This window comes from Equus quagga, chromosome 7 (assembly GCF_021613505.1).
Source record: "Equus quagga isolate Etosha38 chromosome 7, UCLA_HA_Equagga_1.0, whole genome shotgun sequence".
Lineage (NCBI taxonomy): Eukaryota > Metazoa > Chordata > Mammalia > Perissodactyla > Equidae > Equus > Equus quagga.
Window position 1 is genome coordinate 77,844,885 of NC_060273.1, and position 72,089 is coordinate 77,916,973.

General features: G+C 40.5%; 1 protein-coding gene across 2 annotated transcripts; it reads right to left on the reverse strand.

Annotated features, from left to right (window-relative positions):
- Nucleotides 1–9,507: 9,507 nt before the first annotated feature.
- On the reverse strand, nt 9,508–52,004 carry PCDHAC2 (protocadherin alpha subfamily C, 2). Of its 2 annotated transcripts, XM_046667360.1 has the most exons (5): nt 49,159–52,004; nt 40,348–40,406; nt 37,438–37,526; nt 12,056–12,157; nt 9,508–11,616 (listed from the first exon to the last, which is right to left on the reverse strand). In XM_046667360.1, the coding sequence occupies exons 1-5, from the start codon at nt 51,715–51,717 to the stop codon at nt 11,546–11,548; spliced, it is 2,880 nt and encodes a 959-aa protein (XP_046523316.1). In that variant the 5' UTR covers nt 51,718–52,004; the 3' UTR covers nt 9,508–11,545. The 2 variants fall into 2 exon arrangements, with proteins under 2 accessions (XP_046523316.1, XP_046523315.1); XM_046667359.1 differs by having other exon boundaries at nt 9,508–12,157.
- Between the last annotated feature and the right edge of the window lie 20,085 nt (nt 52,005–72,089).

Consider the following 72,089-nt stretch of genomic DNA (forward strand, 5'->3'; position numbering starts at 1 on the left):
TACCACAGAAATACAAAGGATTATAAGAGAATACTATGGAAAACTATATGTCAACAAATTGGACAATCTAGAAGAAATGGGTAAATTCTTAGACTCATACAACCTCCCAAAACTGAATCAAGAGGAAATAGAGAATCTGAATAAACCAATCACAAGTAAAGAGATTTAAACAGTAATCAAAAACCTCCCTGCAAATAAGTCCAGGACCAGATGGCTTCTCTGGAGAATGCTACCAAACATTCAAAGAATATTTAATACCTATCCTTCTCAAAGTATTCCAAAAAGTTGAAGAAGACAGAACACTCCCTAACACATTTTACAAGGCCAACATCACCCTGATCCCAAAGCCAGAAAAGGACAACACAAAGAAGGAAAATTTCAGGTCAATATTGCTGATGAACATAGATGCAAAAATCCTCAACAAAATATTGGCAAACTTGGGGCTGGCCTGGTGGCGCAGTGGTTAAGTTCACACGTTCCACTTCTTGGTGACCTGGGGTTCACGAGTTCGGATCCCGGGTGCGGACATGGCACTGCTTGGCATGCCATGCTGTGGTAGGCAGCCTGCATATAAAGTAGAGGAAGATGGGCACGGATGTTAGCTCAGGGCCAGGCTTCCTCAGCAAAAAGAGGAGGACTGGCAGTAATTAGCTCAGGGCTAATCTTCCTCAAAAGAAACAAATATATATTGGCAAACTTAATACAGCAATACGTTAAAAAGATCATAGACCATGATCAAGTGGGATTTCTACCAGGGATGCAGAGATGGTCCAACACCCACAAATTAATCAATGCAATATACCACAATAACAAAATGAGGGATAAAACCACATGATCATCTCAATAGATGCAGAGAAATCATTTGACAAGATCCAACATCCATTCATGATAAAAATGTTCAATACAATGGGTATAGAAGGAAAGTACCTCAACATAATAAAGGCTGTATATGAAAAACACACAGCCAACATCATACTCAACAGGGAAAAACTGAAAGCCATTCCTCTCAGGACAAGAACAAGAGAAGGATGCCCACTCTCACCGCTCTTATTCAACATAGTACTGGAAGTGTTGGCCAGAGCAGTTTAGGCAAGAAAAAGAAATTAAAAGAATCCAAATAGGCAATGAAGAAGTGAAACTCTTGCTGTTTGCAGATGACATGATTTTATACATAGAAAACCCTATAAAATCATTGGAAAACTATTAGAAATAATCAACAACTACAGCAAAGTTGCAGGGTACAAAATCAACTTACAAAAATTGTTGCATTTCTATATTCTAATAACAAACTAATGGAAAGAGAACTCAAGAACACAATCCCATTTACAATCTCAACAAAAAGAATAAAATATCTAGGAATAAATTTAACCAAGGAGGTGAAAGACCTAAACAATGAAAACTGTAAGACATTATTGAAAGGAATCAATAATGACATAAAGAAATGGAAAGATATTTCACGCACATGGACTGGAAGAATAAATATGGTTAAAATGTCCATACGACCTAAAGCAATCTACAGATTCAATGCATCCCAATCGGAATCCCAATGACATTCTTCACAGAAATAGAATAAAGAATCCTAAAATTCATATGGGGCAAGCAAAGACCCCGAATAGCTAGAGCAATCCTGAGAAAAAAGAACAAAGCTGGAGGCAACACGATCCCTGACTTCAAAATATACTACAAAGCTATAGTAATCAAAACAGCCTGGTACTGGTACAAAAACACACACACAGATCCAGGGAACAGAATTGAAAGCCCAGAAATAAAACCACACATCTATGGACAGCTAATCTTTGACAGAGGAGCCAAGAACATACAATGGAGAAAGGACTCTTCAACAAATGGTGTTGGGAAAGCTGGACAGCCACATGCAAAAGAATGGAAGTAGACCATTATCTTTTGCCATACACAAAAATTAACACAGAATGGATAAAAGACTTGAAGGTAAGACCTAGAACCATAAAACTCCTAGAAAAAAATATAGGCAGTACACTCTGTGACATCAGTCTTAGAAGGATCTTTTTGAATACCATGTCTACTCGGGCAAGGGAAACAAAAGAAAAAATTAACAAATGGGACTTCATCGGACTAAAGAGCTTCTGCAAAGCAAAGGAGACCAGGAACAACACAAAAAGACAAGCCACCAACTGGGAGAAAATATTTGCAACTCATATATCCAACAAGGGATTAATCTCCATTATATATAAGGAACTCACACAATTGAACAACAACAACAACAAAAACAGCCCAATCAAAACATGGGCAGAGGATATGAACAGACATTTTTCCAAAGAAAATATACAGATGGCCAATAGGCACATGAAAAGATGTTCAACATCACTAATCATCAGGGAAATGCAAATCAAAACTAGACTAAGGTATCACTTTACACCCATTAGAATGGCTATAATCACCAAGACAAAAAATAGCAAATGTTGGAGAGGATGTGGACAAAAGGGAACCCTCATACACTGCTGGTGGAAATGCAAACTGCTGCAGCCACTATGGAAAACCATATGGAGATTTCTCAAAAAATTAAAAATAGAAATGCCATACAACCCAGTTATCCCATTACTGATTATTTATCCAAAGAACCTGCAATCAACAATTCAAAGAGACTTATGTACCCTTGTGTTCATTGCAGCATTATTTACAATAGCCAAGAAGTGGAAGTAACCTAAATGCCCATCGACTGATGATTGGAAAAAAAATGTGATATATATATAAAATAGAATACTACCCAGCCATAAAAAGAGACAAAATCGTCCCATTCACAACAACATGGATGGACCTTGAGGGTATTATGTTAAGCGAAATAAGCCAGAGAGAGAGACAAACACCATATTATTTCACTTGTGTGTGGAAGATAAATTAACACATGGACAAAGAGAATAGTTTAGTGGTTACCAAAAGGGAAGGTGGTTGGTGGAGGTGGGCATAAGGGGTAAAGGGACACATTTATATGGTGACTGACAAATAATAAAGTACAACTGAAATTCCACAATGTTATAAACTATTATGACCTCAGTAAAATACTGAAATATTATTACTAAACATGTCTAGGTTTATCTACTTTTGGCTTCTTACAGAGAAGGTAAAAGATGTTTAGGTCTATCAGTAAACATATCATATTTTATGAAAAAGTAACATGTTTCTAGAAATTGCAAAAAGTATTTATAAATTTACCAATTTTACCAAATTTACCACAGAATGCTTATGTAAAAGACAGTTTATAATTACTTACTTCTTAGTTTTCACTCAGAATTGTTTGTAAGTGTTAAAAATTTTGATTAATATATGTAATTAAAACTACTAAGAGTTAGTAAGAAAAACATCTTTATATTTAAGGAAAATAAGATGTATGCTTTCAGTAAAGGAGACATAGAGACTAGAGAAATTTTTATTTGTTTTAGTAAAAAAGGTAAATTTGTCCTAAAGTACTAGGAAAGAGAAAAAGGAAGGAAGGCATGGGACAAATTCTAAACATAAAAAAAACAAGTGACAGGTTTGTGGAAGTGAAACTCTGAGAGGGGAAAATAAAAGAGTTTTGTACATGGTCAAGTTAACTAAGATTAAAATAAATTCCATTAAATAAATGAGTTTCAATATCAAAAGTAAGTTAAAAAATTAAAAATTTGACTTTCTCTTAAAAGAATAATCTTCTTAAAGTTTTGGTGCATTCTTGTCAAAGAGATCACAAGCGGTTTTTTTCTTTATTTTTGAGTAAGTCTCCCTAAAAGACAGAAAATCTACGTTTTGTTAAAATAATTTCCTATGCCCAAGGAGGCTGAGGTTTCTCTATTAGTTTATTTTTTTTTTAACTGTTTCACTTTCTCTGTTTGCCTTTGACATTTTCTGTTGTTACCTTGATTAAATCAACAACTAACAGTATTTTAAAACCTTTTGATATTTTTGACAAATTTCCCCAAAGGTCAAATCGTAAGTAAAGTTTTTCTTTTTGGGGATTTCCAATGGGGCCCTGAGATTTCTAAAAACAATTTGTTCTCTCTCTATATAAAGAGGGAGATATTAAACTAGTCAGGCTTATTTGGTGTGTTAAATTACATGGAAAACATTATCAAATAAATGATAATAAACATTCTTAGGCTCTATTGTGTGGATAAATGTTATTAATGTAAGTGGTTCTTGATACCCATTTCATATCTTAAGTGTTCTAGATATCCATAGGAAATTCCAAAAATTGGCAACAGGGCCTGATACCAGTTCTGCACAGTTAATGGAGGCAGCCTTCAGGATAGTCAATAACCAGGACAAGGAAGAAGAGAAAAAGGATGATAAAAAGGTACAAAGACAAGCAACTTTGCTTCCATTGGCCCTCCAGTCTGCTCAAGGTAACCCAGGGGAGAGGTGAGTGACCCGGCCCCCACCATGGGACCAGAAGGCCACCAACAGAGTTGGGGGCCTAATCAATGTGCATACCACAAGCAGAAAGGGCATTGGCAGTGAGATTGTCCAAACCATCCCCAAAGAGGGAAGAGAGTGAACAAGATCAAGCCATGGCAACTTCCCTTGACTACTGATGAGATATGACAGGGCCATGGGGCTCCCCAGTTCCAGGCAACCAAATCCTTATCTCCCTTGAGGAGCTTTAGGGTGACCTTAGCAGTGGGAGGAGAATGTGTTAAATTTTTGTTTGATATAGGAGCCACATTCTCAGTGTTAAATACCCAAAAGGGAAATCTTTCTAAAATAAAATGTAACGTAAAAGGGGTATGAGAAGAGACTAAAACCTTTCTGGAGCTCTTAACCTATGAAATAGGATCGAAAATCTTAAGACGTGCTTTTCTGTATGTGCCAGAGTGCCCTATTCCCCTCCTTGGGAGAAACATACTATCGAAATTGGGGGCTTCAATAAACTGGGAACAAGACAAAGTAGAACTCCAAGTTCCTAGAGATCAGAGTTGAGCTCACAGCCTTATTACAAGACATATCAGCACCTGAGAAGGAAGAAATTCCTCAAAACATTTTAAACCAATTTAACTTAGAGGTTTGGACACAAGGATAATGGGAGGAGCAGGTAGTGGCATACTAAAGTGGAATTCCACTACAGTGGAATTAAAACAGATAGACCACTGGCCTCCAGTAAAACAATACCCCCTAAAGCCAGAAGCCATAAAAGGAATCCTGCCTGTAACTGACAAACTTTTAAAACAAGGGTTAATCAGGACATGTAGATCCCCCTGCAACACTCTCAATTTACCTGTTAAAAAGCTGGGAACAGGGCAGTACAGATTTGTTCAAGACCTTAGGGCTGTCAATGAAACAGTCCAAGACATACATCCTGTAGTACCTAATCCTTACACCCTGCCGGCTAATCTCCCTGGGGACAGCATGTTCTGTACAGTGCTAGATTTAAAAGATGTTTTCTTTTGCATCTCATTGGACCCTGAGTCCCAGGAGATTTTTGCCTTTAAATGGGAGGACCCAGACTCCCACCAGAAACAGTACTGTTGGACTGTCTTACCCTAAGGATTTTAAAATTCCCCTAGAGGGGCCGGACTCGTGGCCGAGTGGTTAAGTTCACACGCTCTGCTTCGGTGGCCCAGGGTTTTGCCTGTTCGAATCCTGGGCCCGGACATGGCACCGGTCATCAAGCCATGCTGAGGCGGCATCCCACATGCCACAACTAGAAGGACTCACAACTAAAAATACACAACTATGTACCAGGGGGCTTTGGGGAGAAAAAGGAAAAATAAAATCTTTAAAAAAAATAAATAAGTAAAATTCCCCTAGAATTTTTGGGGAAATCCTGAGTTGAGATTTAACGGAATTAAAATTAAAACAAAACACTATGTTACAGTATGTGAAAGACATCCTAATAACCAGACCATCCAAGAAAATCTGATGAGAACACAGTAACCATGTTAAACTTCTTAGCCAGTAGGAGATATAAAGTGTCTAAGGTAAAAGCACAGATATCTAAAAAACTGTAACGTGTTTGGGGTTAATTATTTCAAAAGGGCAGTGCAGACTTCCTCAAGAGAGGAAAATAACAATATATCACTTGCTCCACCTGTGTAGGCAGCTAGGCGGATTCTTGGGGATGGCCGGCTTCTGTCATATGTGGATCCCTAATTTGGGGTTGATTGCTAAGCCTCTCTATGACAAATCGTAGGCGACAGAAACAGACTCATTTGAATGGGATAAGCTGTGCAAACAAGCTTTCAGTAAGCTTAAAAACTTACTAATGAAAACACCTGCACTGGCCTTACCAGATTTGAACAAATCATTTGACCTATACATTCATAAAAAACAAGGAATAACTCTAGGAGTATTAACCCAAATGTTGGGACCATTGGAAAAAAAGTGGTAGCCTATTTCTCAAAGCAGCTAGACACTGTAACAAAAATACGGCCCCCATACTTGAGAGCTGTAGCTGCCACCTGCCTACTAATCAAAAATATGAACTACTTGGAGCAATGCCTGGTGACCCATAGACTTATTCTCTAGACTTAGATGAGTGGGGGAAAAATTCTGCTCCTCTGCTGGCCCCTATGACAATGCCTATGTTCAGCAGGAAGTAGTTACAGAAGATAGACCTTTGCCTCATGCCCCTCAAGAATGAAGAGCAGGATAAAACTAGAGAAGAGATTTTGTCACCAGCTGTGGACTCTAACCTGCTTCTCTTATCTTGCCTAAATTCTAAGCTTTTTTGTGTTTGACCTATTTCTCTTGTCTTGTTGAAAGATGTAGATGTTCCTTTCTCTGACAACTTTGGCATCTTGAGTTTATGTGATTTCAGGTATGTTCCAGGAAGAAACTCTAAGTGACAACCACCCTGGACCCACCACTCTGAATCAGACCAGACCAGTCCAGACCACAATCACAAGAATGACACCTGCACAGACAGGCAGAAAGTTGTACCAAAGTAACCTGCCCTCATTAACATCCTAAGTTCTCTTCCCTTGGGAGGCGTGAAGCAGACATTTTTAGATCATGTGATATATGTAAAAGCATCATTTCAAACCACTGCATGTGCAAGGTTATGCCCACCTCTAAATGCGATGATGAAACTTCTCCTTTAAACATTCATTCCCTACCCTAAATAAAGGAACCCACCTACCCGTGCTCTGGGAGCCATAGCTTGTGAAATTCTTCCCTATGGTCTCTGTTTTCTTTGCTGCATGCTGTAAATAAAATTTCTGCTTTGTATGACAACTACTGCTGGTGTAGTTTGATTGACTTGCCAAGAAGGTGACTCATGTTTGGTCCGATAAAAGAAGCACATGAAAAAATGATCAAACAGGGTCAAGGAGTGGCCAACTTGCCCTTTCTCAGAGAAGCTCTTGGGGCTTTCAAGTCCTAAGGAAGTACATCTGTAGTTTTTCGTGTGTTTGTTTTAGTGTACCTCAATGTTTTGGTGGTGGTTTTTTTTTTTTTTGAGGGGGTGGTTTTGCTGAGGAAGATTCTCCCTGGGCTGACATCCACTGCTAATCTTCCTCTTCCTGTATGTGAGCAACCGCCACAGAGTGGCCACTGACAAACAAATGGTGTAGGTTTGCGCCCAGGAACTGAATGCAGGCCGCCTAAGCAAAGCATGCCGAACTTAGCCACTAGGCCACCAGGGCTGGCCTCGTGGTTTTAAAATCTAGATATAACACTAGAATTGCATTAGTATTTGGTTAATTACATTTGTGCTCTAGAATTGAGTTTCGAATTTATAAAACATAAAATATACTAATATAAGATCCTGGGATCCATAATCTTGCTTAGGAGCCTAAAAGCCAACAGCCAAGGCTGTGAACGTTCATTGGGGAACCTCATCCTTTAAAATGAGATGAATTGCAATTCTTCTAAAGAGTGAATCCTGCACTCTGTATATGTGAGACCCATATCAAACATCCTGGCCCTTAACAGAGATGCAATTTGGTTTGTTCCTGATTAGCTGCAGGACAGTTAGCAAGTCTATGGATCTTCTGGTTTTTCACCTGTCTGCCAAAAGAAGGTGTTGGAGGTGATTCTTTCTTTCCCTCATGCTGTCTTACTGAGCCTCACATGGAATTTATTCGTTTGAACATGTAGAGTGACTTTAAGCTCTTTGGTCCCTGGATTTCAGATCACTGATCACTTACGTGGAACAGCTATAAACAGACTGGTCACTTGATCACTTAGAGACAATTATTATTCATGAGAGATACAGGGAAAGAGTTATTTAAGTGATTTTACTTCTTTTCCTTCAAGGATGAGCAAAAATGTGGAAGAGTACATAAAGTATTTTTATTACAAAGTTGATGTTGACTTATTTTACCATCCCTCATTCACATTTTAATCATTAGGAAAAGTCTCCTGAGTATAATAGCTAAATCTCTGAAAAAGGGGCAAGGAAATGGAAGAAAAGGACTATTAAAAATAACTATTTATTGAAGATTATAGTGTGCCAGACATTGTGCTAAAAACTTTCGAGATTATCTCACTAAATCTTCCCCACAAATCTCAAAGGTTTGTACTATAATTATTCCCATTTTATAGATGATGAAATTGAGGCTGAAAAACTGAGAAGTAGTGGCTTCCCCAAGGTTCCTCAGCTAGTAAGTGACAGAGCTATACCAGTTTCTTTCTTTCTATAAGTAGAGTTATCATACCTCCCGGTTTACCTAGGATAGTCACAGCTTACATCTTGTAATCATTAATGGTGTCCCCTTTCCATCTCAAAAGTGGACTGGACAAAAACAATTCATATGGTCACCCCATCTCAATGTTTCTCAATCATGGTACTATTGACGTTGTAGGCTGGAAAAGTCTTTGTTGTGGGGGGCTGTTTAGCAGCATCCCTGGCCTCTATCCACTAGATGCCAGTAGCAGCCCCAAACCCAGGCAACAAAAAACAAAAAAGTCTCCAGATGTTGCCAAATGTCCCCCGAGGGACAAAACTGCTCCCAGTTGAGAATCACTGCATCTAAGGCCTATGCTCATAAAAATTTAACCACAGAAGGAAAATATAGTCTATTTGCAACAGAACATGTACTATGAACTGAACCTACTTATTACAATGGCTGGTATTCCCCTGTACTCAATAAAAGTTAATTTCTTGGGGGCATTATTTCGACTTCTCAATTGTAGAGAAGTACAAGGGCTAAACAAACAATGAACAAGATGCCTGGAGAGCTCTAATGATAAAAATTAGTTTGTTGCAATTCTTATTAAAGAAGACTGAAATAACGCACAGGGATGTGAACCAGAAACCTCCTGGCTGCCCATTCTAGTAATACTATGGAGTTTGATTATTGATTCCATTGGGGGTTATGCCTTTGTAATGAACATGAAAGCCAGGAGACAGCCAGAGAATGACGCAGTAATTTTCATACTGCAGCTTTCCTCAATAACAATAGCAATGATAATCAGTGTTCTATTTTCTCCTCCTCTTATACTTAGAAATGACCACCATTTCTTTCATACCACCGTTTTCCATTTATTAGCAATAACAGAGGAAATACCAATAGCACCAATTAAAAATGAATCCACATGACGTGTTTTATCCTTACAGCTGTAATAACTAGTAACTAACATGGATTGGAAAGCACTTTGCAAATGTAAAAAGTGCTGTACAGATACATCATAATTATCATCATTAATAAATTAGCCCGATTCTCCTAGTATTCAAAAGGCACGTAAGGTCAGATACATGGGTTTCAGTGGGGCAAATGATCACAACCTACAATGTAGCAATGGTTCACATGTGCTGGCAACAAGTTTTACCCCATGCAATCCTGCAGAGCTGAAGTTACACACCCTTCAAAATATGGGAGAATGAAGCTATAAGTAGACAAAACAGGTTTGTTTTTTTTTGAGATTTAATGTTTTTGTTTTAATAACAGACTCCTACCTCTTTTACGTTAACTTTTAAAAGATAATATAATTAATCAAACTTCTAAATTGTACATTCTAACAAAATTAAAATTTCTTATTTAAGGTGACAGTAAATCTTATTCTTTTCTATGACCTGATATTCCAGATACTGTTAGAATTTCAAAGCACTCTGTGACTTCAAAGAGGCCAGATTGGTAAATTTTGTGCTTGCACACCCTCAGGGAATATCTTCGGTATTCATTCCAGAATTGTTACTAGAAAAAAACAGCTTTATCCATTCTCTTGCCAGCAGGAGTCTTGGCAAGAGAGAGCTCTTGGCTGACCATAAATAAAATTCCTTGAATCACCAGTATCTTGATTTAAGAAAGAAATTTTACTGTGTCTTTCATACACAAAAGCTGATTAACAATGGTTAAAAAAACACTACTCCACTTTTTCACAGGTGTACAAAAGGAAATATAATGGAATTACATTCAACAATAAAGCTTAAAGTTCACTCTAGGTAATAGTTGCATTAACATTCACATACACAAGCACAGAGTAAGTATATTTCAGGAGTCTTATAATAGCATACAGCATACATATGGGAGATTGATTTCAGGGAACATCAGAGGTGTTAGCAAGATTAGCAATTCAGAGTGTTCTAGAAAAGGAAAACTAAACCAAAGAGAAGGTGTAGGCTAGCACACCAAGACAAATCACAGACTTAGAGGACTGAAAAGTCTGCTCACTGTATGTATGAGAAAACAAGATTTTTCTTCAATTTCTGGGTCTTGATATAGTGGACTAGAGAAGGTTGTGTATTCAAAGTGCACATAATTGTTTCTTAGAAAAGAGAGAGAGAAAGGTCCTTTTATTTAGTAATTAATACATGCAAGAGGCAGCCCCAGAGTGACCTGAAAAGAGTAAAGCTGTGATTGGCAGGTGGCCGGTATAATACAGATGTTTCAGGCAATTCTCTTAAAGCACTTCTGTAGCAGCAATGATCATTTAAATGGCTGTAGACTGAATAATTCTCTTCTGAGGAGAGTTTAGGGGAATTGTATTCATCATATTTCTCTTTAAAGATTTATAGTTATAGATTTTCTCTTTTTTTAAATAAATCTATCAAACAACAAACAGCATAAAGTGAGGTGTTGGGGTTTTCTTTTTTCTTTTGCTTTTGCATATGTGTCATTGGAAAAGGATCTGGCCTTTTCATAAACATCGTGTGCAAAAGAATTTTTAATAAAGTGAGCACGAGGACATATACAGGAAATACATCAGATCTGCTTCTGTTGACCTGGTTGGCCCCCTGTTAAACACTGTACTATTCGCTTGTAGGTATAACGCAGGTTTTAGGTTTAATGACACCACAGCCAACAGGCTTTAGGGGCTTCTAAAGCCTCGTCAGTGGGAGTAGTTTTGTCTGCTAGAGGGTGGCCACCGTCTCTTGAGTTGTAAGATTTAGAAAGTCTGGTCCCTTTTAGTTTCACATTTCCCCTCCAGACTGGTAACTCCAACTGTTTATTTGCCTTTCTTTCCCAGCCCTCCTTGCGCCAATTAGTCTAATCTGGCCCATCCCAGCCAATCTCTGGCACTCACATACCCCCGGTGGCCACACATACCCAGTGGCCACAGACACCCAAGCTGCTCAATCTCAAAACCTTTCAGCCTGCCCTGCAAGTGTCATCAAGACAGGATCCCCGGAGCACAGGGCAGAGAGTCCAACCTCTCACTGGCGGGGCTGGGAAGCCTCTCCTTTGCGGCGGAGGAGAAAGGAAACTTGGGTCTGCTTTTTAGGTTCTGAAAACAAGCCAGAGCGGAGAGAAAGAGTTAACACCAGACTTAGTAAAGCTTTTCAGACAAAACCTGTTAAATGCGATCTAGACAGACACAGGGAACTTTCTGCAGATTTCTGAGGTCTCTAAGAGAGGGCTCAGGTGGATAGGAGAAGGGAGAAGGGAGTTGCTACATGGGAGAGATTTGCCATTATTACAAAAACTGGCTAAGTGGCTTGTTTCCATTAGATGACCTCACTGGTCACTGTTGTCAGTCGTGCTGTTCCCTTTCTCTTTTTTCTCCTGGGTCTTGTTACCCTTCTTCTTTTTCTTCTTTTTCTTGGTCTCTTCCTTTTTGCCGAAGGTTATGAAGTCACTTTTGTCAATTTGGCTGTTAGTAGGCTCCTGCCGGATGGAGATGATTGCAGGAGATCCTGGGATAATGAATTTGTCTGGCAACTCACCGGGACCAGGTTGTTTGGGGTTGCCTGGTCCGTATTTAAAGGTCCAGCTGTTGCTGTTGACACCAGCACCGACTGGAGGGGACACCTCTCCTGCTTCTGGTTCTGAAACACAAAACATCACAAGTCAGTGATAGAGTCAACACATATCTTCCGTGCCACACTAGTGGGTCGAATACAGAAGAAGCTGCACACAGGCCTGGCCCCCAAGAAATCGTGGGTTATTTCTTCAAGCCTGAAGGTAAGGCCAGTGTTTGGAAACAAGCAAGAACTCAGATTTTCTCACCAGAGAGTCCTGAAATCTAATTTTCTAGGAACGTATTTTTGTTCATTGTGGAGAATTTCCTAAAGAATGTGGTTGTGATGATCTTGCCTGGGAATGGGGCAGGAAATGTACTAGATTAAAGCAGACTATGCAATAAAATACCTAGGAATGAACTTAACAAAGGAGGTGAAAGACCAGTACATTGAAAACTATAAGACATTAATGAAAGAAATTGAAGAAGACACAAATAAATGGAAAGACATTTCATGCTCATGGACTGGAAGAATTAATATTGTTAAAAGATCCATTCTACCCAAAGCAATCTATAGATTCAATGCAATCCATATCAAAATTCCAATGTCATTTTTCACAGAAATAGAACAAACAATCCTAAAATTTTTATGGACTCACAAAAGACCCAGAATAACCAGAGCAATCTTGAGAAAAAAGAATAAAACTGGAGGCATCATGCTCCCTGATTTCAAACTATATTACAAAGCTATAGTAATCAAAACAGTATAGTATTGGCAGAGAAACAGACACTTAGATCAATGGAACAGAATAGAGAGCCCAGAAATAAACCCACGTATTTATAGTCAATTAATTTATGACAAAGGAGCCAAGAATATACAATGGGGAAAGGACAGCCTCTTCAATAAATGGTGTTGGGAAAACTGGACATCCACATGCGAAAGAATGACACTGGACTGATAATCTTACACTGTACACAAAAATTAACTCAAAATGGATTAAAGACTAGAGTGTAAGACCTCAAACCATAAAACCCCTAGAAGAAAACATAGGTCATAAGCTCCTTGACATCAGTTGTGGCAATGATTTTTTGAATCTGACACCAAAAGCAAAAGCAACGAAAGCAAAAATAAACAATGGGATTAGGGGATGGCCCGGTGGTGTAGCAGTTGAATTCACGCACTCCACTTCAGTGGCCCAGGATTCCTGGGTTCAGATTCTGGGCACCAACCTACACACCACTCATGAAGCCATGCTGTGGCAGCATCCCACATACAAAATAGAGGAAGACTGGTACAGATGTTAGCTCAGCGACAATCTTCCTCAAGAAAAAAGAGGAAGACTGGCAACAGATGTTAGCTGGGGGATAATCTTCCTCACACACAAAAACACAACGAGACTACACCAAACTAAAAAGCTTCTACACAACAAAGGAAAACATCAACAAATGAAAAGGTAACCTACAGAATGGGAGGAAATATTTGCATGAAAGGCAACTGATCTAAATATATTCTGCATCATCCAGGTGATGCCCCCCAAACTAAGAACTGCCAAGGGATTTCAGAACCATTGTCTGCAATTGCACTCAAAAATCTTTAACTGTCTTTGGCTAAATTGGGAAAAAAACAAAAAATGAGATCCTAAACTAGAAGTACATAGTGTAGTTTCAGATGTAAAAAAAAAAAAAGCAGATTATGTTACTTTTAGTGTAGGAACTAGAGAAAACTTTGACTACAAATGTCTTTTGACACCTACTCAAAACAAAAGATAAAGTAGTTGAGGAGACAGCCCTGATGGCCTAGCAGTTAAAGTTCTGCACACTTCGCTTGGGCTGCCCAGGTTCTGTTCCTGGGTGCGGAACCACACCACTTGTCTGTCAGTGGCCATGCCGTGGCAGTGGCTCACACAGAAGAACCAGAAGAACTTACAACTATACACAACTACACACTGGGGCTTTGCAGGGGAAAAGGAAGAAAAAGGAGGAAGACTGGCAACAGATGTTAGCTTAGGGCAAATGTTCCCCTGCAAAATAAATAAATGAATGGATGAATGAATGAATAAATAAACAAATAAACAAGTTGAATCAATTATTTAATCCTAATTCTATTCTAATAACCTTGAGGGGTAGTAGAATGAAGCAGAGAAGAGACTGAAAGAAGTGTGGGTATAGAGGGATACCATGCAGCATAAGAGGATGGAATCCTGTTGTAAATTGGGCCTACTTGTTTGGGTAAAGCATTGGGAGCTAACCTTACTTTCTAAATCCGGCCCCCTCTCTCAATGTGCTCACAGTCTAGTTGGGACACACACTCAAGTGACTACAAACCAACTTGATAAATGCAATAACCAAGGTATGTGTAAAGTATTATGGGACTCCAGAGGAGAAAATTATTAATTATACTTGAGAAAGTCAAAGGAGATTCCAGAGGAGAGGTGCAATTTGCACTGAGACTTAGGGAAATGATTGTGCAGCCACAGGGGTTTTCAATGCAAAACTTTTCCAGGAGCCTAGTTGGAAGACACACCATAAAGTAAACCAATGACTTCTAGAAGAGAAGAGGTCAGAGAGGAAGAGTAATGGTCTGTTTGAGCAAAGTATTCCTAGTGGCCATGACACTGGAGCCCTTTGACATCACAGCAGTGTTCATGGATCTGACACTGCTCCTCTGGTGGAGTCGTGAAAAGTTCCAGCAGACAAATCATTTACGTTTGATTGCAGTTTGGGGTGGTCCACATCCGCTACTTCCATCTCCTCACCTCCCATCACTTCTCAGTCTCCCCCAATTTGACATCCCTTGAGCACTACTTTTCTAACACTGCTCATGCCAAACTCACTAATTATACTATTTCCAAAGCCAGTGGTCACATTTTAGTCTTCATTTTACTGAACCTCTAAGCAGGATTTGTTATCTTCTTGAAACACTTATTTTTACGAGTTCCTTGTCAAACTGTACTCCTGACCCTTCTCTCAGCTGTTCTCTGTCAGTTTCCTTGCGGGATCCTCCTCACCGGTGTGTTGGAGCTTCCTTGGGGTTGGCCCTACACCTTCTTTCTCGTCACTCTCTCCTTCTGGGATCTCAGTCTTGTCCATGGGTGTACATACTATCTGAATATGCTAATGAGATACAAATTTATATTTAAAGCTGTTCGGGCCGAGGGCAGGCCACCCCAAAATATTCCTCAATAGCATATTGATTATTTTGAATTAATGTTACTTGAGAAGCAAAAAGGGCTTTCTGACCCTCCTGTCTCTGTTCCCCCTGAAAGCAGGAAATAAATCTCCCATGTAAGGGTGCTCTCCCTGCAGCCTTATCACGAGGTCAAGGGAATTCAGGCTGAGAAGGCTGCAGAAGCAAACCTTGCTAATTTACTGCCTCAAGCCTACACTCTGCTTAAATTCCTAACTGCGTACCTCAAATCTAAGTTTCTTTGTCCTGTTATTCCTCACAAATTTGTGTCTTTGTGTAAAAGATTTATATACTGCCTGCTTTGTCCATTCTCCGAGCATCATTTCTCTATAGTCTCCAACATGTATGTATTAAACTGAGTTTTTCTCCTGTTAATCCGATCTTGTGTCACTTTTATTATTAGCCCAGCCATAAAAACACAAGAAAGGAAGAAAGGAGATTTTCCCCACCCTGGCAAGGCCCATATCTCTCTGTGCTCCAGTCTCACATATCCCACTGCCTATCTGGTTATCTCTTCTTGGAGGTCTCATGGGCATCTCAAACTGACGGAATCTGAAATCCCACTCTTGATTCCTCTCATCTATTCCTTTCTAAATCTCTCCAGTCTCAATAAACGACACTTCATTCACCCCAATGCTCAAGCCAGAAACTTCAGAGCTAGTCTTCATTTTTCTCTACTCTTCATTCTTCATTTATAATATATCAAAACCTGTCACTTTTCCCTCCTATATCTAGGAGTAGATATAGGAGATATAGGATTCTGCCTCCAATATCCTATATCTTGTGTAAGGGAGGAAGACATTTCCTCTACCCACTCTGGGTCCTTCTGTGGACAATGAATTAAATTCACATGAGACAGAAGAACAGGAGAAAATTAAACAAAGCTTTATAACATGTATACATGGGAGAGGCTCAGGAAACCTGAGCAACTCAGCCAACTGGCCAAGGCTACCTGTTTAAGTATCTCCAGCTACAGACAAGGAGGACGTTTAGGGTAGTGGTTTGGGTCTTCAAAGGGGAGGAAGGCAACCCACATGGAAATGGAAAAGCAAATGTTTGGTACATAGAACTTTGATAGAAGTGGGCTTAGCAAGGATCCTCCCAGTCTACAGGAACCCAGAGTTATCTATGGTGATGACTCGTCCTGAGGACAGGCCTTTATCTTAAATTTCTTCTAGGCAGTGGGGGAAAAAGTCGAATGTTCTTGCTGAGTCTGAGCCTTTATTGTCTGCAGCTCGGAATAGTCTGCATACCAGAGTGGCGCATCTTGGGGCGACCTACCCTGAACCCCATCACTTGACTTTGTCCTCTTCTCCCCATTTTCACTGCTGCTGCCTTCTTTCAGGACACCATTCTTTCAGCAGTAGCCTCATCCTTCCTCAACCTGCTTCCACTTTTGCCTCTTCCTACCTCTCCACCTAGGAGCGACAGTCATCTTTATTCCTGAAAGACTTCTTTTTTAAAAAACTGGAGTATAACATACATACAATAAAATCCTTTAAAAAAATAGAAATTAGATTATATCACTCCCCTGCTTAAAATTATTCAAAGGCTTTCTATGGCCTTGAGGAAAAAAAGAATCGAACTCTTTAACATGGTTTATAAGGCCCTTCAATAATCTGATATATTTTTCTTCTCTAATCTAATCTACAAGTCTCCCTCTTACCACTATCCTCCAGCCACACAGGCCTTCTTTCAGTTCCTCAGACAGCCCTTGGGATTGTTTTCGCCTCACCATCTGTATACATATGGTTTCCTTTTGCCTGGAATGATCCCCTCCATTCTTAGCATGACTCCTCATTCTCAGAGTCTGGGCTTAAATGTAACCTCCTCAGAGAGGCATTCTATGACCATCCTAGGCAAGCAGCACCCTCTTCACCCCTTTCTCTATCACTGTGATGTCCATAGAGGAAGAAAATCTATCTGTTTTATTCCCCAGGGTATAACTAGTATCTAGCACAATTCCTGGCTCATAACAGATGTTTGATAAATACTCGTTGGATGGATGAATGAAAGGACTGATGTGAGAAGTAGAAGTGGTCCCCACTCCTTAGTAGATCAAACAACTCTTTACTGGCGGCACTTTCGGAGTCCCTGAAGACAGTGAGGTAATGCATGTAAAGAGCTAAGCCTGATCTCCAGCACAAGATAAGAGCTCAATAAATAGAACCACATATGGGCAACTATAAATGGCACAGCTCTTGGGGCTAGGAAGGCAGGGAAAGGATGTTACAAATTTAGTCCAAGAATCAGCAGGCAGTAGGGAAAGGGAGCAAGAAACTTTTTTCTCTCCCCTTAACCCCTTCCCTCTACCATACTTCCCCTGGCAGGGCTGACACTGCAGCTCTTTGAACATAGGGCAGTAACAGGTATTTTTTCTCTGAGACTGCCTAATTTCTTTGATCCAAGATAATCAAATCTGCAACTGAGCTCAGCCAGAATCTGCCTGCTTACCTTTCAAATACAGGCCCAGTCCCTGAGAGACAGAGACAAAAGCAAGAAATGTATTTAAAAGCCTCTGATTTGGCGTCTAGGAGAACTGGGTTTCAACACCACTCATACTCCTCTGATTGCTCTCACAGAGCCCAGGATGGAAATTTTTTCCAATCACAGCCAGAACTCTGCATGAGGGCTTTAAGACTGTCATGTGGAGATGCACAGCTCAGAGACAGCTTTATCTTGCAGAGTTAAAGTACATTAATGGCTGTGCCTATTGGCCGAGGGAGCCCCTCACAGCAGGACCACTAAGAGTTAATGAGCTTCTCTTAACATGTCTTTGAGCTTCTCTGGTCTTTGCTGGGAATCTGAGTTAGGTCTGACTCAGCCTAAACTCCAAGAAGCAGTCAGAGACCCATTCAGGAGTATCCTCCTCATATTGAGCTTCTGCAGAGCAGAACAAGATCTAGTTTCTCCAGTCCCTGGCAGACCATTGTGCCCAACCTGTTCTGGCTGTTGCGTAAGCAAACATCTCTGCGGGCTCATTCAGGTGAAGCGATAGCTTAAGGATCTGACAAATGATATTTCCTTTTGGCCAACAGCACTGAAGACCCTTGGTCAGCAGTGCCTATAATTTGCTGTGACTCTGGGACAGAATCAAGGAGACAGTCCCCTTTAAAAAAGATGAGAAAGAAGACATACCATTTCCACCCCAAATCCCAGCCCAGGGCCAGTCCCAGCAAATGGTCAATCAAGGGAATGTTTCTTCTTTCAGTGCTGCCTCCCTTCCCCCCTCCTGGGACCTCCCACAACTCCCCTCCCCTCTGCTCCCAGAAACCCAGGCAAACAAAGACAAGACTGAGACACAGTCAAGACCCAAACGAATGGACCTATTAGAGCCTAGAAAGAGGATTTCAGACACATATCAAGCAGGTGTAGGTCTGGATCCTTTAGCCAGAGCCATGACATTTAGATTACAATTCAATAGGATTTAAAAGTTTTAATAGAATATGATCATAATTTTAGTAAATGTCTTTCCTTTTTTTTTGGTATTGGCCAATTTCTCCACAATTGGCAGGAATACATTTAAAAATCAGAACAACATCCCTTTTTTTTTTTTTTAAAGCATATAGACCTGCAACTTTAAAAACTGCCCTCCAGGGGCCAGATGGGCACAGATATTAGCCCAGGGCATTAGCTCAGGGCCAATCTTCCTTAGTAAAAAGAGGAGGATGTTAGTTTAGGGCTAATCTTCCTCCCAAAGAAAAACACTCTGCCCTCGGGAGGTAGCTGACCATTTCACTTAATCCTATAATCCACTTTAGGCACTTCCCTTAGACACTGCCCAGGGTCTTCTTGGCAACACTCCCAACTTCCCTCATTCATACTAAACTAACTCTGGCTTCTTGAGTTCACGGAGTTTAGTCTCAGTGACCCAGAATGATTGGGCTGGGGGCTTTGCCAATGCAGATGCCAGGGAAGGTCCTAAACACTGTGAAGCAAAATGCCGGACTTATAAACTCACCCCCAACCTTATTCTTTCTTTTTTTTTTTTTTTGGTGAGGAAGATTGTCATTGAGCTAACATCTGTGCCAATTTTCCTCTATTTTATGCGGGATGCCACCACAGCATGGCCTGACAAGCATGCTACGTCCCTGCCTGGGATCCAAACCTGTGAACCCCAGAACACCCAAGGGAGCACTTGAACTTAACCACTACGCCACTGGGCCGGCCCAACTCCCCACCCCTATTCTGGACTGCTCTGGACAATCAACTAAGGCCAAGAGATGTTTTTTCTGATTTTCCATAACAGAACAATGCAAAGTCATTTTGACCAAGGATATTACTTGCAAGAAAGCTCCTGGAGGGGTATAGGCTGGAGAATGCTGAGGGTGTTTAATTCTCTTTTCCTCTCTTCATCTTGCTTTGCTCTTTTGAATTTGAGGGCCTGCCTTGGCCCTTTCACTTAATAGTACATAGTCCTGGGCAATTTACATAAATATCTCTGAGTCTCAGTTTCCTCATCCATAAAATGGAAATGACCACTTTCCTCTCTACAAGTTACAGATGTAGTTAACATTTACTGTGTCCTTCCTGTGGCTGTGGCACTGGGCTAAGCAGATTTGCATGCAATATAATTTTTGCTCCATAGGAAGTAGATTTTGCCATATGAAGTAGATAGTGCCAGTATCCAGGTCTGTTTTATAGATATTTCTTTTTTATAAATAAAAACACTAAGGACCAATGGTCACATGGTTACTAACTGGTGGAGGTGGGGACTCAAACCTAGGCAGTCTCACTGCAGTTATGAGACCCACGTCTGAGCTGTATATGAAGACCCTTTGAAGAAACTCTGAAGCATTATACAGATGTAGCAATTACTATGATTATATCTGTTTTGTCACCATTTGGGAGACAGAGGTGGCAGAAGCCTCTAAGCTAGCATCAGTTGCAGGAAGGAATGGAGGCGGGGGGAGGGATGTGGATTCAAGAATGACAAGCTCAGGAAAATCACAGCCCAGTCTGCAGGTTTCAGCCCCGCCCCTTCACTCCCCATTCATCCCTTTGTTACCATCTCTGGGATTTTGGTGCTGAGGTTAATAAAGAGCTTCCAGAAAACCCATCATTTTGATTAAAGCCAGAGACTATCTTGCCAGACAGCACTCTGGAGCCTGCCTCCCGCTAGGTCAGTGCAGCCAGCAAAGGCTATTAAATGATTACAGCCGTTTCCGGCCGAGCCAGACAGCTCCCCTGGACTGCTTGCTCTGTGGCGTGGGCTGCTGCTGCCGCTGCCTCTGGCTGCCCAGGGAAGAGTCAGGGCACAGAAGGCTGTGCGGATTCTGGGTTTGCAAGAGAACATCCAGGCTTTCTGCACAGGGACATCCCACTCCTCCCCCTTCCTTGACTCCTCTCCTTACCAGAACCAGCCACTGCAGGCTTTCATGCAGCTCTAATTTCATTTGAGCCTTCTTTGGCTTTGAGCAACCATTTCATCTCTCTCTGTCTCTGTCTCTCTCTTTCTCCTTGTATGCGTGTGTGTGTCTGTGTCTATTTGTCTGTCTATCTCTTCGTGTCTCTCTCTTTACCAGAACTTGGCAGATTATAGAATTATACATGCTCAGCCTGATCAAAAGGCAAAAAGCATCCACCGTCAATCAAACCCGATGAAAGACCAGGTCATAAAACATCTCTAGCTCCTGTCCCACCCCCATCCCACCATCAGTGGGGGGTGTGGACTGCTTGGACAAGCCCCGCCTCCTCTCCCTCACCTAATCCTTTATGAATTGCACACGTTAATCTGAGTAATTACAGCCCACAAAACAGGAGAACTATGGTCTGCAACCCAAATCATGTCTAGGATCAGAGAGACAGGGAGAAAGCTAAAACCACCTGGGTGAACATTTCTAGCATTTCCCCCCTGCTTCTCAGTCCTTCAATTGACAGTGGAAAGAATTTTCCATGGAAACAAGAGAATGTAAAATTATCCTCCCTGTCTTCTGTAGGGCCTCAGGCTCTATAATCGGAATACTCAGTTTAAATCTGGCTACATCATGTAAATTATGTGATGTTTAGCAAATGATTTAATCTCTCTGGGCCTCAGTTTTCATCTGTAAAGGAGACAATAACATCCACCTTATAGGGCTGTTATAGGATTAAATGTAATTATCCTTATAGAGCACACAACACAGTGCCTGGCACAAAGTAAAAGCTCATTAATTTTACTTGTTAGGTCAGAGCAGCAGAAGATTCACTCATTTGTTTAAGGAACATTGATCAATTGTTTATTACAGGTCAGGCAATTTATTAAGCATTTTGCCTATATGTATTTATATATAAATATACAATATATTTATATATATATTATATGCATGTATATATTTTTTAAAGATTTCCACTTTATAGATAAGGAAACTGAAGGCTTAAATTACAGCAAGATGATTTGCCCTGAATCACACAGGGATTTGGTAATAAAGCTGAAAACTTATTTTCGCACTGACTCTCTGGCTCAATAAGACAATTTTTTTTTTTTTACTTCTTGCGAAGACTTGGGGATCAGGGAGGAGAGAGGGTTGAGCTCAGTTCCCAGGCCTAGCATTCTGATCCCTAGAGCAGCTGGGAAAGGATGGTGTGTATATGATCAGAAGGTAGGCTTGGTGATGGGGAAGCTGATCTGACACCACTCCCCAGAGGCTGCCCCTCCTGGGTGTTTCACCCACTTTGGGTGGGTTGAGTGATCTGGAAGATTTTGTGGCTATTTGGTGCCTCAGGCCACAGCTGGGCTAATTTTCAGTAATCTTGGAGCGGAAGAGATAAATACAGTGGCATATTTTTAAAGCCACAGCTCTTGCTTTGTGCCCAAAATAACTCTGCCATTTCTAGGTTAAGAGTATAAAGACATCACGTGCTGTAAACCCAGATTCAAAAATTGGAATGGCTAGTCTCAAATCTTCCTAGCTTTCCATAGTCAGCCAAAAAAAAAAAAGAATCACATTTCTTCCTTCCGTGACCCCCTAACCTAGCAGGGCTCAGGCTGCATGGTTTTCTCCATCTTATTTCCTGGTTGGTGAAGTCCCTCTGGGTCTAGGGAGAGCAATTTCCCCTTACAGTCTTCTTACAATGCCCCCTGCCTCGGCCTGCTGTTACAGCCTGAGGTTAGCAGAATGCTTAAAATCAAGGTTTGGGAGTCACACAGATTTGAGCCGGAATCTCAGATTTACCACTTATTTGTTGTGTAACCTTGAGCAAGTCACTTGGCCTCTTAGCCCCATTCTTTCATAAGTGAAACAAAGATAACGATATCCATCTAATGGGATTGTGAGCATTAAAAAGAGACAATGCTCATAAATCACATAAAACGATGTCTGACGTGCAGAAACTGAAATAAAGGACAGGTATTATTACTCTGTACTAGTCTGCTGAGGAACCTGTCTCTCCTCTAACAGCCTATTCCTGGATGCAATCCTTCCAGGAACTCTGTTTTCCAGGGGCCTCCTCCCATGGGGCTCCGCCCCTCCCAGGGATCATTAAAGACATCTAGCTGTGAAGTTTTCCAGCTTAGAAATGGTTGCTAAGTAGGGAGCCATCCTCCAGAGCCCTCCGGAGCAGGCAGGAAGGAGGCAGCTTAGACATGGCGGACAGCACGCTGGACTAGGTATCAAAAGGACTGGGTTCAAATCGCAGCTCCACCATTCTGCTTTCTACTATTTTCTTCTACACAATTTGGGTGACACTGATTTGTAGTTTCTTCATTTCTAACATGCATATAGTAGCTTCCTCCCAGAGGCACTGTTACTCATTCAACTAAATTTATTTATTTTGTACAATAAATTAGACATTGTGCTAGGAATTAGGGATACGGTTATAAATAAAATTAGAACAGGTACCCTGCCCTCAAAGAGTTATAGCGTAGAAAAAGACAAGTAAATGAATGAATATAATACTGTTTTAAGGAATAAACAAAGTAGAGAAACTCTGACACAAAAATGGCATTAAACTTTCTAGAGATGGTGTTTGCAGAGGTTACGAGCACAGGCTCAGAAGTCAAAGAGCCCTGCTTCAGATCCCGGTCCCACCACTTACTAGACAGATGTGTGACCTTACTTAACCCTAGGTGTCTCAGTTTCCTAAGCATTAAAATGGGTATAATAATAGACTTATCTCTGGGGGCAGTTATACCTATTAAAGGAGTTAATACATGTACACTGCTTAGAACAATATCCGGCGTCAGTGCATAAAACACAGTTAAAGCGCTTAATACAGGTTAGCTATTACTGTTGCTATTCACAAGTAAATGCTCTCATCTCTCTGCTCCAGTGCTTTCAACTTTCCAGGCTAAGTCTCTTGACAACGATGTCACTGAGTTAAGTGACACATAGTCCTAGCTAGAGCTGGGGGTCAGAGGGATGTGCACAATAAATGCTGTCCAACTCCAGATGAGAGAGTGACAATTTGATATGTTCATTCCCTGTAACCCAGTAATTCCACTTCCAGAAATCTATCCTCTACAAAGTGCATAAAATATTTGCATAAGAATGTGCATTGCATTATTTAAAAAAACATAGATACCAATAGGAAACTGGATAAACAAGTTATATTATAGACATACCACATAGTATGGTCTTATTAAAAAAGAATGAGGCAGCTCTATATGTAATGACTTGGAAAGGGGTTTGTCAAAAAAAAAAAAGCTGTTTTTAATATGCATAATATTATTTCATTTTGCTTTTTGAAAGCCTACATATTTAAAAAAATTCATACACCAATTATGTGATTAAAAATTAACTTCAAAAACATTTGGAAGAGTGAACCCTAGTGTAAACCATAGACTTCGGGTGATAATGATGTGTCATGTAGGTTCATCGATTGCAATGAATGTACCACTCTGGGGCTGGGTATCAATAGTGGGGCAGGCAGTGTGGGTGTGGAGACAGGGGAACTCTCTCTACTTTCCACTCAATTTTGCTGTGAAGCCTAAAAGTGCTCTAAAAAAATTAAGTTTATTATTAATTAAAAAAATATTTGGAGGATACACACCAAACTGTTAACAGGGGTTGCTTCAGTAAAAGGGAGTAAGGCTGAGGAAAACTTGAAAATTTTCATGCAAATGATGCTATATTGTTTAATATTTACAACAACAATGTAGTTGCATATTATTTTATAATACAGTACTTTAAACTTTATACTCATAAAAATCTGGAGGATATACCCTAAACTATTGGCAGTGGTTACTTCTGGAGAGTGTGACTACAGGTAGGGGCACTATTGCTTCTATTTCAGTTCTGTACAGATTTAGTTTGCTATGATTTTCGTCATTGCATAATTAAATCAGAGAGAGAGACTAAAAAGAATATTAGCCCAGCCTCTACTTGCTTAACCAGCTGCAAATTCAAAAACCAGCTGAGACAAAATGTCACTGTCCCAGATAGGCTGGACCCAAGACCAGCTCAGTAATTTGCAGGGCCCAGTGCAAAATTAAAATGGGGGTCCCTTGTTAAAACATTATTAAGAACTTCAAGATGGCGTCAGCATGATATTAAACTAAACAGCGCCCTTCTAAGAGCTTGAAGCAGCCTTGCCTGGACCCCAGAACCCGCCACACCACAGCCTGACAGTCAGTCTTCCCAATGCTGTCACACTGCCTGTCCCACCTGAAACTGCGAGAAGCATAATCACTCCCTTAACAAGAAAACTGCTTCTGGCTTTGGTTGGGTTTTCAAACTTTTCTCCTCTACCCTCCCCCCTTACTTTGTTACAATCTGAGCTTCTTAAAATTTGGCAGGAATCCCAGACTCTGTGTTGCTGTGTCACTTCTCAGCCTTGAGCAACCATTTCTAGACCAGCAGTGATGTCCCTGCACGGAGGGTATAAAATGGAGGTGCCGTCAGAACACTGTAGCAGCAGGAGGGCAAGAGAATGAGTGTCATCCGAGACAACCTCTCCACCACCACTAACCTCCTGCTCTGCACTTCAGTACATTCCATCTAATCCAGCAAAAACATTTTGAATCCTATTTACTGTGTGCCAGGTATTGTGCTAAGTGCCAGGAGTATTAAATTGAGTCAACGATAACATTTTTGAGCGCTGACCATGAGCTAAGCACTGTGCTAAGTATTTTGCATGCCCTGTCTCTTTTAATCCTTACGGCAGCCCACAGTCTTTCCTCTTTTACACATTAACAAATCGGAGGTGCATGATTAAGTGGGACAACAGAGATCTGAGTGTGCAATGCCATGCTGCCTCTCTTAAGAAGCTAATGCAAGGCTGGGGCCCGCCCCGTGGCGGACGGGTTGAGTTTGTGCACTCCGCTTTGGCGGCCCAGGGTTTCGCTTGTTTGGTTCCTGGGCGCGGATGTGGTGCCACTCATCAGGCTATGCTGAGGCGGTGTCCCACATGCCACAACTAGAAGGACCCACAACTAAAAATATACAACCATGTACTGGGAGGCTTTGGGGAGAAAAAGGAAAACCAAAATCTTTAAAAAAAAAAAAAAAAGAAGCTAACACAAGGCAAAATTTAAACAAACCTGCCTTTCACTCTGCACATTTTCTCAGACATGATCAGACCAAGCCACCAGAATCCCCTAACATTTCCAAGGCCTCTCCTTTTCACAAAAGTGCTGCCTTCACCTCCCTTTTGGTCCCACATTTCTAGACACTCAAAGTTTCCACTCTGTAGTTTAGGTAGAGAAAAACACTAAGTTGATTGCTCACGAACTTGTCTCCTCATAGTGCAGGTTGATTTTTGAAGATTCAGTAGAGCAAAGGCGGCTCCTTTCTTAAAAACCAACCAACCAACCAACCTTCTGGCGGCCCTCCACTGCCAACAAACAAAACTGTAAGTTCTCCTGCAGGATTTTTTAAGGCCCCACAAAATCTGACTCCAGTCTATCTTTCTGATCTCATTTCCCAACAGCCTTCCATCCTTCCTCACCCATCAAATGTACTCATTCTATTCACCAACATCATGCACTTATGATTTGGGAGTGGGGGGCCCTGAATTGTTCCTTTTGCCTGTAACACTTCTTTCCTACATCCTACTTACCATCCCTCAATACCCAGTATTAAGTATCACATAATCTCTGACCTGGTCCCCTAAATTCCCAATTCCATCTTCTGGATTCCTATAACATCCAGTATTCATGGTTGCTAAGGGAGGCTTTGGGCCCTATAAACACAATTTGGGGGGCCTCTCAGGAAAGGTGAACCAGCTTACCATACATACATGGGGTTTGTATTGAATACAACATAGACAGACTCTGGATCCCATTCTGTACTGACATGCCCTGGTAGTTTGTCCCAGTTTCCTTCCCTTTCATTGCCCTGCCTATGCCTGGCACAATTATGGTCCCTATCACATGACATTGCAATATTTCCACCTCATTTCTCCACATTTCTGTCTTCCCCCACTAGATTATGAAGACAAGTCTGTGTTAGTGTTATATATGCATCACCTAGAACAGAGACTGGCCTTAAGCAGGTCTTCAATAAATGTTTGTTTAATGACCATATAGAAGGTTCCAATCAAATTCTATATTGAAGCCAAGCCCAGGAAAGCAGTCTTGGATAGGATACTCTAATACTTCCTTTCTTTATATGTGTGTGTGTGAGAGAGAGAGAGACAGAGAGAATGTGAATGAATGAGGATTTCAAAAGAGAACGCTGGTGGTAGTGATTAATGGTGGAGTTCTAGGGACCTGCCTGTGAGGTGGGTTTTGTGCGGATCTTCCCAGCGCCCTTCAAATCACAGCCATTTAGAAGGCTAGTATCCTGAAGGCAAGGTTGTGACCCTGAGTGAGAAAAGACCAACGAAGCTAATTTATATCTCTAAATCCTGAGATTTAGAGACAGGATGCTGAAGAGCTCATTATCCCTAAAGAAATTTCCTCAAGATAGATATTCAGAATCACTTTGTACTTGGGCCAACACAGGGAAGCTGACAGGACACTGATCATTGATTAAACACAACCCCACGTCCTGCAGACCACAGGGACAGCAGCTGGATCACATCTCAATGACGCCAGAGCCTACAAGGATGCTGGCCTCTGAGGAGGCTCTTTCCTGGGTCTCATGCCTCACCACTGTCAGATGCATGAGGGGTGACTGAATCTCCACTCAGAGCTACTGAGGGGGCTGAGACGCTCTAGGCTTTGGAGGTGCCTAGCCTGTTAGGACCTCAAGGAGATAACTAGTGTGAGGATAGGTTTGTTATACAAAATGCTCCTAAAAAACAAACAAACAAATCCTGAGTCCATCTGTATCCATAACCACCCTGGCCCCTGACCCTGACACAGGATGCATCATTGAGGAAAAGCAAGTGAGATTTAGAAGTACTGATTGAAGTACCCCTTTGCCCCCGCTGCCCACAACCCCCAATACACACACACACACCCTGATCAGGCTCTGTACTTTCTTCTTCATGGAAGTCCCAAATATACACTTTAATCTGCTTTCACCTGGACACAGGTGGTGGATGCATACAGGACAGGTAATAGCCGTTGCCTCTGTCTCCTGGCATCACCTTGGGGACAGTGAATTTCTGCTAGCCACCATGCCCTTTAATTGACTCCTTCCAGATTAGCCTGTGGATGAGCCAAAGAGTACTGTCCTCCCCTGCCTGCTCCCCAAATCTTGGAAAAATACTCCTAAGCTTGGGACAGAAGAGTATCTGTTAGCCCTTAACATAATAATGTAGTGGGAACCATTTCCCTCCACTCTCCACATTTCTGCCTCTGCCCATAAAGAAGGTTACACCCACAACCAATACTTCCATCCTTGTGGGATGTGCTAGGAAGGGGGTTCTCACCTTGAGCTCCACTTCCTTACTTACTCTTCCCAGGAAGGAAAAGTTGTTTGTCTGATTGGGGAGATTATCGTAAGCCAGACTTTAAATGGAACCTGCTTCTTGACTGGGCAAAGTTAGCATCAACAGTCACTGTACTTTCTTAATATACCTCTCCTCTAATTCTCTCTCTTTGCTCTAGCTCCGCCTCTGTTTGGTAATCAAACCAGGACAGCTCCCCCTCGTCACCAAGGGAGGGGTCTCCCATTCTTGATTTTCTTCCCTTACATTTGGGAGGTTGGAGGGCCTGGCGTATTCTCCAGACCATCTTTACCAATAATAAACCTTATTCTGATCTTTGATCCCTCAGTTGTCTCCTTGCATCTCTTCTTAATTAGTTAAGATTTAGAGGGAAAGAAGGTGATTAATTAGTCTCCAGCAAACTTCCGGCAAGTAATAGACTTCAAAAGGCTTTTAAAGTCTAGTTCACACTGACTTCATCCTCTTCGTGGTCCTAATATGCACCTTATTTTACCTTCCTCTCTACGAAAATTTACACACACACAGCCACCACTGCCTAAACATGAAAGACCCTGTGGTAGGCAGAATAATGGTCCCTCAAAGATGCCTACATCCTAATTCCTGGAACTTGTGAATATGTTAGGTTACATGTAAAAAGGATTTTGCAGATGTGATTAAATTAAGGATCTTGAGATAGAGAAATTATCCTAGATTATCCAGGCGGGGCCAATGTAATCACAAGGGTCCTCAAAAGGGAAAGAGGGAGGCATGAGAGTCAGATTTAGAGAGAGATTTGCTCGTGCATGCTATACTGCTGGCTTTGAAGATGGAGGAAGGAGCCACTGAGCCCAGAAACATAGGCAGTCTCTGAAAGCTGGAAAAGATAAGGAAACACATCTTCTCCTAGAGCCTCCAGAAGGAATGCTGCCCTGCCAACACCTTGATTTTAGCTCAGTGAAACCCATTTTGGACTTCTGATTTCCAGAACTGTAAGATCATAAATTTGTATTGTTTTACATCACCTCGTTTGCGGTCATTTGTTAACAGCAGCTCTAGGAAACTAATACAGATTTTGGTGCCTGGAAGTAGGCTGCTGCTGTTACAGATAACTAAAAATGTAGAAGCGGCTTTGGAATTGGGCAGTGGGCACATCCACAGGGAAGAATTTTGAGGAGCATGGGAGAGAGTGCCTAGATTACCTTGAACAAACTGTTAGTAGAAATATGGATATTAATGACTCTGCTAGAGAGGACTCAGATAGAAGTGAGGAGCACGAGAGGGAAAACATATATCATCTCAGGGAATACCTAAATTGCCATGAACTGTTGGTAGAAATATGGACATTAAAGGTGCTGTCAGCGAGGACTCAGATGGAAATGAGGAACACGTTATTGGAAACTGAAGCAAAGTGGATCCTTGTTATATAGAGGCAGGAACCCATCTTGATCTTAGCCCAGAAAAATCCATTATAGACTTCTGACCTCTAGAACTGTAAGACAACAAATTTGTGGTATTTTAAGCCATGAAGTTTGTGCTAACTTATTACAGCAGTAAAGGGAAAGTAATATAGACCCTATGGTCAGCCCGGAACTCAGACAGTGAACAGTCCTCTCCAAGTCACCTAACTGTTCCCTTCACCTGGCACGTGGGACAAAGAAAGAGCAGTGTGTTAGTTAAGTCATTAATTGCCATTGTATTCATTAATGAATTCAACAAATATTTGTTAAGCACCATGTGTACTAGACAGACACCTGGCTCAACGCTGGGAATATAACGGTGAGCAACAAAATACTTGACGTGTGAATGTAAGGAAGTTACTTAATTCCTATGAGCTTCAATTTCCTTATCTAAATCTTGAGAAAAATAATGTATTTCTTGGGGGAAGGGCAAAAGGGGTGATGAGGCTCACATGTGAGAGGATGGACTAAAATTAGTTTTTGGGTGGTGAACATGATGTAATCTACACAGAATTCGAAATATATTACGATGTACATCTGAAAGCTATATAACATTATAATCCAATGTTACTGCAATTAAAAAAATAACAAACTTTAGAAAAACAAGAATAAAGCACAAAACGATAAAAAAATAACGTATTTCTCTCTCATCTAAGTAGGCAATGCATGTAAAGTGGGTATCACAGTTCTCAATAAATAGTAGCTACTATTAAGTTTTCTTTTCATTGTTCTAAAAGACTATTTGTACAACCCAGGGGGGCAAGAGCACAGGATTTAAAGACTTTGAAATTTCAGCAACAAAGACCTCCCACTGACACACACAATTCCTTGCTAACAGGCCTTAGCTGAGAGAAGGGAGCTTATGTATTCCATGGCTCATCATCAAACACAACCAAGCTCCCAGGCTCAAAGGTGTCCATCTCAGGGCTGTTTACATACCTGGTGCTCTTCTCCCCCCAGAGCTCCCTGACTTGTATCTTGGTGTGTGTCTAATGTAACTCATTCACACAGGTTCAGGCTTCTTGTCTTGCCACAGACTTTTAGGTGACCCCAGGTGATTATGGGAGCAGAGATATGACACGTGCATTCTTGGGTAAGACAGTATCTATGATGCAGAGTCAAAAAAGATAAGAGAGAAGACTTGGGGATGTCACCTCACTACTCAGCTTGGCCCATGATGCCACCTAGAGCAACAGCTCTGGACACAGGATTGCTCCAGTGCTGGAAGTAAACTGAAGCTGGCAGACTTTCTTGGACTATTTACAACAAACTTGATTGTTCAGACTTTCTGTACAGGACAGGCTTTACTTTTTTTTTAAGGTTGCTTGGCTCTTTTTTACATTCAATGGCAGCTATAATTGGGAGGCCCAAGGTGCATATTTGGGATTCAGCAGTCAAGGGACATGACTCTAGTAACAATAAGCTTCTCATCATCCCTGTTCTCTTGTGGATCCAAATTTGGTTCCTAAAAGTTACCTTTTCATATCCTAACCCTCTAGAGCTACGCCTCTTGAGTCTGACTTCTACAAAGCTCTCAATTTCCTATCTTAATACTAGCACAAACGTCCTTTTCCCCCTTATTTTCTTTGGTACTGCCATCCTCAGGACTGCCTTCTCCCACCCTCACCTAGCCCACTCTGTTGGAGACAGACCATTCCAGGCAGGGCTGCTGCTGAGGAAGCTCTTGGTCTCACTGAGACAAGAGTGGAACAGCATTGATCTCTGCTTGCGCTCCTTTTTCTGCCTGTGAGTAACAAGCTCCAAGTGCTAAGGCAGAGAGAGGCTCCTCTCCAATCCACATGCCCTTTGCCAGGCTTCCTGGCAATGAGCTCTCTTATGACCCTTCCGTAGAGGCCCCTAGTCTCTAGCCAGTGCTTGACCTGAATATGTTCCTCCAGATTAGGCAAGGACCTTCTCAACCGCAAAGTTAACTGCCTCTGTGAAAATTAACTTTTCAAGTTTTGGGGGGAATCTGTGCTGAGTTTCTCTGAAAATATTTGCCATTAAAGACCCTTACCATTCTTGGGGACAGGATTTCATTTCTAGTTTACTAGAATCAGTGAGACTGAGGGCAAAGCTTGCTGGAGCTGCAAAGCTTAAAGGAATTATAAGCTACCACTACTCCTCTGTCCTCAACCCAGGCCATAAACAGGTCCTTCTTGTCCAAGCACCTCCCAGCGAGGAGCTCTAAGCCCACCAATTCCAAACAATCCAAGCAATCTTCCTTACCGAATGAAGTGTAGGCTCTCACTCCACTTCCTATTCCCCACAAAGCTCTCAGACACACAGGTGGCCTATGAGCCAAGTCAGATGGCAGAGTTGGTGACCCCCCCTTCCTTATTCCTTTGTGATCCCAGGATGTCCCCAATATAAACTTGAATTTCCCTTTTGATAAGGGGCTTAAAAAACTACAAAGGCTAGTGTGTAAACAAAATTAGAAGGGAGGGTAATTTGGAAACTCTCCTGTCCCACGCAACACTCTTAAATAAAAAGAGAATAAAGTGAATTATTTTTCTAAGATATATTCAAAAGTTGTTTCTCATGATGAAGTTTTCAGGGGCCAGACTGTATTGCTCCAGTAGCACATTAAAGGGATCAATGTTAACTGAAAGAACCATAATGAGTCTCCATTTCCCAACCGTGCATTAGCTGCTTCTCTGCACCTGTGGGCTTTGAAGGAAACCGCAGCCTGAGGGAACAGTTACTGCTGCTCTCCTCTCTTCACCACACCCTCTAAAATGTATGCCCAGGAGCAAAGGTTTGAGTGCTCATGGGATTGGATTTTCAGGAGTCACATGATCTGTTTTGGGCCACTGTTGGGGAAGAAATTCTTTTATTATGTATCATGGCCTCAACCCTGACTGTATTCTGCCCAGGGCTACCGATCCTGGAAAGCTGGTGTAGGAAAAATGAGAGAGGTGCAGGAAACACAAGAGGGAGGGCAAGAACCATCTCAGAATCCACTCATTAAAGAGAAATGTTAAACATCGGAAAAATCAGGACGTCATCATTCTAGTTTTTTTATTTACACGATCATTAAAAATAGATGAGATGAAGAAAGTCATGGATGGACAGAGCCAGCAAAGACTTAAGCTTCATGGCTTCTCCTAGATAGAGGATTCTCATTTCCCTTCCCACACCATCTTGCTCCTTCCCTCCAAGCCAGTTCAGAACACACAACATAAGCTACATAGAGAATTCCAAGAGCCATGATGAGCTCCACACACCCAGCAAGTAAAAGAGCATCTTACAAGGACTCACTTTCCTCAGCTGGAGACCACTGAGCCAAGCTGGCGCACCTGGGCCGAGACCAAGGTGGGAGGGGAGGACACTGACAGGAGGGAGCTGCCCCACCCACACAGATCACGGATCTCATTTTTTTTCCTAGTAATGATATGCACAACCTCCCAGGACTATCATTGCCATGACAACGGCAGAAGTCGAGGGTGAGCAGGTTAGTGGAACAGCACGCTTTCTAAATTCTCGAACACGGCCTGAGGCTGCGCTCACTCATGAAGTGGAAAAATTCATGTTGGCAGTACTCCAAAATAGACTGGAGAAAACTTAAGGATCGCGGCTCCTTTCTGGGGAAGGATCAGAGATGGAGTCTCCATGGAGCCCCTCTGTGGGGTGCAGAGAGGGAGGATTTTGTCAGAGAGGCAGGAATCTCTAAGACAAATAAGAGCATAAATCCCCCTGTGGAACAAGGGCACATAATGTGTCCATTTTCCACAGAGTAAAGAGATACGGCAAATCAGGGCAAAATAATCCCCCGAGGACACAAAAAGACAGGCATTTAAAAAAAATCTCTATAATAGAGCCTTCCCACAGAGACTACTCAGAACAACTAAGACCTAAATTCTAAAACTGAAGGATAGACTCAAACCTTGAAAAACCATAAAAATAGCTGCCATTTACTGAACATCGTTCTCCAGGCTCTGTAATACGTGCGTATTATCTCATTTAATTCTTGCAACAATCCTATAAGGTAGACACGACTATTATCTCCATTTTACAGAAAAGGAAACTGGGAATCAGAAAACTTAAGTAAAGCTCCCAGGGACATACAACTGCTGAGCAGCAAAGCTGGAACTCAAAGGAGGGTTATCCTGACCCGGAGCGTGAGCTCTTAGTGATTATCCCTCCCATATGGGGAAAGGCTTCCTGCTTCATGCAAGAATCATAAGCAGATGCCTTCCTCCCGTGTTTCTGAGCCTCCAAAGATACCAGACAACTCAGGAATATTTACTCTCGACTCTAGACCAGTTCTTAAACTTTAGGGCATATCGGGATCACATGGAGGGCTTGTTAAAACACAGATTGCTGGGCTCCATCCTGAGAATTTCTGATTCGGTAGGTACTGTGAGTGCTGCTGCTCCAGGAACTACACTTGGAGAAACACTGTCTAGTCACTAAACCAAGGCTCTCTAACTAAGCTCATCCTCTTAGTTGCCTTACCTATCTAATTAATCTCACTGTTCAGTCCCAGGATCCGTGGGGTGTTGCTTGACAAGCTATAATGCTATCTTTGGCAGTGCTGTGTGTTTTGGAATTCCCTGAGCCTTTTTGAAAACGGTGAATATCTCCCATTTCAAAAATAATTTGCTGTTGCCTTAGGTAAGTCCTGAAATCCCATGATATGTAGAAAGAGGAAGACCCCACAGAAGACAGCCAACCAGCCTGGTGCCCTCGAGCAGGACCAGATCTTTAGAAGACAGGGGCAGTCTTTTTATAACCTCTCTGGATTTCCTCTAGGAACTGGTCACAAGAGGGCACTCACTAAAATCTCTTCAGAGCATCCACACTGAGAAAGTTAGAGTTGTAAATGTGAAAGACTGGCCCTTTAACGCCCCTCCCAACAAACACCTTCCTCCATCTGAAGAAGCAGCTGTAACTGTCGGTTGGGCACTTCCTATTTCGCTCATTTTCTTTCTCTGCTCAGTCTCACGAGAAGCTGCTAAGGAATTACGAAGCGCGTGGCCCAGATCTGCTAAGACAGAGGCAAGGCTGGAAAAAGGGGCCAGAAATCAGGATTAACTGATTTAATGCCTGACTTGTTTATCCTGCATCATCTGGTGATGTCCCCATTGATCCCTTCAGAGCGTGCCGTCTTATTCTAGGCTTTTGCACATAGTGAAAGTAAATGAACAGTTTAGTGACAAAGCAAAAGAATTCATCAATGGAGGAAAAACAACTGCAAGCACACACGTGCATGAGGATCAGTGCACAGCCAGCCTCTCTCCCTTTGTGCCCACGGCTGCAGCCGTCGTGGGTGCTGGTGTGGGAAGGTGCTAGTTCACAAGAGGGTCTCAGACACAAGTGTAAGAGGCTCAAGCACCAGGAGGAAGCCTTTTGGAAGCAACTGTGCCTTTGTCATGATGCACTAAGGGCATGAGAATCAATGAAAGCCAGGCTCCACTTGCAACTGGAAACAACCAACTTTTTTGAAGCATTTTCTTTTTCTTTGGACGGAACTAATAAATCTTCCTCATTCCATCTTCAGGAGGGCAGCTGAGGGTTACTGGACCGTATAGATGTCAGGATGATCCACACAACCTTAGAGGGTCTGTATCTGGGTCTAGAAATGAGAACCACTGACTTCTGGTCAGCAGGTTAGCAGCCAAATCAATCATAGATTGCACAAAAGTATCCCAGAAAAAAAAGAAGAAGATTAGACATTTATTAGCATTATATGTCAAGCACTATATTCAGCTCTTTCTTTCTTCTTTAGTTATTATGGCGACTCGGTAAGATAGGTGTTATTATTATACTCAATTTACAGATGGGGCAATTAAGAAAACATGAATATAAGCAATTTGCTTCTGCTCACCCAGCAAAAAAGTTTGGAATTGGAATTCAATTCAGATCTGACTCCAAATTATAATCTTAATCTTTATGCCATATTCCCTCCAAATAGTATATAACATATTTTGAGTCATAATACCTTAAAAGTATCAAAAGGACAGAGCAGAAGGCAGAGGAGCATCTCATGGTGCAGAGGTATGTTGAAAAGTATGCTTAGGTCACCCATGGAGTAAATGGAAGATGTAACCTCTGTCCAGCTCAGTCCATGAGGACTCTGATGCATGAGTCAGCAGCCAGGCGTGGTCCTGGATAGAAGGGCTTAGACAAGAGAAGCTGGGGTGGTAGGGAAGGGGAGAAATGGGGACTCCTTCCTAACATTCTTTTGAATCTGAAGGAGAGAGCTTCAGAGGCCCAGAGGCAGATGAAATAATCAGTAGACAGTTCCTATTTTGTCTTTGCCTAGAAATAAACACCAATCAGCATCATCAGTGAAAAGGGAGAATATATTCAAAGTTAGTTCTTGGCTCACTACACTGACTCACAGAGCTTCTTTGAGAACAAGAAAAACCCTGAAATGAGGGCAGGATAGCGGGGCATGATTTCATGTGGCTGCTTTGATTGAGTAGTTCTCACCTTTCCAGACGCCTCCTCATTCTGCACTATTTGGTAGTCTAAAACCACTTCCTCCTCCATCACTTCTTCACTCCATCACTGCTGATTTGTCAATGAATTATTTTATGTTCTTCCCCTTACCATCTGGTAATATTAGCTCTTTAATGAATTACTTTAACTTGTGCATTTGCTTTTTTGAAAAATGTGACTTTTAGTTGAATTATGCAATATTCATAAATAGCAAATGCTGGTTGATTAGAATCAAAGAAAACCCCTAGAGTTGCCAGCAAAAATGGGCCCTTATCTGCACATGTTACTTAGATAGCTTAATCATTTGAAAGCTACCTGATTATTTTTGGAAAGAACTTTTTACATACACACCTATGTCATCTGTTATGTATGTATGTACATATTTGAATTTGGATGGCTTCTTGCAACCAGCCATGCTATGAATATAAAGCAATGGGTACACTTGGATTTGGAGCTAGACACACTTGTGTTTGAACTCCACCTCTGCCACTTACGTCCTATGTGAACTTGGGTATGTTTCTTATCCTCTCTGTGTCTCCAGTTTCTCATATGTAAAGTGGATATAATAAATTCCTTGCAAGATTGTCATGAGGGATAAGTGAGATCATGCATGTAATGTGCTTGGCACAGTGTCTGGATATATTATGGCTCAATAATTAGTAACTATTATCATCATCATGATGTTCTATTAATAGAGGATTATGGTAGACACTATTCGTAGTCTCCATAATCCCTCCTTTCTGAAAACTGCCACAGGGATGGGCCTCCAAAGCCATATTTTTATTATACAACACTGCTTTAGTGACTGGTCAAGAATAAAGAAACTGAAAAAACTGAGTTTTAGCAATTTTTCTTTGCTCACCAAGCCAATGGGTTCTCAATCCAACCTGGCGGATTCTCTTTCCTGAAAGTTTAAATTAGGAATTGGTCTCCATTTATCATCTGAACTAAGAAACTGGGAGGTGGTCATGTTTGGCAATGTGCATATCAAGGCAGTAAAAGTCAGTCTGCAGAATGATGTAGACGTGCAGAAAGAAGCAGATCTGACTTTAACTTGAAGTCAAAGAGAGTGGTACCTTGGTTCTGATAACTTTCCACCACCATGAAAATCTCCATTCCATCCATCCATCTATCTACCTACCTACCTACCTACCTACTTATCTAGCTCCCTTTTGCTTACAACTTTGAGCGGGTTTTCATTGTCTTCAACCAAAAGATCTTTGCTAACAGTGTCATCTCTCTCCATGAGGCCACCAGACCTTCTCTGTGTAGCTTGGTTGGCTTAAGCATTTGAAAGGTATCTGGTTATTTTATAAAAGAATGTTACACACACACATACACACCCCCTTATGTTATCTGTTTTCAACTCCTGAAGGACATTAAGTAGAAAATCAAAATAATCATGTATGTAAGGAAGGTATGCATGTAAGGAAAAGAAGAAAGAATGAAAAGAGAGCCATTAACATTTCTGCTTTTACAAAAACAGGTCATCTGATGGCTTTCCAGAACACAAGCAAGAAAGGAGAGACCCTGGGTCTTTACCTGGTGTTGCACTGGATACTGTTGGCCACTGCTGATCAGGCCCTCCCGGACCAGCCCGTAGAATGCCAGCCTCCTCCAGGTGCACAGAGCTGAGTAAACACATAGACCCAAATAATGGTTAGATCACAAATGTCTTTCCAGATCTCCTTCCACCCTCAGAAAGTGCTTATATCTCTGGAGGCTGGGCTGCAGCTAACACAATCTACTCACGCTTGAACTGAAGCAATTACTGCTGAGTAGTCACCTTGCATAAACTGCAAAAGCATTGCTGACTTACTGCCTGCTATACCATTCAGACAATAAACATGTTTTATCTTTATGGCAACTTTGGTTTTCATTAATGCCACGTGGTGTTCACTAAATCTAACAGGAATCCCATCAAGGGGCTAATGCCATTTTAACATCTTAATGCTGAAGCAGATTAGAAGAGTCTGTTCTGAAAAGCCCCAATCCCCTCTTGCTGGTTCTCCTGTTTCTAGGTTTTTTAGAGCAAAGAGGAAAACACACGAAAATTATTTGCTGATAACTGCAGTATTATTCCAGTTTGGCTACCCAATTAATTCTTAACCTTATTTTCTGTTTTACTCTTTCTGTACCTTTTACTCATAGATGACCCGCCCTACATTTCCTGGGACTAGAGGAAGCCTATTACACTACTCACGGATCCCAGTTCAGAAGAGATTAACTCAGCATGAAATATTGCAGGGAGGGAGACAGGGACTGGGAGACCCTTAGAGGAAGCAGAAATAGAACATAAACTGTTCAAGGGTGGGGAGAACATCATATTCATTTATGCATTTCTAATGCCGGCACATATTAGACCCTCAGATATTTGTTGGATGAATTGATAAAAGAAGAAACAAATGGGACCCCAAGAGTAAATATCATCCAAGAAAACCCTCCTCAAAATTAGAAGGCACTTTTAAACTGGTTTATCTTGCAAATTAAGTTACTAAAAATAACTTATACCATCTGAAGTGGTTACGTGAGGCAAGAGAACAGGAAAACACGAACTATTGTCGGGGGAGGCCATCTATGAGTTCAATATTCTCTTACTTTTTTACTTCAAATGACATGTCTAGAGGAAATCCACTCATTAAGCTGCACCCTATTGCTTACCTTCCCTTCATTTATCTACACCCTAGAATTTTCTCTTTTTTCCAAATATTGATATCCTTCAGGTGTTCCTGGATCCTGCCAGCAAATTATACAGGTTCAATCAGATTCATTCTGAAGACAGTACTACCCTGCAACCAGCTCAGCTCAAAGCAGAATTTTAAAGGAACAGTTACATGGTGTCTGAGACTGGAAAGGCCAAGAAGCCAAGCACGTGTGTGAAAAAAATGAGGATTATTTAAGTTCACAACTCTAATATATGTTCAGTGAACTACATTGTGAGGAATAAATTAGATTTAGCTTCAATTTTTATTTCACTTCTTATCCTACTTAAATCTTATAATATCTTAACTGAAACCTGAATAGGAGCACATTTGGCTTTTTTTTTTTTCCATTTGAAAATGAGATCAGGAAGTGATATGTTTTAGTACTTTATTTTAAACGTAGTTTTTAAGGTGCACCTCATAGCTTTGGTACTTTTCAGTAGAGCACCAATTCAATCGGGAGAGAAGGAGCTGGTATTGTACACCATGCTTTTTCCCATTGTGTGGCTCCACCATAATAGCTCAGATGCAGGCAAAAGCACAAGCTGGTCTCTAAGAAATATGAAGAATCCTTCTGAAACCTAGTATTCTCGCAGCTGCGTGAGTGTTTCTGGCCAGGTTCTAAAGTGACATCTCACCAAGCCAACGACCAATCTTCAGCCCTTCACTGACTGCTTCTCATTCAGAAATAGCACCCATTATAATGATTTCTGCTCAATTTGTAATGCAGTGCTTGAGAATATGTTAATTTATTTTAATTTAATGCATTTTTCATGGGCTAGAGCTAATTTTTCATTAACTCAACACATATTTTGTAAGCCGTCTCCTGAGAAATTGATCTAGGTTTGGTGAAGATCTGCTTAAGAGTTGCCCAGATGTTCTGACGGGCTTTGGTTTGGAGTTTATTTCTTCTTTAAAACTAAATCCTTTTGGTAGTAGTGATCGTTAGTTTTTTGGCCCCCTCATTTGGTTTCCAAAGACACTCACAAATCATGAATCTTTTATTTGGCCCCATGGCAGGGATACTACATCAGCTCTGGGAATCATGGTAGTTCATCAATTACTGTCAAAGAGACAAAGTGGAGAAAGGAAAAATATATTTAATCTGAGTCTTAGATTAATGCTATTACTCTAGGTTAATCTACAGTAAGCTAGATTTGGTCTCCAGATATTTAATAAAGGCCCTACATATGGCTCAACCTCTGAGGAGCCCATGCCATTGATGGCAATAAGAGAGCTGCGAGATGGAGAAGATAAGAAGACTCTAACTCAACAGGGATAAACACCAACAAGAATCACAACCAATTATAGTGGTTGATAGGATATAACAGTTAACGTGTGATAAAAAACCAAGGTAGACAACATGTACATATACATTGCACAATGTACTCAAGTTCAAAAGCATCAGTATTAATTACAATTTTTAAGGGAGGGACAGAAAGTTTAGGTGGAGAAGGGATAAAGGAAGTTGGAATTGCTTCCTTATAGAAATTTTGATGAAAGTACATGGTAGCCTGTCTCTGTGATCTTATGCGAGATTCTTATTTGCTAGCACTTGATAAGATTTGGCACTGAGCACTTCCAATGTTTCAAGGAACAGACACAGAGAAAAAAAATAATGGCATTCCCCTGGCAAAGCAACTAAAGCTTCTTAGTCTTGACAGCTGCTTCCTGCCTGTGGAGACATAGTTCATCTGAGCCACACAAAGCTAAAGGTACTTCTGAGTGAAAGAAGGAGGGAAATACGTACCTGTGCATTCCTGCTCTCAGGGAGGCAGAGTAACGCCAGTCAGGATTGGGCTGTCGTGGCTGCAAAATCACAAAGAGAGTTTTTGTTAATATGGCAAAACAATGATCTCCCAGTGCTGATGTTAACTGATTAGTCGTTTCTTAAATATTCCATGCATCTAAAAAGGGTTTGAAGAATCCATTTCATGTGCAACTCTAAGATGATAGCCATCTATACAGCACTTCAGGAGAAAATGAAATTATCTTATCAGGGTCCTCGCGCAGACTGAATATCATGGAAAACCAGATTTAATGATGCAGTGAGGATCGGTTTTGGATTAGCCTTGCCCCACACAGGTCTGCGTTCTTAAAGCAGCACTAGGGGATGGGCAGTCTGTTTTGAAACAGCGAAAGCTTTCATTATTTCTGCCCTCAAATGCCCCATTAAGGGAACATCCCCAATTTGGTGTTCTAGCTATAACAGGGCACACAACTACACACGTTCTGCTGGTCTGGCTGGACTGCAGAGGACTGCAATCTGCTGCTGGCTCTGCAGACTGCAGCATGTTTGACCAAGGATGGATGTGCCTAGTCATAACGCCAGCAACTGATAACTGCCTCTTCTGCTGATTGAAGAGGAATACTAGAGAGAGGAAAACAAACCACTGCAGAGTTTGACCTTGTTTTGCTACATAATCCTTTTCAGAGAAGTATGCTTGTTCCCTGCTCCTCTGAGTGCTCTGCCTCCTCACTCAATTGCCGTTCACTAAGCTCTGATTGTTGAACAGGGAGTAGCTGAAACCCAAGAAGAACCTGATTCACTCGGCACCGCCTGTGGATTGGGAAGATCTGTTGCCCTCTGTCTACAAACTGTCAGTTCAAAGCGGAGGGGACAAAGAGGAAAATACAGTCAGCTAAAGATGGTCTGGGAATTATGTGCTGACTGGAAGCTCCTCAGGAATCACTGGGGACAAAATCAATCACCATCACTATCTTGTATCTATTAGCAAAAAAATTTTTATAAAAAACCTGGGATAGACGTTCCTCTTGATGTGTTTTCATGGGCAGAGATTAAAGTGGCCCTGTGACTGAATACTGAGGTCTATTTGAGTGGAAAGATGAGGAGATGGAGGTTGTACTCTATATTTTTCCCTGGATTATAATTATCATATTTGGTATACACAAAGCTATAGTAATACCACTAAACTATTTCAAAATGTCAATAGTTCTTGTTCCTGTCATTCTTATAGTGTATTCAATGGATGCACAGTATTTCATAAACACACTTCTTCACAACACCTAGGGAAGTAGTGATCAGCATCTCAACTTCCAGACAGACTTTGGGATGGCTAGATAGTATGCAGAGAGTCAGCCAAAGTCAAGGCCCAGAAATAGCTACATCTCTGGGATACTATACCTCAAATGTCCCCATACACTAACTGCCCTCTTTAGTCCCTTCCACTCTGCTGGCAAGATATGAACATGCAAGCTGCTTCATTCTTGGGTTTCAATTTCACAAAATGCTATGGATGTTCCATATAAAGTAGCATAAAACTATCTACAGATGAAATAAAGGGATTCTCATTTTCTACCATGGCTGTTAGAAGGAACAAAAGAGAAAATATTTGCAAATCACTTTGTAAATCTGAAAATATGACTGAAATACTTTTTATTAATCATATCATCACCATCTCTCCCCTTTACCATCAGCAGCACTAGCGTCAGCTTGTCAGCTGTGAGAACCTTCCCTCAAGAAAGACTTTGACATCTGTTGAGTAAATGTTGCCAATTTTTCTATGATTGGGTAACATTCATGATGAAAATTGCTGCAACTTCATCTTTGGAATGAAATCACCAACCTAATTTTGCTGAAAGGCACAGTTCTAGCAGGAATGACCAGGAAACTCAGTTTGTTATACAATCTCACTTCCTCAATGACATTTAATTTGTCAAGCTGCTATTTTCTATTACAGTCCGTCAGCAACAAGATCCTTCTCAGATTCATTTGCCAGAATCATGGTCATGAGATGTCTTATGGCAGCAAGATCAGGTAGGGAAAAGGTAAGGAAGACAGTAATTAATGTTTTAAGTATTCCCACAATACTAGGCAATGAGATGAGCACTTTATATATATTATTGCATTTACTTTAACACTTCTTTTTCAGATTTTAAATTCTATAAAAGGGATTATACCCGTGTTGTTCATAAAACATATAAACATCCTCAGATATTCATAATACATAGCTATGTCTTCAGAGCCTAGCAGGGTTCAGGTTCTTAAACTTTTAAAATGTTTTTGAATAAATACACTATCTGGGGCCGGCCCTGTGGCCGAGTGGTTAGGTTTGTGTGCTCCGCTTTGGCGGCCTAGGGTTTTGCCAATTCGAATCCTGGGCGTGGACATGGCACTGCTCATCAGGCCATGCTGAGGTGGCATCCCACATGCCACAACTAGAAGGACCCACAACTAAGAAAAATATACAACTATGTACCAGGGGGCTTTGGGGAGAAAAAGGAAAAATAAAATCTTTAAAAATAAATAAATACATTATCTTGCAAGGGCAACATTACTGCACGTAAATTTACAAAATGAGAAATGTGAGCTGTAGAGAGACTAAATCACTTACCTGATTGGTGGGTTTGGCTGATAAACATGTTTAGGTCTTCCTAGCGTGGAAATCTGTGTTTTAAATAAATTTACATGGAATGACATATATTTTTCTTTCTCTTTTTTAACTTTTGGGTTTCCAAGATATTGATTTATTTTAAAATGATACAAGGGGCCAGCCCCATGGCTGAGTGGTTAAGTTCACGCGTTCCACTCAGGTGGCCCAAGGTTCAGATCTTGGGCGTGGCCCTACGCATTGCTCATCAAGCCATGCTGTGGTGGCATCCTACATGGAAGAACCAGAATGACCTACAACTAGGATATACGACTGTGTACTGGGGCTTTGGGGAGAAAAAAAAAAAGAGGAAGATTGGCAACAGATGTTAGCTTAGGGCCAATCTTCCTCACATACACACAAAAATTAATAAAAATAACAATACAAAATTAAAAGTAATAAAATGTACATAGGTTTCATCCAGACTTGATTAAACTTGGAAAAATTCAAGTTGAAATGTTGACTACTGATATACCCCACACAGTGGAGATATATCAAGGCCTTGAACTAACTGTGATTGCTCAGTTCTCTAACACTTGGATGGTACATCCCAGGACTATGCTGAATTTCTTTGGTGAAAACCCCCTGTATGTTCATTGTTTCAAAGCTTAGTCCTTTAGTAAATTAATAGGCACAAAAACTCCCGATGTGGAAAAACTGAATTAGGTAGTTCATATGGGCGATGTAGTATTATTGAAGAAGAAGAATATATTTAATTTTCTATCAAAATTATAACAAAGATTTAATTTACCCTGTAATGGTATTAATTATTTATACCATAGAATATTTGAGCCACAGAAGGGTGAATCACCTCTTCCAAAAAAAAATTTAAAATAAAATAGGTTAAAAAATACGCTATGTCATAACTTATAGGACTCCTCAGGAAATAATATGTTATCTTCTTATCATGGAAATCCATGTTGAAGCTAGCAATAAATGGCCTTCCAAGACATGAGACTACATGTGGCATCTCCTTTTCCTTCCTAATAGGACCCTATTAAGGACGTATACACTGCAGATTTCTCACAGTGATATTTTGTGATCATTGATATAAACTGTGATAGGCAGAATCCTAAGATGGCCCCTAAGACCTCCATACCCTGGTGTACATGTCCTGCATAATCTCCAAGATTGTGAATATGATGGATCTTACTCTGTGGTTAGGTTAGGTTACATGGCACAGTTGGCTTCAAAAAAAGGGAGGTCATCTGAGTTGGAATGACCTAATCACATAAACCCTTTAAATCTGACATCAGAGACAGAAATCAGAGAGATCTGAAGTATGAGAGGGAATCCATGTGAGAGAAGAAGCTCTGAAGATGGAGGGGACCCTGGGCCAAGGACCTGAGAGCAACCTGCAGGAGCTGAGTGTGACCTCCTGCCAACAGTAAGTAAGAAAATGGGGAGCTCAGCCCTCAAGCAACTGGATTCTGCCAACAACTTGAATGAAAGTGAAAGCAGATTCTTCCCCAGGCCCTCCAGAAGAGAACTCTGCCCACTGACGTGTTAATTTCAGCCTTGTGAAGACCCGAGCAGCGAACCTAGTCGCAGCAGGCAGGACTGTAAGGTGATAAATGAGTCTTTTTTTAACCACTAATTTATGGTGATTTGTTACAAAGCAATAGAAAATGAATACATAAACTGTTGGTCACTAAGACAAAAAGGAATACAACATTGAAAATAATCATTGTTAAGTTCCATATTAGTCTTCCAGTAAAGCAAAATGAAAAGGTGATAAAAATGAGAATTCTAGGTGAATATTTGCCTTTGAAAACAGTCATTTACAACTCTAATCCACAGAGCAAAAAAATAAAATAAACATAACTTTAAAATATACCTAACGGGCGCCAGTACAACAGTAAATGCTAGGTTTGCTTAATTCTGAGCGCACAGCCCGCTAGCACAGCAGTTACTCTCCCTCACAGTTTAACTTCCTGGAGCCCAGACTTCTGACCCTGCAAGGCCAGAAAAGAACTGATGTCACTTATGTGCCAAGGAACTATCCTTTCTCTTCACCTTTGCAATGTCAGATATTTCTCTGCATGTGTCAAGTTCAAATTCTTGAAAGAAAAAAAGTATAAGTTTTAGGCTAGCAGATTTAAAACACTGCCAAGGAATCCTCTTGACCTTTGATTTTTGAAATCATGATTGTAGATTATAATGCTCAAAATATCAGGCGAATAAGCTAAATTTATATTCATACTATAATATGCATGGGCAGACTGGGCCAGGTGAAGTCCTACACAAGTCACATTGAAAGACACCCAAAAACCCCCACTAAATTCAGCTAAACCTCTGGACGTGGCGATGGCAATTTTTCCTCAAACATTTGCAAACTGACATCATCCTGACCTCTCATTGAGAGCAAAAATTGGTGGCCAACCAAGGCAAGTAACCAGAACTGATTCTGCTCTTCTGGCAAGCAGACAGCATGCCAACAGACAATTTATAATATGCCAGGCTGAGTCCCTGCAGAGCATTCTGAGTTAGACCAGATGCCCATGTGACGCTCACTCCTGGGTCAGAGGAAAGGGTAGACCAATGACATTCAAGCTATAATAAATAGATTTCTTCATCAGTCAGAATATGTGCAAGATAAAGGGACAGAGAAGAGCTTAGCCATAATTCCATCTGGCTCAGCAGATCTGCAGAAGAAGGGAGGAAGGAGGTAATTTGAAGAAATTATTATATTATCAGACAAAAGAAGACAAATCTCTTCTCAGAAGAACAGCCCCGTAACCAACATGGAAATGGTAAAACAAAACAGCCCCACCCACTCAGAGGATGTGGATGTGACCATCAGAGGATGAAACACTGGAATGGAAGTTCTCAGATACAATTTCCTTGCCTATTCTGACCATGGTGCAGTTTTTATAAATTCACCACCATGCCACTTTACAGTAAGCGTAAATTCTGGTTCAGGACAGTCACCAGATAGAAAAGTCAGTCCTGGGGGAATAAATCAGGTGCCACTGAAAGAAAGGCTAACCCTTTCAGGTCACTATATCTGGAATTAGGGTGAATATGTACGCTCAATGGCAGAAATAACTGAAGATTTGGTAACTACAAATTGCTTTAAAATAAGTGAAAGTGACGCCAACAACTCTTTTCTGCTACTCTTTTGTGACTTCCACATCTTATGCCAACTGGTCCCACTGCCACAGTTGGACAAATCTGCCCAGAGCACTCAAAGTGAGTCACTAGCAGTCACAGGACCATAAATGCACAGAATCCACCTTAAGATTTGGTTCCTTTTCTTGGAGATTCTGAAGAGGGTACTACCTACATTCAATAACAGGTTTTCAGAAGTCTCCAAAGAGAAATTCTGCCCCATTGCCAAAAGTTACTTGAAAAACCTCACTACACGAGTGGCTTGTGAAATAAGCTCACTCCAGCAAAAGATTAGAGTCTGGTGTTAAAGGCTGATGTTTAAAAGCAACAAGAGAAAAATCAGAGAAAGACAGAGATAAAAGATCTTAACAGGCTTTGCCAATAGTAAAACAAATAAAAATATATTTACTCACTGATCCATTTGTGACCTACTTCTATGGAAGGAATGACTCTTTTTCCAAAGCAGTTCATTTATAGTACTAGGTGAGCCAGTGGTAGCCTAAATGCCTGAGTATCCCAAATCAAAAGGAGTATAAACACTTGGATTTCTGTTTACTCAAAACTATTTCAAAAAGCACAGTTTTTGGAGTCAGACAGGCATGACTTAAAGTACCACTTTTAAGTGATTGTGACTGTGTATGCTACTTACCCTCTCTGAGCTTGTTTCCTCATATGCTAGAGGTTGGATAAATGTTTGTTTAATGTATGACTTACAGATAATGAAACCATACATATAATGCAAAGCAAAACATTGTTATATAGCAGGGTGGTCAGTGAGTGCAAATTTCCTTACTCATCCTTTCCAATCCCCATCTAACTTCAATGTCGGCACATGGCATTAATTGCACCCCAGGACCCTCCTGCACCTGCAGTAATAGGGCACGGAAAAGAGAAAGCCTAACATGAAATTGAACAGGTTGATCAAGCAGTGACTTTCAGAGTTGAGTGATTTTGTTCCCATTTTGCCACGCTATGACAACATGACTCACTCTCTCCCTATAACTGCACTAATTTCAGGCGCAGTAGATTTTAGAACTCTTCACTGGATTTCCAAAAGTGTCTGCAGAAATTTGCCTTTATTAAAATCATGCACTCTCCTGGCAAAATCTCACAGGAGTAAGCACTTTTCTGACATAATTTTCTCCCTAGATTAAAGGTTTGTGTACCAAAGTACATAATAACAGGCAGGTCAGTGTAAGACAGAAATAGTTCATGCATCAAATTGCCCCAAGCTTTGAACAAGGAGAGGGAGGGTAAGAATGTCAATCCTGGGAGCTTCCGGTTCACAGCTGGGGGCAAAACTGAGCCCACCCAGGCCTGCTGTTGGTTCCTCTTCACCCTGCAGCCCACCCCAGGCCCAAAAGGGCTGCACAGGAATTTAAGCAAATGTCTACAGCATCCTTATTTAAAGCTAAGGCCTTTTATATGCTTCCAAAAGCTATCCTCTAAAGAATTCTGGAAACTCCTTGATTTTTCCCTGTTTTTCTTAATCTGCAATCTGCCTCCTGTGGCTGCTCAGCACTGACTAACATCAGGCTGTTCTGATAAACCTACCTACAACATGGATGGGAAATTCTCCCCCTAAGCCATCTCTGTTTTCTCTGTGCTTATATACTACTTTAAGATTAGTATGAATTTAGAATGTGAAAATACAGACATTAATAAAAAGACAGCAATATGTCAATGAAAATACATCACAAAAAAATACAGGAGGGACAAATATTACTAACTCATTTTGTAGTAGCTGCACAAGTCCTAGCTACAAAATAGTTGTTTGGGGTGATAACAATTCACTGCTATTTATGGGACAAAATTTTGGCTTCTGAAATCCAAGTTTAAAATATCACAAAGCAAATCCCTACTATTTCAAGCATGCGCATGGACACAAACACATCTACACATCATGCCCTGTCAATAATTTGCATACATTCTTCATAATAATGAGCAAGCTGTTCTTACGTCTACCTAAAACTTAAAATCAGTGTACTCACTAACACCTGTCTTTCATGTACAGTAAGCCACCCATTTTCCAAGGCTTTTGCAACCAACTTTTAGATCCAAATAATGAACGTGTGCTTTGGAACATGTCAGAGTATTGTCATTTAACTTAAAGACATGAGGGGCTTGAAGAGGCTACTTCACACCTCATCAAAACCTTAGGTACTGCCAATAGGAAATCAGAAGATTATAGATGGCATTCAAGTTAAACGTAGGGAAATCCTCTTACAATGAATTATATGCCAAGAAAGGTGACTAATGGGAGAGTTCTTTTCCTCTTTTCTTTCTCCCCACTCCCAGCTGGTCCTGACCTTCACCAGCACCCCACGTCCCTACTCCACTCATTCTAATATCTCCCTGGCCAACCATACAAATTGGTTCTTGGTCTCTCTGCCTTACCATCAACCATTTCCTCTGACAACCTCTACAGAAGAGTTAGCACATCAAACAACCAAAGCAAACTTTGGCTTCAGGGTGAGGTCCACATTCTACGGCTTGATCACCTCTGCACTAGTTCAGTGCAATTACTGGAAATATTAACTGGATAATTTTCACCATAGACAGTCCAAGGTATAAACAGGAACAGTATACAGAGGTGATCACCACGGCCTCTAAAGGTCCCAGAGCTTTGTAAAAAACAACACTTCTACAGGATTTCAAACGAGAACTTTCCCTGCAGATAATAGGACAGAGGCCATTTCTCTTTGAATCTCATAACATTACTCCCTACAGCATCATCTCATTCTCAAGCCTGTTCTATTTCTCCACAGAGCTGTGCTTTAACATCAAATATTTAAGACCAATCCTCATTTCTCAAACAATTTTATGGTCAGGGCTTTATAGATCTGAAAATAAGATGAAAAGCAAAACCAATTCTCTGGTGCTATTTTTCTAGAGAGGAAACAGTAAATTATAATCAAATCACATACTACATATATATACTCAGTTTACCAGATAACCTCTGTCACTGTTAATAACTCGATAAAGCCACCACATGATATGGGGGAGGGATATGTGAAAAATGCATGACTTTGTTGAAGACCCCTTGACTGCTACCTCACCTCATTTTGAGAAACAGCCTCGTTTTTGAGAATAATCAGGTTCCCGGCACTCGGCCCACTTTGGCCTGTGAGGTGCCTGCTGTCACCGGCTGCTGCTTGGGTTCCCCCAGGCCCCGGTCCTGTCTGGGCCCCTGTGTTGTAAAACATGAAAGTATCACTCCCTGAGCCTGCTGTCAGACAGGCCTTGTAGCAGTAGGTCTTAGTGAGGGAGCCATTCCCTCGCACTTCAATGAAGTGAGGCTGCACTTTGAGGCCATGCGGTAGCCTGGCATCGATATTGTTATTGGCCTGTTTGTACAGTTCTGCAGGGGAGCGCTCCCTCACTCCACAGAAGCCTCCACAGCACGCAGTGCCATATGCAGTGTAGTGGTAGCACTTGATGATGCTCAAAACAATGATTGTCAAAAGAAATATAAAAGACACTGTGCTTAATGCTATTATTAGATAAAGTGTAATTTCAGAGTATGTCCGAGGACTCTTAACATGTCTCTGAGTATCAGGGAGGATTTTGGAGACTCTGTCCACCACAGCTATTGTAATGGCCACAGAGGCTGACAGTGATGGCTCTCCGTTGTCTCGGACCACCACAGTCAGGTTGAAGGTGGTGCCACTCTCGTCTCCCATCTTCCTGGTAGTCCTAATTTCTCCTGTGTGGAGCTCCACTTTGAAGAGGTCCAGGTCAGAAGACTGGGCCAGATGGTAAAAGAGCCAAGCATTTTGCCCAGAGTCTGAGTCCATGGCTATGACTTTGGTGACCAGGTAGCCAGCAGGGGCAGTCCGAGGCACCATCTCAATGGCTGCTGACGAATTGGTTGAGGTAGGATACAGGATGTGAGGGGCATGGTCATTCACGTCCACTACATACACATTGGCGGTCACAGTGCTGCTCAGTGGTGGGCTCCCCTTGTCCTGGGCCTCCACAGTCACAAAGAACTCCCGAAACTTCTCATAGTCAAAGGAGTTGACAGCGTAAAGGCTGCCACTAGCACTGTTAATGGAGACATAAGAGGTGACTGGTAGCCCTTGAATCTCCCTCTCCAGGAGGGAGTAGGTCACCTCTGCATTCTCCTTTTCATCCGGGTCTGTGGCTTGCACAGAGCAGAGCAACACCCCTGGCAAATTGTTCTCCTGGATGTAGATGGAGTAGGAGTCCTTCTGGAAACTTGGTGGATTGTCATTGATGTCAGAGATCTCAACCCGCAGTGTCCGCTGGGATGTGAGCTGTGGTATTCCTCCATCAGTGGCTGTCACTGTGATGTTGTAGGCAGCCACTCGTTCCCTGTCCAAGGGGCCATTCACCACCAGTGTGTAGGAGTTTCCAAAGCCATTCAGTCGGAAAGGCATTGTGGCCTCCAGGCCCAGACTCACTTTCCGGTTGAGGCCTGAGTCTTGGTCATTGACGCTGAGAAGGGCCACGACGGTGTTAGGTGCAGCATCCTCAGGCACTGGGCTATACAGGTCCGTGAGCACCACCTCTGGTGCATTATCATTCACATCCACGATGTCCACCAGCACCTTGCAGTGACCCACCATGGGCACTGGACCCCGGTCAGTCGCCTGCACATAGATCTGGTAGGAAGAGGCCTCCTCATAATCCAGCGCTCCACTTACCCGCACTTCCCCCGTCCTGGCGTCGATGCTGAAGAGCTGCCTCTCCCGGTCCGACGTGTAGCTACTTAAGGAGTACCTGAGCTCGCCATTGGAGCCCTCATCCGGGTCTGACGCATTCAGCCTCACTACCAATGTGCCTGGGGGCGCGTCCTCCCGCAGCTGGACGCGGTAAGTGGACTGATCGAAGGTGGGAGAATTGTCGTTAGTGTCCAGGACACGCACAGAGATCTGTGCTGTGCCCGAGCGGGCTGGGCTGCCCCCGTCCACAGCTGTGAGAACCAGGTGGTGTAAGACAGCCTGCTCGCGGTCTAGGCCCTTACGCAGCACCAGCTCCAGCACCTTACTGTTCTCCTGCAGGGGTTTAAGGTCCAGCTCGAAGTGCTCGCTGGGGCTGAGCTCGTAGGTCTGCACCGAGTTGGCGCCCACGTCGGGGTCCTGCGCGCTCTCTATATGAAAGCGCGCTCCAGGTGCCACCGATTCGCTTACCTGAAGCTGGTAGTCCGGCCGCGGGAAGCGCGGCGAGTTGTCGTTGATGTCCAATACCTCCACCTCAACGGCGCTCACCGCCACGGGGCTGTGCGCCAGCACTTCCAAGCTGAGCAGGCAGCGAGGCCGCTGCTCACACAGCGCCTCCCGGTCAATGCGCTCGTTGACGAAGAGCGCTCCACTTGTCAGGTCCAGCTCCAGGTAGCGCGGGCTGGGCGCACCCAGATGGTTGATGCGCAGGCAGCCCGGCCCCAAGCGCCGCAGCTCCAGTCCCAGCGCGCTAGCCACGTTGCCCACAAGCGCTCCGGGTGCCTGCTCCTCCGGCACCGAGTATCGCAGCTGGGAGGTCGCTGGGCCTGGCAGCAGCAGTAGCAGCAGGAGAGGCAGCGGCAGCAGCCAGGACATGGACAGCCGGAGTCGCGAATGCTCTGTCGCCCCAGGTCTGCTGCCCGCCAGCTCCATAGCCGCCGGCCGCGGCGGAGGCAGCCGGGCAGGGCCGGAGGCAGCAGCTTCCCCGGCCGCGCTCCACGCCCGGGCCCCGCCTCTACCTCCGCTCGTGCCGCCCTGCGCCTGCTCCCCCACGGCTCACGCGCTAGCAAACGCCGGGGGCCGCTCCCCTCGCAGGCCCTCCGTGGGGCTCCTGGCCCCGCCGCCCCCGCCGACTCCCCATATCTCAGCTCCTCCGCTCGCCTCGGAGTCGCTCAGCCTGGCTTCGCTTCCTGCCGCGCCGCCGCCGCCGCCGCCGCCGCTGCTGCTCCAGGGGGAGGGAGAAGGAAGCAGAAGGGGAGGGGAAGGAGTGCTCAGCAAGTCCGGCCCCGATTCCACACCGAGGTGGCGGACCGCGACCTGGACTGATCAGCCGCTCCAACCGCTCCAGCCCCGGCTCCTTCTCCCTGGACCTGCCGAATCCCAGCAGACCGCGGAAACACGGCCACTCCCTTTCTCCCTGCCCCCACCGTCATTTTCATCCAGTCTCCGCGGTCCCTAGGCTGCTTAACGGGTCTTGTAAGGAGATTATTCTAGGAAAAGCAGTTAAATCTCTAGGACTCGGACTATCAGCTCCCCAGGAAAAGATTTCCAAGCGCAATTCAGCAAAATAAACTGAGGGCCTTAGCTAAGTATGGGTGCATGGGCGGCGGCTCCACGTTCAAAGGAGACGAACGCCAGGGAGGCGCTCTGGGGTTACTGATGATGGGGACTATTTACCTGTCCCTCATGTTTTCCCTGGAATACTCCTAAGTACTGCAGAAAGTGTTCAACTCCTAGGGCAAAGGCAGGGGGATGGCAAGCGCTGTCCTCTTTCGTGCAGCAAGCCTAAAACTAGCATCCTGGGATCCAAACACTCAATTCTGCTCCTATCCATGTGGCCCTTACTTTCGTTGTATGCCTTTGCAGATAACCAATATTTCAGGTTTTAAAATTCTCTCTTTAAAAAATTGGCTCCATGAAGCTGCAAGCTAAGCTCTTATTTGACCCCTTTTGATTATAGTGGGGAGAATCTAGTAGAATTCGAAAGAGATTCTTCCCTCAAGGTTTTCCTTATTTTACTTCAAATCTTTTTCATTTATCACCCAAGACATTTTCTTTGTTCTTTCAGGACTGATTTTAAAATTTTTCTTTAATGGATGACAATGTCTTCCAGAGCCTGCAAAACCGTTACATCAAGAGAGTTACTCTTGATCTCCCAAGCCTGGCGGGAATTCCAACTCCATTAATGCTTTGCAGTGAAAAGTCTGCTGTTATTAAGCAAAATGTGGGAGACGCATTTATCTTACAATACACAGCAATTTCAATAGCTGCAGCTCTTCTTCCATAAATATAAGGCTCCCTTACACCTATGGGCCTCAGTTCCCCTAAGAGTCCCCCTTGTATTGCGGCAGACGCAACAAAAGGACAACCAGGTCTCTTCAGTGAAGGAGGCAGAATGATCAGAGCAAGGCTTTCTGTGCTGTGTCATTGCCTCTGCTTCTCTGTTCTGAACATCCACTCTCCGTAGGCCCTCTCATCTCTTCCAGAGGAGTTTAAAATCCATTGCCCCACATGCAAGAAGCATTCATTAAAATGTCCTTTCTTTTCCTCATCTCCCAGCATCCTCTCACTCCTAGATCTTCCTCTGTGGGTCATTTTCTAGCTATGGACTGGAACGCAGCCAGAATGAGACCTGGCATTTGGCATGCTTCCCTCCTTGACGGGATAGTTGAAGAGGCCAAGGCAATGATCCTGACACCCAGATTTCAAAGGCCTGAACTAGCACATCCCTTCTACCCACCAAGTACACTCGCTGACAACCCTCCATAACCTAACTAATTTTATCTAGAGAAGCTCCCAGCTTCCTCCTATCACTGCTGCTTCTTGTTTGTCCTCTTTGTTCCCTCAAGGGTGCAGAGTGGGAAGCAATTTCCATCACATTCTATTCCTGTCTCCTTTCTTAGGTCTCTGGCTTCTCCCTCTCTGTCTGCTTCCTCCCAGAATATTCCTACAGTAACTCTGTCTCTGCTGTGGTAATTTGATCTCAGAAAGCCTTAAACTCTCAAGTGCACAAATTGTAGGCCTGGCCTATGTCTTCACCCATTACTTATTTCTGAAAATAAATGGCTTAAAAGTGGAATCAAGTTATAAGTTGTCAGGAAGAGTGACCTTTCCTTCCCTCATCTTCTCCCAGGCCCTCACAGTCACTGCCACCTCTGCCCACAGCTCTGAAACCTGGCCACTGGGTATTGACCATGCATGGACTTGTGCCCCTGAAAAGATCACAGGCACTTAAGGAAGAGATTAAAGTGACAGAGGCTTGGTGATGTTTTTAATGGAAGCCCCCAAATGTCACATCCCTGGAGGAACACCAGGGCTTGTCTTTTAGCAATCTCGTCATCTTTCAGCAAGGACACCTGCCAGGTTGTCCATTTTGATGTGTCAGGATCATAAGCTTCAACTGGTATTTACTCCCTCAATGACTGAGAAGGCAAACAGGCAACCAACGCAAATCAGCCACCTTTTTCAAAGACGTGTGCTAAACACGTTATACTCCATGTTTGGCACTACTATTGTTTCTCACACTACTGTACTTAGCCTCTGGCCAACCTCACTAGCTGGTGGAATGGGATTGCTTAGACTGCTGGCTAATGCTCTGTCACAAATACTAATGCTGATGCCTCAGCTGTGCCATTCATGCATTCCTTCCCTTGGGCCTTCAAGAACCCGCTATTAAAAAGCAGAACAGCACAGTGATTAGGAACACAGACTTTGGAGTCAGTCACACCCTTGCCAATGACCAACTGTATGGCCTTGGACATGTTACTTAATCTAAGCTTCAGATTAGACTCATTTTAATTAGGGAAGACAATAATAAGTAAATTTCATAAGGTTGTTATGATTACATGAGGTGATGTATATAAAGCAGTTTGCATAGTGACTGACAAGTACATTATTACTATTATTTTTATTAAAATGCAACAATTTATTATGATCAGATATCACCTTAGTTGACAGTCTCTATATAGCATGGCCCTTCAGGTATCAAACACAGATAAGCACCTGGCATAGGCCATAAAGGAAGTCAGTGATGACGGAGAAGATGAGTGAGCAGCAAAGTTAAGCTTTCCCAACTATTTCTAGAGCTCATCCTGTATTCTGAGAACAAAAACTAGTCCCTTTCTATATCATCAAGGAAAAGAGATTTCTGTCATGAGAATTCCTTCAAGGGATTTGTTTCTTCACAAGAGATTCACCTTTTTAGGATACATGAAAATACTTTAGCAACAGAGTGCAGAAGAGTTCCCAAAAATGCTGTAATCTCCAGCACCCAATATAGAGTTTGGCGCAGACGTACTTAATGTTTTTTGAACAGAACTAAATTTACAACTATACTTGTCCAATTCTCTCAAATAGAAAATAGCTTCTTCTTTTCTCTCCCCATTTCCAAATCTTATATATGTTTCAAGGTCCAGCTTTAAACCCAACTAATCCATGAAACATTGTCTATTCTAAGCATAATGGCCTTTTTTTCTCTTTCACAGTCTACCAGGTATCTCTGAATGCTGATATGTGTCACCTCTAATTCATCCAAATGCTTTAATATTCTTTCTTTTTTTCTTAAAGATTGGCACCTGAGCTAACACCTGTTGCCAATCTTCTTTTTTTTCCCCCCTTCTTCTCCCCAATGTCCCCCGAGAACATAGTTGTATACTCATTCTAGCTGCAGGTCCTTGTAGTTGTGCTATTATTTCTTTACCCTATTTATAAGCAACCTGCAAACAGAAGCCATGTCTTATATTTCTGTATATTCTTCACAATGTAGGAAACCTTATAGGCTCTCAATACATAAGTGATGATTCTTTCATTTTCTTCAGATCCTTTTTTAGCAAATTCAAGAAGAACTACTACAATTCAGGCACATCCCCTTTGTTGTATATAGACAGACCATGTCTAATAGAGAGAGAGGGCTCAAGAGCCTGCAATGATTTTACTACAGATTTCTCCCTTTAAAATTTGACATACAAACTATTTCAAACTAGGAGAACTGAATCCTACTAATAAAGTTGCTGGACTCTAAGAAAGGCTCTTCCCCAAAGTATTATGTTATCACTCTTTTTACTTTGTATTATAATTACAAATTATAAAATAAAGGTATTTTTTGCTTATAAATAACAAGAAAAGCGCCATGATAAGACAAGTGCCATGATAAGACATGGCACTTGTTTTCCCCCGTGCCAGACAAGAACCTTGAAATAGCACCCCATAATTGTATTTGTAAAATGCATCTATCACGAGGCCATTGGGCACAGGAGCAAAACCAATCACAATACAACTGAATTAAGCCTATAAAAAAAATACTGGCACTCAGTGAACTCTCTTAATTCACATAAATTTTCCTTTCTCTATTATTAGCATCATTACAAATCATTTTGCTTTGGGAAACCAAATAATCTGGCATCTTTTGGCCACAGGGCAAGGGGACATGCTCATTCGTTTGATCAGGCTTTGGGTTGACCGTTATGAGAGTATCTGCCGAATACGGAAGGATCTAATTTTCATTTTTCAGTTGTATATTTATGTTGTTCCACAAACTGAGCACATGATAAATAATTTAAAAACAGAGACAAACGAACATCTCAATGTTTAGTGTCGTCCAAGGTAGTTAAAAAATTCCATCTTAAGGTGGGTGTGACAGATTCAAGTTGGCTACAAGTCTTTTCTACTCCACTTATTTGAGAGGTGGAAACTAATCCTCTCTCCTTGAATCTGGACTGGAGTTAGTTATTAAATCTAGTTGTTCTGTTTTCTAAATATGTTTTAAATTTGTTATTCCATTTTCCTCTCTTGGTGCTGACTTAGTTTAGACTTCATCATTTCTCACCTACTAATGAGAAGGCCTCCTAACCTCCTAACTGATCTCTCCACTTTAAGTCTTGTTGTTGTTAGACTGTTCATTCTAAACAGAGAGTGGCTCCATACATATATAATGAATGTGTGGATGGAAATTTACAAATTGAATATGCTGCTTTGTGAGCTAGTGACTTTCCCGTCATTGGAAATGTTGAAGCATTGAATGAGTGTACATCTTCTTACATTTTTAAAAAGCAACCATTTTTCAAGTCTTAATTGATTTGATTCTACTGTTAGATCATTAGGATCTTCTTATTCCAAAATGAATTAAGAGATCACATTGGAATTGTGTTTAAATTCTGAAAGAGTCTATCTGAAATTATATGTATTGAGCAAAACATCTCTCTTCCTTTCTTCACATCCTAGGTAGGAACAGCCAAGAATATGTACAGAATGGGTAGGAGAAAACCTTATGAGAAGTGAGAACATTTATAGGTCTTTTTATTTTTGTTCTTTTTATTGCTTAATTTTGTTCTTATTATTATTCAAATGAAGTATTACAAATGGAGGGGGGAATTCCATCTTGTTACAAAGGAACAGGACTTCTGATCTTTATGCACCTACAGAAAGAAAATACTTTCCAATATGATATAGCATTCTTTACAGGTATTGCATCCAGTGGATGGGGAGATAAAAAAGACTTTTCATATAACATGACTGCTGAAATTTTTTCATATTCCCTTCCCTTCAGAGGGAATGCTTTAGCTTTTAGGGAGAGATCCTCTAAATTTTTAGTTCTGAGAAACAAATATACTTTTGATTCTTGACTGAGGCATTTGAAAATTTCCTAGAATAAACAAAGGGACTCAAAATATATTTGGATGAATAACAATAAAAAGGGAGAATAGGTTAAAGGATTGGGGCAGATTGTATAATAATAACAGATAAAATCAAATGTCAATTTTGGGACTTTGCTTCTCTATCAGTATTCTCAGTTGAAACAGCCTAACAAGAATCATAGAGTGTTACAGATTGAAAGATATTTAGAAAGTATATTACCCAAATTCTCTCTTTTTCGTTGAAGAAAATGTTTAAGCAGAACTTGAACCTCAAGATCAGTGAGGAGGTAGGAAGCATGAAAGTACGAGAAGCAAGTCAAGTGTCTGTAACAAGATAAATGATCTTCCAGCGTACCAGAAGAGCTTACAGATGTGACTAGAGAACCAAATTTCCTATTTTTAAAAAAGTGTCTTGAATTTTATTTAAATTCCTTCACAACTCTAATATTACTGAAGTGATTGTTTATGAGCACTCAGAAATGAAAGGCATTCATACCAGGGACTACTTTGGCTTAACCAAAAACTGGTAACATCAAACCAACCACATAGACTTAAAAAGAATTGACATGGGCATTTTAGATTTTCAGTTGCTGGAAAATGCTACAGGCACAATCTATCTGGAATTCATGGAGACGGTAAACAAAGGTCCCCAATATACCCTTGCAGACAAAATAAAGAAAGGCTGCAAGACAGCAAAGTTAGGTGATTTCATAATTGTTTGAAAACAGTGCCAAAGAGTGTTTATCAATGGCATGCTTCAACCTGGAAGGAGAAGTCTAGCGGGTGACTGCAAGATCCACCATTAGTCTTAATTCACTCAACATTTTATCAATGACTCGAGACAAGGAAGCATCAACGGTCCAGACCAATCCAGCAGCAAGCTGAGCTCTCTAGAATGAGAATAACAACTGCCTAAGTTAAGCCATGTTTCTATTCACTAACATTAGTGCCAATATTCTATTTGAGACTCAGTACATGCCAGAAATTCATAAGTTTGTATTTAAGCTAATTTCTGGCTTTTAGGATTGCCATGAAAACCTGATCCAAGTTTCCGTTCATCATTTGGGACTTCTTATTTTAATAGAAAACCTTGTTTGGCCTGTTTCTCCTCTGTAATTCTTGGGATTTTAGCCATGGAATAAAATAAGATGGGAATTTGGCACTAAAGAATATCGTTGTTCCCAAGTGAGTTTTAGCCAAAGCATTCATTGATTTGGATACTGTTTTTTTCTATTTCGAAAAATGTAGATATTGTTGAATTTGATATTGTTGAATTATACCTTAAATTTGAACTGTTTTCCAAGATATGACCTGAGCTCAGTCTAAATGAAGCCCACAATTTGCTTGCTGCTTGGAAAAAACAAGCAAACCTATACCTCTGCCTAAGAAGGGTCAATTTTCAAAAGTATCCATTCATATATTCACAATATGAGGTAACTATTGGCTTTTAGGGTCCCCCTTGCATCCTGATGCCTTAGCACTTAACAGTTTGCTTATTATTTCTATACATATTATCTTATTTAATGCTCACAAGAGCCCAGTGAGTTTGGTATTGATGAAGAAACTGGATCAGAATCTCCGGAAAGCTTTTTTCCATGCCCCTGTTTCTGGAGATTCTAATACAACATCTGACCACTAGACACGCTTTCCTAATTAAGAATCATACTGTTTGGTCTCAAGTTATTAATTTCCAAGCATTTTATATGAGATCCTAGTCAAATGTTTTCACAACTACAAATTTCTTCTTCTTTTAGATACTTCAATTGGATCTTCTATATGTTTTTTAAAATGGCTGGCCTTAGCAAAATTGTGAGGCAAAATAGATTTGTATTTCATATCCTCACCTCTTCTTTCAGTACCATCTTCCCACCTACAATATTCTGCCTAAGTAATGGGGTTTTACAAATGACTTGTACTTTTATGATATAAATCCCACTCATGTATTCCTTGTGATAGATTTTGTTACGTAATTCCTTCAGCAGGTACGTGTATAACACATTATAAGGCAGATAAAATATAAATCCCGTAAATTAGCTAAGTTAAGATGTACTGGATTTCCTGTGACTATTAAAAGATCCTTTAGGGCATTTTGATGAGATAATGTTATCTAAAACATTTCTTTATCAAAATTCCTTTTAAAAGTTATTTAGAGGGCCAGCCCCAGTGGTCTAGTGGTTAAGTTCCACGTTCTCCACTTTGGTGGCCTGGGTCCCATTCCCGGGCGTGGACCTACACCACCCATCTGTCAGTGGCCATGCTGTGATGGCAGCTCACATACAAAAAGAGGAAGATTGGCAGCAGATGTTAGCTCAGGGCGAATCTTCCTCAGCGAAAACCAAAATAAACCAAAACAAAACAAAAAGGTTATTTAGAAACGATTTATAGATTCTTCAACTTTGTAGTAACCTCAGAATTTTTTACAAAGCATATTTTAGGTAGAAGATCTAGGATTAAATTCCACTGGCAGTTACAGACCCCAACCCTATTTCAAGGTTTTTAATCACAGTTTATGCTTAGATCATACACCTAGGCAGGGCTTTCTTCTAGTAATCCTGATTGATGTAAAGCCAAACTCTATGACTCAAGATCTAGCTCTGGTTTGTTCATTATGTATCCTTGGCAAAGTTGTTCAATCTCTCTAAACCTTAGCTTAGTAAAATAAGGAAAACATAGTACTTACTACAAACAGTTGCTGCTAGACATTTATTGAGATAAAGCATGTTAAAATTTCAATATATAAATTCTCAATGATTAAAGCCAGAAAAAAGAGGGGACAGCATGGGAATAGAAGTCTCACAAAATTATCCAAATAACCTGAGGAGAAAGGAGGGATGAGAGAAAAGAAACAGAAAACCCAAACTTCTGCGTTCTCTTTTTTCTTTTTTTTTCTTGTTTTTTTTTAAAGATTTTATTTTTTCCTTTTTCTCCCCAAAGCCCCCCAGTACATAGTTGTATATTCTTCATTGTGGGTTCTTCTAGTTGTGGTATGTGGGACGCTGCCTCAGCGTGGTTTGATGAGCAGTGCCATGTCCGCGCCCAGGATTCGAACCAACGAAATACTGGGCCGCCTGCAGTGGAGCACACAAACTTAACCACTTGGCCACGGGGCCAGCCCCTGCATTCTCTTTTTTTCTATCACAAGCAAAGAAAGCATATTCTACGTGACTGACAGAATTGAGAAGGAAAATCTTGTATGGGCTCTATTTAAACAGCATCTCTGAACTAAGGATCTCAAAAGATCTTAAAATCATTTAGCTTGATGCATCTACAACTTGAAGTTGGTTGATGCCAACTTCAGTTTTTCAACACTGAATAGGAAAAAAGTACACACAAAACTCCCCAATCAGCCAACACTTTAACTTGTGACTTTTCTTTATCTAAATCTATTGGGCAATTCTCTAATAAATCCAGTGATCTAAAGACAATGGAGTGGTAACTTAAATGAAAATACAAAACTGAACCGTAGAATAGTTCAATCATTTACTACAAACACAGAGTTGATTTCAAGCAGAACTGGGTAAAAATCTCACTTTCTCTCTCTCCAATTCAATGTTACATCATTATAACAGAGTTGTCACCCTAGGATATTCAATATCCTTTATAATTAAAATTTCATCATAGGGGCTGGCCCCGTGGCCGAGTGGTTAAGTTCGCGCGCTCCGCTGCAGGCGGCCCAGTGTTTCGTTGGTTCGAATCCTGGGCGCAGACACAGCACTGCTCATCGAACCACGCTGAGGTTCCCACAGCCACAACTAGAAGGACCCACAACAAAGAATATACAACTATGTACCGGGGGGCTTTGGGGAGAAAAAGGAAAAAAATAAAATCTTAAAAAAAAAAAAATTTCATCATAGCCTCCCATGATTGGTTTTCTGCCATACTCTCAAGCTAGACTAGTATTCCTTTGATCCAATTATCAAAAGCTCATTTAAAATCTCAACTATATATGAAACATTTATTGGCTCATAAATTAATGTATACATAGGATATATTGGACAGCTATGCCTCCTAGTCTATGTGGATTTAGTCCCCCTTAAGCTATCCAGAATTGAGGAATAACGGGGATTTGCAAATTACAAAAAGTCATTCTTTCCAAGGGTCAATGATGAAAGTAGCAACAACCCTGACAAAGTCAGGCTGTGAGTTTCCTGATTACAAGGATGAATATTGCAACCCCGGATGAAAAAGCCTGCTATAGTTCTGAGAATGTGGCAGCTGTAGGTTGGGGGTGGGCCCAGAAAATTACCATTGATTATTCCCTATGCACATTCTTCCCCCCACCAATATATTTCGAAAAAAGTCATGGAGGAATTCAATGGTGTTACAACAGGAAATGCCAACTTGGAAATATAAGAAGCAGGAAATCACATTCTTCTCCACACCTATTTTTAAAACTTTTGTATGTTGGTCTAATGAAGCAAGATTTAATTTCAAATTCATCAAGCATTCACATCTAGCATGTGCTAGTCCCAGAGCTATGTGCTTTCACATATATCACCAAATTTAATTCTCATTAAAGAAATATTTTAATACACATCAATAGAGTCAACACTAAAAGCATATACAAACCCTGTTGGCCAGTAGGAGCAGTTTATAATTCCCCAACAGTCCTTCACTCATCCTTTATCTTAAAGGCAGAAAAGTTTGAATGCCCAGATATAGACATTTCTTTTGTTTCCTGATTTAGATAGGTTTAGTGGCTCTCAAGCTTTAGTGTACATGAGAATTTCTCTGTAAAGTGGTATCAATACAACTAGGAAAATTGTGCTTGGAAAGATTTATGTGACTTTCAAGCTTAATATTACTTAAACATAATATTTACCATACACACTTATTTTGGAACCTAACCTTTGAGTAATATGTGATTGCACTGTATTCACATTTATTTTTACCTATCTCTATTCTTTTTTTATTTTTAAATCTCAGAATTTGTAAATAAAAAAAATATTGTCTTAAGTAAGGGCGGCAGAATCACCAAACAATCTCACTGCATTCTTATGAAAAGAAAACATGTCCACTTTCTCATGCAGGGAAACTTTTCATTCATTCAACATTTATTGAACATTAACTTTGTGATAAGGAGTGAATTAAACACTTAACCTCTGTGGCACTTTCCTGGTACCTCTCATATATAGTTTTAATTTATATGTTAAATTAGATTTAGGTGTACATATCTTATCTCCCCTGCTCAATATGCTTGAGGACAGAGCTCACTCATTTATGCTACAAGTGTTGATTGATTGATTAACTATTATGTGTCAGACATTCTGCTGGCTACTGGAGACAGTGTGGCAAAAGAAATAGACATGATATTGATTATGGAGTAGAGCAATGAGGGAGGTGGATGATAAACAAGTGAACAAGTAAATAAGTAGGCAAAAAGTGACAAATGTCATAAAGGAAACAATCCAGAAATGTCTATAAAGGATACCTGAAGGAAATATACTTAGATATGGATATCAGAGAAGGTCCTTCTGAGGAGGTGACATTTAAACTGTGACCTGAAGGATGAGAAGAGGCCAGCCGTGAAGGATAGTGGGAAGAGTATTCCCCGCTAGGGGAACAGCAAATGTGAGGGCACTAAAGTAGGAAAAGCCAAGGTACACTTGAAGATTCAAGAGAAAGCCAATGTGGCTGAAGCATAGGAAGCAATGAGAGAGTGAAATAAGATAGGTGAGAAACAACAAGGGGCCAGATCTTATAGTCTTTTATATTACCATAAAGAGTTTGGATTTTATTCTATTTATTCCAAGGTACACCATTGTAGGTTTTAAACGGGTGCATGAGATGATCCAATGTATATATTTAAAAATATTATCATAATTTCTGTATGGAGAATGGTCTATGGTGAGCAGCGTTGGGGGTGGAGGTGTAGGAAAACCAGTTACAAAGCTACTGCATTCATCCAGAGGAGATAAGGTGGTGATGTGGACCAAAGTAACAGTTGTCAGTTGAAGATGGACACCCGTACACTAAATTTAAGAGGTAGAATTTATAGGACTGATTAACGAGAGAGCAAGGACAAGCTCTCCTTGACAGAGGGAGCTGTCAAGAACGACTCTTCAGTCTCTGGCATGAAGAACTGGGCGGACAGTGGTATCAGTTTCTAAAAAGACTACAGGAAGAGATGATCTGAGTACGTCTGGAAATCAAGGGTTCAGTTTTAGACATGTGTGAATTGCCTGTGAGAAAGCCAAGCAGAGATGTTAGGTAATCAGATATGAGAGTTTGGAACTCAGAAGAATGGTCTGGGTTGGAGAATTTTAAATGATAAATGGATAAATGTTTTCTGAATGAATGTGGACACTGGGCAAAGTGGCAGCAGTTATCCTTTATCCTTTAATAGCGCTTCCCGTGCTGGCCTTATTCTCCTTTTCTACTACAGTGATGCTCCTTATTTTTATACATAGGTCCCTTCCTGAAATAGTTACAGAGTTGTACAGAATCAATGACCTACCCAAAGCAAAAGGGACTTGGTGTTCTGGATATTCCCAGAGGCAACTAATGAAGGAAAAAACATCTTGGGACCATTAGACAATGACAGTATATTTGCTTAAACTGCGGTAAAAAAGCCTCTATTGTACACATATGTTCTTTTTGAATAAGTGAATACAATATGTTCATATATTTTAGGTTTTTAAAAGATATATAAATTTTGCTTATATTTCCTGTGTGATTTATTTTTATTTTTTCTCGGTTTTCTATTTATTTATTTATGTTCAAAAATATTAAAAACATATGATGCTTGTACTAAATTCAATTCACCCAGAATTGTAAAAAGCAAAAAAAGTGAAAGTCTCTTCAAATTTCCTTCTCCTGTAGACTACACCATTAACAGATAATTGTGAGTCCCTCCAGACTTTTACCTATGCATATATATATATGTACACTTCCATATTTTACCAAAATGGAACCACACTCCACACACTACGGTGCAACTTCACTTTTTTATTTTATTTATTTATTTTTTTTGAGGAAGATTAGCCCTGAGCTAACTACTGCCAATCCTCCTCTTTTTGCTAAGGAAGACTAGCCCTGAGCTAACATCCATGCCCATCTTCCTCTACTTTATACAGTGGGACGCCTACCACAGCATGGCTTTTTGCCAAGCGGTGCCATGTCCACACCCAGGATCTGAACCGGGGAACCCTGGGCTGCTGAGAAGCGAAACATGTGAACTTAACCACTGCACCACCAGGCCGGCCCATTTAATTTTTATTTAACATATATGATGAGCATCCTTCCATGTCAGTACATATAATTCTGCTTCATTCTTAGAAATGGCTGCATTATATTCATTAAATAGGTATTCTATAATTTATTTTTCTCCATGACTGAATATTTAGGTGCATTTCTGAAAGAGTGTGCAGGTATATGCTGTATGTTTATTCTGAGAGGTGCTTAGTTAAAAATATGCACATTTAAATTTTACTTAGATGTGCCAAAATGCTTCCCCAAATTTTTGTGTTAATTTGTACCCTCAATCAATGGTAAATGAACCAATTCATTTACTTCTGATATGTCTCCAAAATTCTTGGTTCATAATGTAGTAAACAAACAGAATCATGTTCACAGCAATATTCTGTTTTCCTTAAAAAGTTCTCATATTATAATGTATTTCATATTACTTCCATAAATATCTAAATAATTACTGAGAAAGTCAGCTCGCTTCTTTGAATTTATTTTACTTAAATTGACTGGTTTCATTATAAGTGCTATTATATCATCTTTACCCTACAGCCAGCAGGGTTAAAATTTGGTTCCTTTAAGAATATACATTTCTTGACATCTAACTTTCCAAACATTCATTCAAACCCTTTAGCCAGAGATAAAGAAATTATTAAATTTAATTTTGGGATAAATGTGATATTTAAGCAAAAACTTAAACATAAAGTCTGAAGCTGAATCCAGTATATCTAAGTAGGCTCATAACAGATAGCCCTTTCCAGGGATAACTGTAGCCTCTGGACAAATACATAAAGCAGCTCCGAGAGCTCTTGAGAGTAAACAAAAGCAGGCAGATTTGTGGGGGGAGCCAAAATCTGGAGAAAAGGATTAGCATGGAGTGAATTTCCTGTTTTTATTGCTTCCACCTGAGGACAGGCTATGGTTGTGGCACAGCATGAGGAAGCTAAAGCTCTGATAGACAGTCCCTTAGTTTCTCTGGCATGAGGAACAAGGGGAAGGAGCCAGTAGCAACCACAACCATTTGAAAGTTGGGGTGGGGGGGGGGGCGCAGTGCTCCTTGAGTGGAGAGAGCCAGAGAAAGGGATCTCTTAAATTCTGTATTTGAATTCTTCCTACATCTCTTAGACCCCTGAACCACATATAAAGAGCTAAGGAAGCTAAAAGAACTAAACTGAAATTTGAACTATTGCCCATCCCAAGCAAGAGAAAGTTTATATTTTTAGTCTAACCAAGTTTATTCTCTACTAAAACAAAAACATCAACATGCTTCAGAGGAATATAACAGAATGAAGAGTCTCCACAACATAACATTTATAATATCCAGGATACAATTCAAAATTACTTAACATATAAGGAACCAGCAAAATGTGACGCATTCCCAAGGGGTAAAGACTATCAAGAAGCCAAAGCTGAGATGATGCAGACGTTGGGATTGGCAGACAATGACATTAAAGTAGCTACTAAAACTATATTTAATAAGGTAAAGGAAAACATGCTGGTAACTAAGGAAAAGAAAGAAAATCTTAGCAAAGAAAGAGAAAATACAGAAAAGAGCCAAATGGAAATTTTAGTACTGGAAAATACAGTATCTGAAATAAAAATTCACTGGGTAGGCTTCATAGAAGAAAGGAGATAAGAGACAAAAGTCAGTGAACCTGAGAATAGAGCAATAGAAATTATCAAAGCTGAAGAAGAGAGAGAAAAAGAATTAAAATAAAATAAACAGAGTCTCAGAGACCTATGGGACAATATAGGAATACAAGGAATGAATATTCCTAAAAGACCAAAATTTAACCCTACTATGATGAAACCAGACAATAGCAAAAAGTCTCATATGTAGGTAACTGGAGTCCAGAAAGAAAGGAGAGACAGAGAATAGAACTAAAAAATATTTGAGGAAATAAGAACTAAAAATTTTCCAAATTTGGTGAAAGACATAAATTTAGATTCAATAAATTCAGCCAATCCCAAATAGGATAAATTTGAAGAAAATCACAAATAAGCACGCCATAGTCCAACTTCTGAACCAGAGATAAACAGGAAACCTTGAAATCAGTGCTCCTCACCCCCAAAATAACAGTTAAAACAACCATATTACCGGAAGGGAAAAATGACTCAAATGACTATAGACTTCTCATCGGAAACCATGCAGTTCAGAAGACAGTGGAATAAAATCCTTAAAATACTGAAAGAAAAAAATCTATCAATCCAGAATTCTATATCATTCAAAAGTGCAAGAGAAATAAATCCATTTTCACACACAGGAAAACCAAGAGAAGTCACGGCAGCAGACGCACGCTACAAGAAACGCTAATTGCAGCTTTTCAGGTTGAAGTGAAAAGATACCAGAGGAAAACCCAACTCTTTAGGAACAAGTTAATAGCACTGAAAATGGTAAATGTCTGAATAAATAGAAATGACTATTTTTTAAAATTTACCTAAAATGCATGACTTTAAACAAAAATTATAACTTTGTCTTATAGGGTTACTATTGTATGAGATTTAATACAAAAGAAAACTATAGCATAAGCAATTGGATAAAAGAGCTAAACAGTCTCACATGGTTGCAAGTTTTCTACATTTTATGAAAGTGGTACATTAGTAACTCTAAGTAGACTGAGAAAAGTTAAGATGTATGCTATAATCCTTAGAGCAACCACTAGAAGATACAAATAGATATATCTAAAAATTAAAAAGAGTTAAAGAATATTCAAATAATTCAAAAGACAACAGATAGGGGGCCAGCCCCGTGGCTGAGTGATTGGGTTAGCGTGTTCCGCTTCAGCAGCCCAGGGTTTCACTGGTTCGGATCCTGGGCACAGACGTGGTACTGCTTGTCAGGCCACGCTGAGGCAGCATCCCACATGCCACAACTAGAGGGACCACAACTAAAATATGCAACTATGTATTGGGGGCGGGGCGAGACAACAGATAGTAAAATCAAAGGGGACAAATAATATATTAGAGGACACAAATTCAAACATATCAATAACTACGCTAATGTTACTGGACTAAATACTTCAATTAGAAGACAGAGATGATCAAAATGGATAAAAGAACAAGATCCAAAAATATTCTTTCTACAAGGGCACACTTTAAATTTAAAGAAACAGAAAGTAAATGGATGAAAAGGGATATGCCACGCAAACAGTAAACATGAGACTGGAATAGACACTTTAATATCAGATAAAATATACTTCAAGAAAAAAATCAACAAAGAGATATTTCATAATGATAAAAGGATCAATAAATAAGGAAGTTTATAATAATCATAAATGTGTGTATGCCTAATAAAAGAGCCTCAGAACGCATGAAGCAAAAATGGACACAGTTAAAGGGAGAAATATTATAATAATAAAGATTGAACACTGCTCTCTGAGCAACTTATAGAACTAGACAAAAAATCAGTAAAGACATAGACAATCTGAACAAAAAATTATTTATATTTATAAATCACTACACCTGACAACTGCAGAATACACATTCTTTTCAAGTGCACTTGGTACATTCACCAAGATAGACTATGCTGGGACATAAAACAAGTCTCAATAAATGTAAAAAGATTAAAACCATGCAGAGTATTTTCTCTGACCAAAACAAAATTACTTAGAAATGAAAAGCAACAAGGTACCTAGGAATACCACAAATATCTGTCAGTTTGAACACTCTCCTAAGTAATCAATGGGAGAAAGAATAAGCTATAAAGGAAATTAGAACATATTTTAAAGTGAATAAAAACAAAAACACAACATATCAAAGTTTGTTGAATGCAGATAAACCGTTCTTAGAGGGAACTTTATAGCTTTAATTTTTTATATTAAAAAAAATGTCAAAAATCAGTTACGTAAGAATCCACGTAAAGAATGTAAAAAAGAGCAAAGTAAACTCAAAGTTATAGAAGAAAGCAAATAATAAAGATAAAGGTAGAATTCAATGAAATAGAAAACAGAAAAACAATAGCAAATATATCCACAAAGCCAAAAGTTGGTTCTTTGAGATCAACAAAATAATTCCTAGCTAAACTGATCAAGAAAAAAAGAGAATATAAATCACCAATATCAGGAATGAAAGAGATGTGATCACTACAGACTATACAGACATTAAAGGGTGAGAGAGTATTTTTAACAACTTTGTGCCCACAAATATAACAAATTGGATAAAATGGACAAATCCTTTGAAAAATACAACTTAACAAGACTAACATAAGAGGAAGCAAGAAATATAAATAGTGTTTCCATTTTTAATTACAGATCTATTAAAGAAACTGAATTCATTATCAAAAAGCTTCCTGAAAAGAAAACTACAGCTACAGAAGGTTTCATTCAAGGAAGAAATAACACTAATATTACACAACCTTTCAGAAAACAGGGGAGGAAGGAACATCTCCTAAGTCATTTTTTGGGGTTAGATAATACCAAAATCTAATAGAGACATTACAAAAAGAAAAAAAAAAAGAAAGGGAAAAAAAGGTTGGAAAATTACATACAGATGTCTTATATGAACATAGGCTTAAAAATCTTTGACAAAATATTAAATTGAATCCAACAGTATGCAAAAAGAAAGAATCATGTCTAAGTGGGGTTCATCCCAGGAATGGGAGATTGTTTCAACATTCAAAAATCAATGCAACTCACCATATTGGTAGGGAGAAAATCTTATTTTCATTTTAACAGATGGAAAAAAATTTTTTGACAAAATTCAACAACAACTCATGATAAAATTCTGAAAAAAACAGAAAGAGAAAGGACCTTCCTCAATTTGATGAAGAATTTATAAAAAAATCTATGGCTACCATAATAGTTAATGATTAAATACTGAACACGTGCCCCCTAAAATTGGAAATAAGGCAAGGATGCCTTCTCTCACAACTTCTATTCACTATTGTACTACAGGTCCTAGCCATTGCAATGAAGCAATAAAAAAGACATATCAAGTATAGAGATTGGAAGAAGTGAAGAGCATTTCCAGATGAAATGATTGTTTACATAGAAAATCCTAAGGAATCTTTCACAGGTGATTTCCAAACTTATAAAGCTGCAGTATCAAGACAACCTACTATTGGTGAAAGGATAAACATATAGATAAAAGGAATGAAATAGAATCCAGAAGGAGATTCACATATATATGGTCCATTGATTTTTGACAAAGATGCCAAGAAAATTCAATGAAAAGAGTAGGCCTTTTCAACAAATGATATATTTGATATTCAAGTAGAGAAAAATAAACCCAGATATTTACCTCATACCATTCACAAAAATTAACTTGAATGGATTATGGAACTAAATCTAAAAGCTACAACTATAAAACTTCTAGGAGAAAATTCTTTGCAAACTTCGGGTAAGCAAAAGTTTCTTAAGTTGAACACAAAAGACATATATCATAAAAGAAAAAATAATTTACCCTCACCAAAATTTAAAACTTTGGTCTCCAAACGACACTATTTAGAAAATTAATGGGCAGCCCACAGAACAGGAGAAATTATCTGCAATACATATATCTGATATAAGACTTGTATATAGACTTTTACAACTCAATAATAATGAGACATGCAAATCAATAAAAAAGGGCAAACAATTTGAACACACTCCATAGAAGATGACATACAAATAAAAGCACATAAAAAAATGCTCTACATGATCAGTCATCAGGGAAATGCAAATTAAAACCACAATAAGATAACAGTTCACACTCATTAGAATGGATAAAATTAAAAAGGCTGACAACACCAAATGTTTGAGGATACAGAGCAAATGAAACTCCTGTACATTGCTAGTGAACATGAAAAACGACGTAAATACTTTGAGAAACAGTTAGTCAGTTTCTTAAAACATATACTCACCATAGAACCCAACCAGTCTACTCACAGGTATTAGAGAAATAACATACATCCACACAAAAACTTGCACACAAATGTACATAGAAGTCCTTATTCACAATAGCCAAAAATTGGAAACAACTTAAAGGCCCCTCAGCAGGCGACTAGATAATAAAAATGTACATATCCATTCAGTAGAATACTGCTCAACAATGAAAAGGAATGAACTACTGAATATACACAACATGAATGAATCTCAAAATCATTATGCTGAGTGAAAGAAGGCAGACACAAAAAGTTCATATTGAACAATTCCACTTACATATTATTCTAGAAAATGTAATTAATCTATAGTGACAGAAAGAAGATCAGTGGTTCTCTGAGGCCTGGGACAGAGGGGAAAATGACTGCAAAGGGACAACAGGAAACTTTTGAGGGTGATGGCAATATTCTGCATCATCAAGGTAGCGGTGACTTCAGGAGTGTATACAATCATCAAAACTCACTGAATCAGGTACTTTCAATGGATGCAGTCTATATTAGGTCAACCATACTTTAATAAAGTTGATAAAAAATAAGTAAAGCCAGATACATTAAGAATATCACTATAAAAATTTAAGGTTTGTAAACCAGTGTGGATACTGGCCTTTTGTTTTTTATCCTGACCAAATTATCTGGAGGTACTGGATAACAACCTTAAAAGACAAAGAAGGAAAAAAAAGAAATTATTACCTTTCCTTAACTGCATATAGTTACTTATCTAAATTTAGATTATCTACTATCTTAGGGGACTTGGGATTTAAAGTTTCTATGTAATACTTTTTAGATGTAAAACAAACTCTAATGCTGTTATAAACAGAAAATAAAATCTTCAAATACAAAAATTGATTTAATTTTCCTCTGGTGTTGGATTTCTAAAAACTCCAAAATAAGCTGTTGAATATGAGAATATTCAGCCATTGTATAGGCAAAAACAAAACCTCTTAAAGTAAATTCTAACCTCTCTAATGTGCAACTTTCAATAGGGCTTTTCAAGAGAACTATAGATAAAATATGGATTAAATTATAAATGAATCACAGAATGAAAATGGACAGCTTACTTCAGAGGAAAGGCAAATTTGAGTGAGGCAGATGGCAGCTGAAATGTGTCTGAACTGCAGATTAAATTTTCACAATTTATCCTTCTGCTCATCTAAATAGATTAAATAATGAATATCATAGCTACAAATATGAACATGAACTACTTTCAACTCATCACTTATTTTGTAGATGATAAATCTTCTCGCTGCATAGTAAAATCAGTATGAACGAAATATTATGAAAGACTCCATATAAGAAGCAAAGGCTGATGTTTATGCTCTCAAAATTATAAGGCTCCTTGCTCTCCACAGAGCTTCAAGGAGCACATCACAATTCAGACCTATTTGATTTTTAGTTGAATGGAAGTTGAGAGGCATCACTGGTCACCAGTTGTGATTCACAATGCACCAGTATACATACAGCATGGCTATAGTCTCCCCAACACGTACGTAAATTAATCTTTGGTGATAGAGTATGTGAGCTTGGGGCATGCATTTAATCTTAAACACAGTAATTATTAACTATGTTGCTCAGGTTATCATTAATCTTAGCAAGATGTCCTTTAAAGGCTATCATGGAGATGTAGAATA

Coding starts and splice junctions, on each gene's coding strand:
- PCDHAC2 (XM_046667359.1), bottom strand. CDS start 51,717: ATGGAGCTGGCGGGCAGCAGACCTGGGGCGACAGAGCATTCGCGACTC. Junction 37,527..40,347: donor CTGAGAGCAGGAATGCACAG/GTACGTATTTCC, acceptor GTGTTTACTCAG/CTCTGTGCACCTGGAGGAGG. Junction 12,158..37,437: donor AGTATCCAGTGCAACACCAG/GTAAAGACCCAG, acceptor TTTGTGTTTCAG/AACCAGAAGCAGGAGAGGTG.